Source organism: Engystomops pustulosus, chromosome 8, assembly GCF_040894005.1.
Source record: "Engystomops pustulosus chromosome 8, aEngPut4.maternal, whole genome shotgun sequence".
NCBI lineage: Eukaryota > Metazoa > Chordata > Amphibia > Anura > Leptodactylidae > Engystomops > Engystomops pustulosus.
The window spans coordinates 106,577,601-106,649,689 of NC_092418.1; the positions used below are offsets into that span (position 1 = coordinate 106,577,601).

At 45.2% G+C, this 72,089-nt stretch overlaps 1 protein-coding gene across 1 annotated transcript; it reads left to right on the plus strand.

Moving 5' to 3' along the window:
- Positions 1–4,499: 4,499 nt before the first annotated feature.
- Positions 4,500–32,906, plus strand: RND3 (Rho family GTPase 3). The gene is made up of 5 exons (XM_072122188.1): positions 4,500–4,807; positions 5,079–5,166; positions 27,061–27,170; positions 29,263–29,397; positions 31,066–32,906. Exons 1-5 carry the CDS (start codon positions 4,655–4,657, stop codon positions 31,315–31,317), a joined length of 738 nt encoding a protein of 245 aa, XP_071978289.1. The 5' UTR covers positions 4,500–4,654; the 3' UTR covers positions 31,318–32,906.
- The last annotated feature ends 39,183 nt before the right edge of the window (positions 32,907–72,089 follow it).

The following is a 72,089-nucleotide window of genomic DNA, read 5'->3' on the forward strand; positions in this document are numbered from 1 at the left end:
TGCTATCCTGGAGTATCTCACTGTGCACAACCTTATAACCCAGCGTCAGCATGGGTTTATGAGAGATCGGTCCTGTCAGACTAATCTGATTGGTTTCTACGAGGAGGTAAGTTCAAGACTGGATCTGGGGGACGCTGTGGATGTTGTATATCTGGACTTTTCAAAGGCATTTGACACCGTGCCACATAAAAGGTTGGTATATAAAATGAGACTGCTGGGAATAGGAGAAAATCTGTGTATCTGGGTAAGTAATTGGCTTAGTGATAGAAAACAGAGGGTCATCATTAATGGCAAATTCTCAGATTGGGTTGACGTTACCAGTGGAGGCCACAGGGGTCAGTATTGGGGCCACTTCTTTTTAATATTTTTATTAATGACCTTGTAGTGGGTTTACACAGTCAAGTTTCAATATTTGCAGATGATACTAAGCTGTGTAAAGTAATAAATACTGAGGTCGATAGTTTAGCATTACAGAGGGATTTGTGGAAGCTTGAGCGATGGGCAGAGAAATGGTTGATGAGGTTTAATGTAGATAAATGTAAAGTTATGCACTTGGGCCATGGAAACAAAAAGTATAATTATGTTCTAAACGGTCAATTACTTAGTAAAACTGGAGCTGAAAAGGACTTGGGGGTATTGGTGGATGGTAAACTTAATTTTAGTGACCAGAGCCAGGCGGCTGCTGCTAAAGCAAATAAAATAATGGGATGTATCAAGAGAGGAATAGATTCTCAGGATAAAGACATAGTTCTGCCCTTATACAAATCCCTGGTCAGACCACACATGGAATATTGTGTACAGTTTTGGGCACCAGTATATAAAAAGGATATAGTAGAGCTGGAACGGGTGCAGAGGAGAGCAACCAGGATTATTAGGGGAATGGGGGAACTAGAATACAATGACAGATTCCAAAATTTGGGATTATTCAGTTTAGAAAAAAGACGACTGAGGGGAGACCTCATTACAATGTACAAATACCTGAACGGACAGTACAAGGATCTCTCCAAAGATCTTTTTATACCTAGGCCTGTGACCAGGACAAGGGGGCATCCTCTACACCTAGAGGAGAGGAGGTTCTTCCATCACCATAGACAGGGGGCATCCTCTACACCTAGAGGAGAGGAGGTTCTACCATCACCATAGACAGGGGGCATCCTCTACACCTAGAGGAGAGGAGGTTCTTCCATCACCATAGACAGGGGGCATCCTCTACACCTAGAGGAGAGGAGGTTCTACCATCACCATAGACAGGGGGCATCCTCTACACCTAGAGGAGAGGAGGTTCTACCATCACTATAGACAAAGGTTCTTTACTGTAAGAGCAGTGAGACTATGGAACTCTCTGCCGCAGGAGGTTGTTATGGCCGACTCTATGTACATGTTCAAGAGAGGCCTGGATGACTTTATGGAGAGAAAAAATATCACGGGTTATGGGGATAAAACATTTATTTAATTCTTGAAGGTTGGACTTGATGGACTTGCGTCTCCTTCCAGCCTTATATACTATGATACTATGATATATGGGCACAGCACAGTACTACTACTCCTATCCTGTATATATCTGGACACAGAACAGTACTGTTACTCCTATCCTGTATATATGGGCACAGCACAGTACTACTACTCCTATCCTGTATATATGGACACAGCATAGTACTACTACTCCTATCCTTTATATATATGGGCACAGCACAGTACTACTTCTCCTATCCTTTATATATATGGGCACAGCACAGTACTACTGCTCCTATCCTGTATATATGGGCACAACACAGTACTACTACTCCTATCCTTTATATATATGGGCACAGCACAGTACTACTACTCCTATACTTTACATAAATGGGCACAGCACAGTACTACTACTCCTATCCTGTATATATGGGTACAGCACAGTACTACTACTCCAATCCTGTATATATGGGCACAGCACAGTACTACGACTCCTGTCCTTTATATATATGGGCACAGCACAGTACTACTGCTCCTATCCTGTATATATGGGCACAGCACAGTACTACTACTCCTATCCTTTATATATGGGCACAGCACAGTACTACTACTCCTATCTTTAATATATGAGCACAGCACAGTACTACTACTCCTATCCTGTATATATCTGGACACAGAACAGTACTGTTACTCCTATCCTGTATATATGGGCACAGCACAGTTCTACTACTCCTATCCTGTATATATGGGCACATCAATGTACTACTACCCCTATCTTGTATAAATAGGTGCAGCACAGTACTACTACTCCTATCCTGTATATATGGGCACAGCACAGTACTACTACTCCTATCCTTTATATATATGGGCACAGCACAGTACTACTACTCCTATCCTGTATATATCTGGACACAGCACAGTACTACTACTCCTATCCTGTATATATGGGCTCAGTACAGTACAACTACTCCTATCCTGTAAATATATATGGGCACATCACAGAACTACTACTCCTATCCTGTATATATGGGCACAGCACAGTACTACTACTCCTATCCTGTATATATGGGCACAGCACAGTACTACTACTCCTATCCTGTATATGTGGGCACAGCACAGTTCTACTACTCCTATCCTGTATATATGGGCACAGCACAGTACAACTACTCCTATCCTGTATATATGGGCACAGCACAGTACTACTTCTCCTATCCTGTATATATGGGCACAGCACAGTACTACTACTCCTATCCTGTATATATGGGCACAGCACAGTACTACTACTCCTATCCTGTATATGTGGGCACAGCACAGTACTACTACTCCTATCCTGTATATATGGGCACAGCACAGTACAACTACTCCTATCCTGTATATATGGGCACAGCACAGTACTACTACTCCTATCCTGTATATATGGGCACAGCACAGTACAACTACTCCTATCCTGTATATATGGGCACAGCACAGTACTACTTCTCCTATCCTGTATATATGGGCACAGCACAATACTACTACTCCTATCCTTTATATATATGGGCACAGCACAGTACTACTACTCCTATCCTGTATATGTGGGCACAGCACAGTACTACTACTCCTATCCTTTATATATATGGGCACAGCACAGTACTACTACTCCTATCCTGTATATATGGGTACAGCACAGTACTACTACTCCTATCCTGTATATATGTTATCCCTCCATTGTGATAATAGGGATCTGTAGTTTGGGAATGTGTAAGTCAGCAGATAATGTTCTCTTGATTGCCTGTAGGTCCCATAGTAATTCAGATGGTTTACAGCCTATAGACACATCTCCCAACATTCAAGACTCTGTGAGAGGGACTTTCCAGTCCCAAGATAATAATATGTCCCCCACCTAGTATAATACCCACCCCCCTCTCCATACCCCTCCTTCTAATGCCCCCTTTGTATCCCTCCTTATAATGCCCCCTCTCTGTATCTTTTCTTATAATGAGGTTCTGCAGTAGCTGAGATTTGTACTATGAAGTTCTGCAGCAGCTGAGGTGTGTATTATGAAATTCTGCAGCAGTTGATTATGAGGTTCTCCAGCAGCTGAGGTTTGCATTATGAAGTTTTGCAGCAGCTGAGGTGCGTATTTTGAGGTTCCTTAGCCGCTGAGGTATGTATTATGAGGTTCTGCAGCAGCCGAGGGGTGTATTATGAGGTTCTGCAGCAGCTGAGGGGTTAATTATGACATTCTGCAGCAGCTGAGGTGTGGATTATGAGTTCTGTAGAAGCTGATGTGTGTATTATGAGGTTCTGCAGCTGCTGAGGTGTGTATTCTGTGTTTCTTTAGCCGCTAAGGTGTGTATTATGAGGTTCTGCAGCAGCTGAGGGGTTTATTATGATGTTCTGCAGCAGCTGAGGTGTGGATTATGAGTTCTGTAGAAGCTGATCTATGTTTTATGAGGTTCTGCTGCTGCATTTGCAGACAAAACTTTGCAATGGAAATAAGTTCTGTGTTTTAAATTTTTTTTAATATACAGAAAATCCATGGATTATCCTGATGAATGTACAGAGGCGCGGGAGGCGTCACTATCTCATCCATTGTGTGAACAAAGCCTTAGGACTGTGTGCATTGCCTCTTGTCCACAAGGTTGGGCTCTGGGCCAATATTGGTGGGGGAGGGGCAGGAATTTGGATGGATTGTCGCCTCTGCCCATATATCCCTTCTCCAGCCTTTCTCCTCCGCGTCGGATTATTCCGTATTCTCTCCAGTGAATGGAGTGTTACTATAACAACTATAGACTTTACTCGCTCTCATTGATTTCTCTTCATCTTGTTTTACTCACTCGTCCATCGCAGTAAAGTTTAATGTAATTCATCTATAGCTCCAGGAACATAAAGCACCCAGCAGCAGCAGCAGCAGCAGCAGCAGCAGGAGGAAGGATGAGTATCTGCAGTCTCCCTGCTGGCCACTAGATGGCGCTGCGGACACAGGCAGCAGGGGGAGGCTGCAGCATGGGGCTCCCTACAATGGCAGAGGGAGGATCTGTGCCACAAGGAGGGAGCAGGGGGCTGGACACATAAAGCAGCCAGGACTAGTGAAACAAAGCTCAGTCACCTCGCTAGTGGATGTGTTATTACAGCTCAGCTCTGGGAGGACGCAGCAGCTGCAGGGGGATTGCTGGGAACAACTTCTATTGTATCTGCAGAGGGGAACAAGTTCACATCAATGAAGGAGAGAAGAAGCAGCAGCCAAAAACTGTCAAGCAAATCTATGATGGATCCCAACCAAAATGTGAAATGCAAAATCGTGGTGGTGGGAGACAGTCAGTGCGGGAAGACGGCTCTGCTGCACGTCTTCGCCAAGGATTCCTTCCCGGAGGTAAGTCCTTTGCCAAAGCTTATCCGGCTACTCGGGGGTTAAGTGGCCCCTCTGAGAACTAATCTCCCCCCCCCCCACCATCTGTTCTCAGGGGTATAGTATTACGCGGCGATATTAGCCACCTGATTGCAAGCTCTGCGGGTTAGACGCCGCAGGAGACTTTCTAGATTCTATATAATTTCTATCAATAATCCGTAAAAGTTACAATGTTGCGTTTAGGTGGCGTTTGACGTAACTGGATTTTATTTTATTTTTTTCTCTTTCATCTCAGAATTACGTCCCCACCGTATTTGAGAATTACACGGCCAGTTTTGAGATTGACACCCAGAGGATAGAGCTGAGCCTATGGGACACCTCCGGTAAGACACTATGTATCCGCTGCGCGCGCCGCTTTATGCGGTGATTATTGGGTTTCATGGTGGTTGCTATAGAATTTGGGGAGGGAGGTGCCGGGGTAACTTGGTTGTTATGTAGCTGTGCAGTTTTGGGGGAATCCTGAACACCCACGCTGTTGTATAGCGGCATATGTTGCAGGAGGTGATGGGGGGCGGAACATTAACCCTCTGTATATAGTGCGGTTCGCAGACCCTTAGTAAATGAGCCCCATTGAGGTCCCATCCTAAAGCAGAGCCTAATGGGGTGATTGCTGTCCTTGCTCTGCGGTGTTCCGCTGATGACACAATAGCCTCCTTCTAATTACAGTCACAACTCCGCTGGGGACAATTGCCTTTAAGAGTGAGTCCGCTCTGTCAGATTCGCTGTTGCCAGGCGGGCATTTATCCAAGTATTCTGATGCAGTGTCTATGCCATAGCCTGGATAAAATCTGTGTGACCCATAGACGTATCTGTGTCCTATGGTGATCAGGATCCGCTAGTATATTATGTTCTCTAATATGACACATATGTATAACATGATGTCATGTGCTGGACTCTGACATAGCACTTGTGTACATGTTCTATGCTCTGACATCTGCCCGCAAATATTTCTCGTAACACATTCGTATGATTAAAGCCCCCCCCCCCATCTTAAAGGTGACATTGACTAATAACAGGGGCCTGTGATTTGATTATAGAGGTGTCTGAGCAGCTTCTTCAGTCCTTCTTAAAATGCCATCCAGGCGGCAGAGCTCTGCCTCCGACGGACACATCAGACTAATGACCATTGTCATAGCCATTCATCATGTCGGCTGCGGTATCATAAAGTTATCAGCGCGCTCCTAGTTTACGTTCCGCTGAGCAGCGCTGCGGGATATAGGTGGCTCTATATACTGGAGAACATGACATGATTAAGGAGGGGGGCAGATATTTTTGAACTCTATAGATTTTTTGGGGGAGATTTTGCCTTCCTCCGTTGTTCTGTATTTGATACTCGGACAAGTGATTTATTACTCTCCTCTAAGAGGCAGAAATATATTCTTCAGCGCTTTCTTCTAAAGGAAGATAAATTGAGCTTATCCTTTGTACAGGAAGATCCTGCACAATGGAGACCGGAATTTATAGGGAAGCACTTGCTCACCGCAGTCCTTCAAATATAGTATCCAGAAGTATGTAACGTATGGAGCACTTGCCATATGTGTGTGTACGTGTGCGGTTTCACAGTTTCTTGGAGGGTGCCCACACAAGCTGCTACGTTCATGGTTGTACCAGCTGTTTATGAGTCAGTGCTGTGTATTTTGGTTGAAGAAGGTGTTCAGTTCCAATCAACATCTGCTCAATGTTGGTCCGAGGCAGATGGTCGCGTCATTGGGACAGCAGATGTGTGGGACAATGTCTGCAAATATTGTTCAACTCAGCCACGCATGGATAGATGACTGATGATCTATGAGGCATCCAATCCAACCATTCATAACATGTCGGAGAATGAGAGGTGTCCACCATATTTGTGAGGATTTGTGAGGATAGCCTCACAAAGAGCCTTCATGTGGAGATTCTCCATTGGCCAATTACTGGTGGTCAATAAGGCATCTAATCCATCCATAGCTCGGTGGAACATAAGCAGTGTCCATCATATCTATGAGGATGTCCTCTTCCACAAGAAAAGAGTGGGGCCTAGATCTTCATGTGGAGACGCAGCTTGGCCAACACTGCTAGTCAATGAGGCATCCAACCCAACAACCATCCATAATATGGTGGAGCATGAGCAGGGCACATCATATAGGATGGCCTCCTCTACCGGATAAGAGTAGGGCCTAGTTCTTCATGTGGAGATGCAGCTTTGGCCAACACTGGTAGTCATTGAGGCATCCAACCCAACAACCATCCATAATGTGGTGGAGCATGAGCAGGGCACATCATATAGGGTGGCCTCCTCTACGAGACAAGAGTAGGGCCCAGTTCTTCATGTGGAGACAACACTGGTAGTTGAGGAATCCAACCCAACTATCCATTAATTGTGGAAGATACAAGGATTTACTCTTCAGGTTCTTTTCATGGTGATGTTCCACCATAGATTTACAGGTGTGAAATATCTATGGGTACCTTGGATATTGCCCACCATACATACAAGCCTGATCCTTTCCATGACAAGGACCTAGTTCTTCTCATGGAGCGGTTTCATGGATGGGCAGCTAACTCATGTGAATTGTCCATATGGCATTGTGAAGGATCAGCAATGTCTTCCATATATAGAAGCCTGGTCCTTCACATGATAAAAGGAGAAGGGGCCTAACTCTTTTCAAGGAAATGTTCTAAAATGGAAGGGTAGACGTCTAATACTATAGACATTAGATGTCTTCTATAATCCTAGTGGAATACTTGAGTCCACCATAAATGCCTGACCCCTCCCCTCCCCTTCGATCGGTTCTTGTAGATATTCCATGATGGTTGGGTTATAGGAAACATTCATTATCTCCTTCAACCTAAACTCATGGAAGATGTTGATGAGAATTAGGTTCTACAATGAAGGTTCTCCAGAAGTATGAGAAGACCTCCAGAACATACAATGTAAAGTCCTACCTGAGTGTATTCTGTGATATTGGACATCTGATAGCCGATCTACTGGATATTTATAGTAACCAGGTCTCCAAACATCCTCCTTGCTGACCCCTACCCCAATGCCTTGCACTTATATAGTCACTTTCCTCGTATTCGCTGCTGTAGGTAGGAGGAATGTAGAGGCTCCTATGGAAATAGTTGAAATTCCTTGGATTTCAGGCTTGGGGTCTGCTGACTACGAGGTTGGAGATATGCTGGTAGTGTGACCTGACGTCTGCCATTCAATTTAATGGTTGTGTTGATATTTCTGCAGCCGGATGTATGTTCTGTACTTAACTCTTTACTAACCTGACCTGTACATGTGCCCAAGCTTTTAAACAGCAGAACAATTGAGGAAGGGATTGACCCTGTGGATTGGGGTTTTAGATCGGCGTCAATCATCATTGATTTACATTGTGGCAAAGGATTTTTTCTCTACATTTGAGGTGGACCATCCCTTTAAGAATCTGGAATTTAGTCTTATATTTAACCATATGAATAGCCGATCATCTATATCCAGTTTCCCGTGTTTGAACATTCGTGTAAGGAGCCACTTCCTAGAAGAAGTAACATAGATGGGCCATGAGAAGAAAGATGATGACAAATGGGGGATGACCTTTGATGACCTGCCAGGCACATTGTAGGGTGGAGGGAGGGGGTCTGTGTCCTGGAGCATCAAGGACATCCTGGATTCATGTGCCGGCCTTGTAAGCTGATCTCAGGGGACCCAGGGTGGGGGAGATCCTGAGCCTGAAAGCTAATCCCAGGCAAAAGTTGGGGGGGGGGGGGAGTAAGCGGTACTGGGAGAATCCCTCATGTTCTGGCTTGTGGCTTCTCTCACCTCAATGTCCTGGTACTGTCTGCATTATTGTTAGTTATTAATATCCAGTTATTTTATCTATTGATACAGTAAAATATCTGCAACATTAGATTATATTATTATTAGAGTAATATGGATTCGAAAACGGATTCAAAATTGCAGCAAAAACTTACATTTTGTAAAAAAACAAAACCTAAATCTTTACAAAAATGTTTGCAAAATTGTGTTAATTTGGTTATAGAGATTCTGGATTGTATGTAGTTCTGTGCTGGATTATCAGATTATTTGCAGATGATAGGAATTTCACTCTTTGAGACTCTTACACTTGATGGGTGTTTGGCGCCATCTTTCCTGCACACAAGATTGGTGCATATCTCCATAATCTGCCACCATCTGCTTGGTTTTGATGGGGTCCCAAACTAAATTGTGTCTGGGGGCCCCTAATTCTTAGCTACACTGTGAATGACAGAGAAAAAGTAAGCTGCCTCCTACCCTGTCATTGCCTAAAACTGTATTGGCATCCTTCAGACTGTATTGGCATCCTTCAAGTTTCTTATAGTAAAGATTTGTACCGTGTTAGCCATGGAGAGCAGAAGAAGAGTGAATAAAGGTATCACCTGAATTATTCACTACTGTATTGGCATCCTTCAGACTGTATTGGCATCCTGCAGACTGTATTGGCATCATGTGGACTGTATTGGCATCCTATGGACTGTATTGGCATCATGTGGACTGTATTGGCATCCTACAGACTGCATTGGCAACCTCCAGGCTGTATTGGCATCTTGTAGACTGTATTGGCATCCTACAGACTGTATTGGCACCCTGCAGACTGTATTGGCATACTGCAGACTGTATTGGCATCCTAAGGACTGTATTGGCATCATGAGGACTGTATTGGCATCCTGCAGACTTTATTTGCATCCTGGGGACTGTATTGGCATCCTGCAGACTGTATTTGCATCCTGGGGACTGTATCGGCATCCTAAGGACTGTATTGGCATCCTGCAGACTGTATTTGCATCCTGGGGACTGTATCGGTATCCTGGGGACTGTATCGGCATCCTAAGGACTGTATTGGCACCCTGAGGACTTCATTATGGGATCTCTGGAGCCCCAACTTGGGGTATAATGTAGCCCTTCGCTGCTGCCTGTATTATCTTCTGTGCTTTGTGTCCGGTATCTTCCGATCCCTCCTAGTGTGTGTCCTATGTGACATAGGGCAAGTTTTCTCTTGTGGTTCCCGTGTTTTCATCTCTCCGCAAGGGAGTGTGTTAACAATTATACAAGTCTGGCATAGATTAGGCCACATACTTGGAAGCTAAAATCTTCCGGATGAGTTTTTTTTTCTTATAATTTGGAGCGCCTCGTCTAAAATTTACTGAACCACATTTAAAACTTCTCTCTTGGCTCCGATTCCTTGATAAAAGCAGTTTCCATCCTAAAATGTGGATGTTGTTGGTTGGAAATGTTACAATAGCTTTTTGTTTGTTTCCCTCTTCTCTTTGTGCTGATGAGGAGGGGCGGGGCCTGTTTTATGTGGGCGGGGCTGTGACAATCTCTCGTGGATTATGTTTTTACATTGTATCGACCTGTTGGAAAATGAAATTGAAGAAGGCAACTCTGTATTGTTATTGGATATAAACTGTAATGGGAATCTCAGGATTGTGGCTTCTCTAAGTGCACGGTAGGCGTGTCCTCACACTGCTGTGCTCTTAGCACTGTGTATAAAGCTGCTTTGAGTAAAAGTTGTACCGAGTTTATGGTGGAATATAACAGCAATCACGTAGAGCAGAAGGGGGTGTGAAACAGTTCACTGCAGAGAGCACAGAGCACAGCAGTGTTAGGATTGACCCCCAGTGCACTTGCAGGATCCTGGAATAAAAATCTATTTTTCATAATCTGCTTCTACTAACACATGAAGGAATAATTACAGATATGCCGAGCACTTGTAACTTACATGGCTGCTCAACTTTGTTCTGAGGCCAAGTCTGCATATATGGGATTGTTGCGTGCTGCAGGAGAATGTGTGTATACGCAGTGTGACCATATTGTCCAATACAGTCCAACTTTATTCTGCACAGTAATCCTTCCCTGAGTCCTAATGCACAGTACAACTTCTCTGTTCTGCATAATAGTCCTTATGCACAGTACAACTTCTCTGTTCTGCACAGTAATACTTCCTTTACACTCCATGAACAGTACAACTTCTCCATTATGCACAGTAATCCTTCCTTTAGTCCTGATGAACAGTACAACTTCTCTGTTCTGCACAGTAATACTTCCTTTAGTCCTTATGCACAGTACAACTTCTCTGTGCTGCACAGTAATCCTTCCTTTAGTCCTTATGCACAGTACAACTTCTCCGTTCTGCACAGTAATACTTCCTTTAGTCCTGATGCACAGTACAACTTCTTTGTTCTGCACAGTAATACTTCCTTTAGGCTCCATGCACAGTACAACTTCTCTGTTCTGCACAGTAATACTTCCTTTAGTCCTGATGCACAGTACAACTTCTCTGTTCTGCACAGTAATACTTCCTTTAGGCTCCATGCACAGTACAACTTCTCAATTGTGCACAGTAATCCTTCCTTAGTCCTGAAGCACAGTACACCTTCTCTGTTTTGCACAGTAATCCTTCTCTAAGTCCTTATGCACAGTACAACTTCTCGGCTCTGCACAGTGATCCTTCCCTAAGTCCTTATGCACAGTACAACTTCTCTGTTCTGTACAGTAATCCTTCCTTTAGGCTCCATGCACAGTACAACTTCTCTGTTCTGCTCAGTAATCCTTCCTTTAGGCTCCATGCACAGTACAACTTCTCCATTCTGCACAGTAATCCTTCCCTAAGTCCTTATGCACAGTACAACTTCTCAATTCTGCACAGTAATCCTTCCCTAAGTCCTTATGCACAGTACAACTTCTCGGCTCTGCACAGTGATCCTTCCTTAGTCCTGATGCACAGTACAACTTCTCAATTCTGCACAGTAATCCTTCCCTAAGTCCTTATGCACAGTACAACTTCCCTGTTCTGCACAGTGATCCTTCCCTAAGTCCTTATGCACAGTACAACTTCTCAGTTCTGCACAGTAATCCTTCTTTGCAGTCCTCTATAGTTAAGTATCACTTCCTGTAAGAAAATGCTGAAGTCCAGCGTCATTTTCCAAACCACAGAATTCTGGAAAATTTCCTGACATTTCTGTAGATTGTAACATCTGTACCCGGTGCCAGCGCCAAGTCCTGAGCCAGAAGTTTCTGTGTCTGCAGCAGACGCATCATTATGTGACGTCCAGCAGCTGCTCCGGCACTTACTTGGCAAAGATGTGAAATGTGGAGCCTCGTCCAGTGACAAGTCCTGCTGCTTCCTACTGCTGTACCCAATCCTGCCCGTACATGTGCATGTGCCACAGAGGAGAAGGTGGCGTTACCATCCCAGGGAGCATGTGCCACGGAGGAGAAGGTGGCGTTACCATCCCAGGGAGCATGTGCCACGGAGGAGAAGGTGGTGTTACCATCTCAGGCAGCGTGTGCCATGCAGATTTGATTAGCAAAGCTACAACTCTCAGCATGCAAACTGTCAGGGCCTGCTGGGAGTTGTAGTTTTGCAACAGCCTGGGGGAGGCACATTGGAATTGGCAGCAGTAGGGGGTATCCTGGTGCTCTATGGCACATGGGATGGTGCCCACTACGACATAGTGAAAGAGATTTTGCAGTGTAGGGGTGCAGTGTAAAGGTTATTATACTATGGAGAGGATATTCCTGGTAGAGGGAGGGGAGACTTGAAAACTGATATCTGCAGAGATACCATATGCAAATAATGCACCATCTTGGGAAGTTAGTAGTAGAATGCGCCACTAGTATATACTGACCCGCCCTATTGCCAACTGGGTTGAGATAGAACTTTATGTACAATCTGCTCAGCTCCTCCTGCTCTATAACATGCTGCCTGCAGATAGGACACTATGCACAATCTGCTCAGCTCCTCCTGCTCTATAACATGCTGCCTGCAGATAGGACACTATGCACAATCTGCTCAGCTCCATCTCCTCTATAACATGCTGCCTGCAGATAGGACACTATGTACAATCTGCTCAGCTCCTCCTGCTCTATAACATGCTTCCTGCAGATAGGACACTATGTACAATCTGCTCAGCTCCTCCTGCTCTATAACATGCTGCCTGCAGATAGGACACTATGCACAATCTGCTCAGCTCCTTCTGCTCTATAACACACTGTATATATTGGAATAAGATTTGACAGAATTTTTATTAATAAGAAATTCAAATTTTGAGGGGGACATGAGATCCTAAAGTTATAGTAATTATTGCAATAATTAATATCATTTATAAATACAATGTATCTTCAAGGTCCACAAGGTCTTGTAGAAGGGAATGATCCGCATCTCCCCTGAGGCCTATTACAGTATCACACACCGACCCAAAGAGACCATTAACCACATGTCTGATAGCGATCAAAGCAATTTCCTGCTTCTTATCAAGCATCAGGGCGGCCGGGACACTCTGCGATATTATGCTGCAGATAATCTGTGTGTAATCTCTGCCACATTCTGCTTAATCTCTGTGATATTGGAAACAGATATTGTACATAGAAGTTGGAATGAGTAACAGGACATGCCAGAACTGACCGTGGAAGTAGGGGTGCTTCAACTTAATTGTACAATGTCTGCTTAGCTCCTCCTGCTCTATAACATGCTGCCTGCAGATAGGACACTATGTACAATCTGCTCAGCTCCTCCTGCTCTATAACATGCTGCCTGCAGATAGGACACTATGTACAATCTGCTCAGCTCCTCCTGCTCTATAACATGCTGCCTGCAGATAGGTCACTATGTACAATCTGCATAGGTACACCTGTTCTATAACATGCTCCCTGCAGATAGGACACTATGTACAATCTGCTTAGCTCCTCCTGCTCTATAACATGCTGCCTGCAGATAGGACACTATGTACAATCTGCTCAGCTCCTCTTGCTCTATAATATGCTGCCTGCAGATAGGACACTATGTACAATCTGCTCAGCTCTTCCTGCTCTATAACATGCTGCCTGCAGATAGGACACTATGTACAATCTGCTCAGTTCCTCCTGCTCTATAACATGCTGCCTGCAGATAGGACACTATGTACAATCTGCTCAGCTCCTCTTGCTCTATAATATGCTGCCTGCAGATAGGACACTATGTACAATCTGCTCAGCTCTTCCTGCTCTATAACATGCTGCCTGCAGATAGGACACTATGTACAATCTGCTCAGTTCCTCCTGCTCTATAACATGCTGCCTGCAGATAGGACACTATGCACAATCTGCTCAGCTCTGCCTGCTCTATAACATGCCGCCTGCAGATAGGACACTATGTACAATCTGCTCAGATCCTCCTGCTCTATAACATGCCCACTGCAGATAGGACACTATGCACAATCTGCTCAGCTCCTCCTGCTCTATAACATGCTGCCTGCAGATAGGACACTATGTACAATCTGCTCAGCTCCTCCTGCTCTATAACATGCCGCCTGCAGATAGGACACTATGTACAATCTGCTCAGCTCCTCCTGCTCTATAACATGCTAATTGCATATCAAATACTGTACCAGGTTGTATAAATACAATATGACAAGCCCCCGGAGGCTCGAGCACTTGTGCACATGGTGTGGACCCAATAATTATTCCTGGTATGAGGTGACATCCAGCAGATGATGTTCTTTTCCTGCGATGACTTTTGCCTCTTGGCACCTGGTGGAGGATAATGCTGCTAATTCCTGCCCAAGGGGAAGGGGGGTCAGTGTCATCCTCATCATCCTCATCATCCTCCTCATTATCATGGGGGCTGCTGATTAGCTGAGACTTGTCAGATGAGGTCACTGTTCCCAGATCTTGAGTCCCCTCCGGCATTTGGTGTAATATGACGTATCCCAGATTAATGGAGAGGATCCATTACTAGCTGATAGCTTCAATGGAGGAAGGAAAATGACAACTTTTGTAGGCACCAAATTTCAGTTTTGTAGCATCTTCTCACACTGCTTTGCTCTTAGCTCTCTGCACTGAGCTGCTCCACAACCTCTTAGCTCTAAGTAAAAGCTGTAGACGATTTCTGCTTAAATATTACGATGCAGTAATAAACCACAAATCTCCTACCAGAGATCCTGAGAAGAGGGGCTATGAGGAAAGTGAACAAAGAGCACAGCAGTGTGAGGATGTGCCACCAATGCACTTGGAGTTCCAACAAACCTGGAAATATATGATTTCTTTTTCATAATTCTGCTATACCTATCACATATTTGCAAACCTAAGTTCACTGGGTGCATGTCCTCACACTGCTGTGCTCTGAGCTATCTACATTGACCTCCATATACTACCTCACACTGCTGTGCTCTGAGCTATCTACATTGACCTCCATACACTACCTCACACTGCTGTGCTCTGAGCTATCTACATTGAGCTCCATACACTACCTCACACTGCTGTGCTCTGAGCTATCTATATTGAGCTCCATACACACCTCACACTGCTGTGCTCCGAGCTATCTACATTGACCTCCATATACTACCTCACACTGCTGTGCTCTGAGCTATCTACATTGACCTCCATACACTACCTCACACTGCTGTGCTTTTAGCTATCTACATTGAGCTCCATACACACCTCACACTGCTGTGCTCTGAGCGATCTGCATTGACCTCCACATACTACCTCACACTGCTGTGCTCTGAGCTATCTACATTGACCTCCATACACTACCTCACACTGCTGTGCTTTTAGCTATCTACATTGAGCTCCATACACACCTCACACTGCTGTGCTCTGAGCTATCTATATTGAGCTCCAAACACACCTCACACTGCTGTGCTCTGAGCTATCTACATTGAGCTCCATACACTACCTCACACTGCTGTGCTCTTAGCTATGTACATTGACCTCCACAAACTACCTCACACTGCTGTGCTCTGAGCTATCTATATTGAGCTCCATACACACCTCACACTGCTGTGCTCTGAGCTATCTATATTGAGCTCCATACACACCTCACACTGCTGTGCTCTGAGCTATCTACATTGACCTCCATACACTACCTCACACTGCTGTGCTCTGAGCTATGTACATTGACCTCCACAAACTACCTCACACTGCTGTGCTCTGAGCTATCTATATTGAGCTCCATACACACCTCACACTGCTGTGCTCTGAGCTATCTATATTGAGCTCCATACACTACCTCACACTGCTGTGCTCTGAGCTATCTATATTGAGCTCCATACACACCTCACACTGCTGTGCTCTGAGCTATCTATATTGAGCTCCATACACACCTCACACTGCTGTGCTCTGAGCTATCTATATTGAGCTCCATACACACCTCACACTGCTGTGCTCTGAGCTATCTATATTGAGCTCCATACACACCTCACACTGCTGTGCTTTTAGCTATCTACATTGAGCTCCATACACACCTCACACTGCTGTGCTCTGAGCTATCTATATTGAGCTCCAAACACACCTCACACTGCTGTGCTCTGAGCTATCTACATTGAGCTCCATACACTACCTCACACTGCTGTGCTCTTAGCTATGTACATTGACCTCCACAAACTACCTCACACTGCTGTGCTCTGAGCTATCTATATTGAGCTCCATACACACCTCACACTGCTGTGCTCTGAGCTATCTATATTGAGCTCCATACACACCTCACACTGCTGTGCTCTGAGCTATCTACATTGAGCTCCATACACTACCTCACACTGCTGTGCTCTTAGCTATGTACATTGACCTCCACAAACTACCTCACACTGCTGTGCTCTGAGCTATCTATATTGAGCTCCATACACACCTCACACTGCTGTGCTCTGAGCTATCTATATTGAGCTCCATACACTACCTCACACTGCTGTGCTCTGAGCTATCTATATTGAGCTCCATACACACCTCACACTGCTGTGCTCTGAGCTATCTATATTGAGCTCCATACACACCTCACACTGCTGTGCTCTGAGCTATCTATATTGAGCTCCATACACACCTCACACTGCTGTGCTCTGAGCTATCTATATTGAGCTCCATACACACCTCACACTGCTTTGCTCTTAGCTATCTACATTGAGCTCCATACACAACCTCACACTGCTGTGCTCTGAGCTATCTACATTGACCTCCATACACTACCTCACTCTGCTGTGCTCTAAGCTATCTGCATTGACCTCCACATACTACCTCACACTGCTGTGCTCTGAGCTATCTACATTGAGCTCCATACACACCTCACACTGCTGTGCTCTGAGCTATCTATATTGAGCTCCATACACACCTCACACTGCTGTGCTCTGCGCTATCTATATTGAGCTCCATACACTACCTCACACTGCTGTGCTCTGAGCTATCTATATTGAGCTCCATACACACCTCACACTGCTGTGCTCTGAGCTATCTACATTGAGCTCCATACACACCTCACACTGCTGTGCTCTGAGCTATCTATATTGAGCTCCATACACTACCTCACACTGCTGTGCTCTGAGCTATCTATATTGAGCTCCTTACACAACCTCACACTGCTGTGCTCTGAGCTATCTATATTGAGCTCCATACACTACCTCACACTGCTGTGCTCTGAGCTATCTATATTGAGCTCCATACACACCTCACACTGCTGTACTCTGAGCTGTCTGCATTGAACTCCGCAGCGCCCCCACCTTCTGCTGTGAGTGACTGATGTAGTAGTTAATCAGAAATCTGCTATATGAGTCTGTGGACCAGATCAATGCAGAGAACTAAGAGCACAGCAGTGTGAGGAAATTCAGGAATATAAATCCACTGCTACAAACATCCACAGGGACAATGCCTAACACAACCTACAGTCACCTCTGCTGACCTGATGGGAAGAATTTCTAATTATTTCCCTCTCAGAACCATCCGGGTCCTGATTAGAGTCCGGGACTTTGTGCGAAACATTTTCAATTATCCTCGTCCAGACCCAACCAAACAGAATCCGTGTGAAATTCCGGATCCCAGACTTGTGTCTTCAGAGGGGCTTCGCCTTCAAAGCCTCAGCAAACATTTGATTCTTCGCCTTCCAGTCTCTGTGCGGAGAGTCAGCGACGCTTTGTTCTTCCCGATTCTGGTGTAAAGAATCGTCCGCACTTTATATTATTACGTTTTAATTAAAGTTGTTTGCTATCTCCCGCCCGCGCTCCAGATCCCTTTGTGTTCCGGATAGAAGTTTCGAGCAAAAGCACGAAAATGATTAAACAGATCTCTGCCAAAAACTCTGCGGCTCCTGGACGGTATCCAAGCCCGGATTGTGCAAGCCGCCCCTGCTAGGACATGTAGCGGGCCCCCTGAGGGGGGGGGGGGTGTGCGGGGAGCTATAGGGGATGTATATTCTAGGGGATTGTTTATGTGACATTCCAGACAAATCGCTTCCTGGCTCTTAAATAAGCCCCACAGTATGTGTGGCCCGGACAAGTATCCTACAACCTCTTCCCGGGAAGAACATCTCCCGGATCTGCTCTTTCTTATCTCTACCTTATGACCCAATTCCGACTTGTCGTTTTATTTTTGGCGCAGTCACTCCCAGGGTTGCGCAATTTTTCACCCAGTATCACATGGATATCATTTATAGGAGTTTCTAGGCGGAAAAAAAAAAAAATCAATATGGCCGCCGCAACAGGTCTCGAAGGATGCGTTATTCCGAGCTCCACACTTAATCCTTCAATGAAAGGCGTTGTCTTTATTTTCTATTTTTAATGCTACTATGTAAAAAAAATGTAAAAACATTTTAAAAAATAACTATTAAATTAGAAGTTTTCCCAATGGAAACGTTGTCAGTTCCTCGCGAACCTCGACTTCCTGTCCCCATCTCGACAAACAGGAAGTGCATCTTTACCCAATCACAGGCGGCAGCACTGACCAGTGATTGGCTGTGCAACCGTTTCCTGGTCGGACACATTGCCGAATCAGCCAATGAGCAGCCAATCCGGCAAATTGACTTCCCTAACAACTATCCATAACTATGATTGGTCAGGGGACACCCCTCCCCCTCCCCCAGGTCAATCATAGCCATGACTAGTCGTGCGGGGCGTCAATTTGCTGGTAATACAGTGTTTGGTAGCTTGTATGCAGCAGGTACGGGGATGGGTAGGCCTCAAGGTCCCAGGTAGAAAGGAGCAGACCCAATGGTTGGGTTCGGACACAGAACCAGAACCTAACCATGGGGTCCACTCATCTCTTCCTTGAGGCCTTACCCTGTCCTACGTACGGTCTCCCACCCCTCATATTACAATGAAGTCGCGGTTCTATCGGTGCGATTATACGGCTACGGATGTGTCGTACATACAGTACTTTTATTTGTGCCGGTATTATTATTAGGGAATATTTTTGTCTTATTATTATCATGTTCTGATCTGGTGGTTCCCTGCACGGCGCATCGAGGAAGAGTAACATACGGCGTAAAGAAGCGCAGACTCCGAGGGTCCGCAGGGTCCGCCAGGACTCCTCAATAATGGACTGAATGTGGGAATCCAGGAACCTGCAGCAGAAATATCCGGCAGTTTCCAGGTTCTGATACCTTAGACAGGCGACAGGAATGTTGGGTTAATTAAAATTAATTAAAATCTTGGGACTAACCTTAAAGGAAATCTCCCATCAGAATCCATCCTGATACCCCAGGGACATTACTCATAGCTCCAGGCACCGGGACTGTGGTATCTTCTTATATTTGTTATCAATGGCCTCCTTTTTTCTAAAATCAACTTTTACAATTATGCAAATGAGCCAGAAGGGCTTTGTATGGTGTTACCAGAGCTCCTCCGTGTTGCAGCTTCACAGGTCATTACACTGTCTCTCTCTCTCTCTTACCCTTGCTTCTTCAGCACTTTCCCTTCTTTCTGACTACGTTAATATCACACAGTAGGAGGGAGAAAGTGATCCTGCACAGTGTAACAGGTTGTGAAGCTACAGCAACACCCCAGGAAGCCCTTCTTGCTCATTAACATAATTTTAAAAGTTGATGTTAGAAGGAAGGAGGCCATGGATAAAAAATATAAGAAGATACCACAGTCCCGGTCCCTGGATCTATGACTAATGTCCCTGGTTTATCAGGGTAATTTCCTTTGAAGCTGAATTTTTGATGAGTTGTAAATTTACCTTTAATGGAGCCCGATACAGAACTCCAAATCCTCTACACAGACCTAGATCTGCAACTGTCAGAGTAAGCATTAAACATGGGGGAGTTTCCTCACACTGCTGTGCTCTTATCTCTGTGCAGTGAACTACTTCACAGCCCCTTTCCTCTGCACTGAGTGTCTGCTTTAGTATTGAACCTTCTGCAGCTTTTACTCAGAGCACCAGTTAAGCAGCTCATGCAGAGGGCTAAGAGCACAGCAGTGTGAGGATATACCCCCAGCTCATTTGATGTAGCTATAATCCTGCAATACTAATACATTTTGTGTTGCCGCTACCAATGTGTGATTGCACATGTCTCTGGCTGCAGTTTTTCATGGTCAGTTTTTCCTCTTTTTTTTTTTGGAGGAGGTTTCTGTCTTTGTTTCAGAAAAGCGGAGATTTTTCTGTACTGGGGATAGAAAACTGAGTGAAGGTTTAGTATAAATCTCTTCTCCAGCCGAGTATTAATCGTGACCTGCGACCTGTCCTGTGCTGCGCTTCTCACGTTGGAGCAGAAGTTTGTGCTCCAGAGCTGCTCTTCCTCTTAGTTCTCCTTGTGTCACTGTTTCTCCTTTTGTTACCTTTTTTCGGATCATGTGAGGACATGGAGAGGGATCGGATGTCCTGCTGATATTCTGTAGACGTTGTGGGGGTCTGGTTGTAGGGGTCTTATTAGGAGCCGGGCCCCTGTGCAGTTTACATGAGGAGCAGCTGAGCTCCCGGAGCCCCTGCAGGAGCCCGCTGTCTTCTTATAACATCCGCACGGCAGTGTCTATTGATGCGCCTCATACACGGACATCCATGTCCTGGCCCAGCAGGGTTCTGTGTGGGGGGAGGGAGGGTGATTTGTCTCTTTTCATCAGAGATGTCAAAGGAAAATTCTGATTCATTTTTTCTCTTTTTTTACATTACATGAAATCTCCCATCAGAACCCATTCTGATAAACCAGGGACATTACTCATAAATCATCTTATATTTGTTATTGATGAGCTTGTCCCTTCTAAAATCAACTTTTACAAATATTCTAATGAGCTTATAGGGCTCTTGTGGGTGTTACCAGAGCCCCTCTGTGCTGCAGATTCACAGGCTGTTACACTGTGCAAAGAGCACTCCCCGCCTCCCACTGTGTGAGATTACAGCAGGCAGAGGGATTGTGAATTGCTGAAGGAGCAGTTGGAAGAGGGGACAGCCTGTGAAACTTCAGCATGGTGGGGCTCTGGTAACACCCCAGAGCCCCTCTAGTTCATTAGCATAATGTTAAAAGTTGATTTTAGGAGGAAGGAGGCCATGGATAACAAATATAAGTAGATACCACAGTCCCGGTGCTTGGATTTATGGGTAATGTCCTTGGTTTATCAGGATGGATTTTGGTGGTAGATTTCCTTTGCTTGTGGTTGGGTGGTCTCGGTACCTTTCTTCATCTAACTGTGTTAGATTAACTCATATTTATGACTTCTTAATCCCTTTTTTATGTGTTTACTCCAATATTTGTAAACTGCTGTAAGAACATTTTCTTGTTGTCTCTGGAAATCTGCCAACAGGATGGAATCTGCTCGTACAACGACTTGGAAGTCTCGTTCCTTATTATTCCGCAAATATTGGGCAACACTTATCATATCCTTCCTCAGCCACTTCTGAAAACTTGTTTGTGTTCGGTTGGAAAGGCCTTAAAGGGGACGTCCAGAATTAGATGTTTACTCTCGTCAGAAACAGCGCCGCCCCCGTGGCTGGTCAGGGATATCACTCATAGGCCACATTGATCCAAACCTTAATAAATGTGGGCTATTGTCTGTAAGAAGCCGTCATGCTGGACAACCCCTTTAACATTACTGAGCTATGTGAGGCTTTAAGTGTTGGATAACTCTTGGGTCCTCCTGGGTTTCTGGGGTCTTAGCTATTTGGGCAGCTTGTGATGTTAGATACATTCTTGCTTTTTCATGGAAACTCCTTGGTGGCTGGAAATGGGCGACCAAAGATGTGAAAGTGTCGATTCCATGCTCCGGCTCCATGTTCCAGTGTTGCGGTGGTCTGTCGGTCTTCTGACTTGTCTGGAAGTCGTTGAATCCTGGGACCCCCGGCATACCTCAGCCCAATCCACCGCCAAAGACTGGTAGAGACCACCAATAGTGGATTATAATACAGGCGGTTTGGGCCCAATCCTTCTAGGGGGCCCATGATCACCCAAATCACCCACCAGATTTTATACTGCGAAGGACCTTCACCCATGAAATCTAAGCATATCTATTCCTGCTCTCAATACACATGAGCCATTTTAGGACCTTTGAAGGTCCCCCACAGGTCCTGAAACCACAGAGTGAATTCAGCAGAAGGGACGCATCCTCCATTCCCCAAGAAGCTGATTCTAGTACCAGATGTAGGAAGTTATTACAGATTTATAGGGGGCATAATATTCATACAGCCCAGAGCCCATGGGGGTCTTATCCGCCCCTGCCCAATATAGTGGAATGGGGATGGGTAAATACGCTTTCCGTTTTTGGGTCACACTTTGTCTTCTAGTGACCAGGTGCAATCCGATTTGAGAAGCTGGTGCTCAGTTTCCCTGCAGCGCCCCCACTGGGGAAGTGACGTATAACATGGTCCCCACTTAGACCAATAGCTCTGTATGTAACACTGAGTCCTCCGGAGACCCTCTTTACGGCTGGTTTTTGAGAAGTCCTAAATAAAGAACCCCCCCAGCTTGATAGTCAGTGTATCGCAATGTGGTTGGGGACGGCACTGACTTCACATTGTGACCCAAGGAGAGGTAGTTAGTAAAACGGGGGGGGGGGGGCAAGGTTTGCCTCGCATTGTTGTTCCGTAATTGAGTTTGTTTTTCCGTTGTCAATTTTTGTTTTCAAGTATTTAACTTTTTTTTTTTTTACGGGATACATCTATTTTATGTGAAATCTCATGAGTTCAACGAACCCCTTTGTGTAAATAAATTTCTTTTTGTTGCCGAATTTGTATTGGTTTTTTCGCTGCGCCCTCCTTCTGCTCGCCTGTGGCTTTAACAGCCCCATTTCCTAATAAAATTCAGGCCTCACAAGATAATCGCTCCGGCAGGATGATTGATGGGCTGCAAATCTTTCCTTGCCTGTGGCTCCTCTACCTACAGGGTGCAGCAGGGATCCTTCAGGGTCCTAGCGCCAGTCATATTAGTCCTATGTGCTCGGGAATGTGATAATAACGGGAGGGGGGGGGGTCTCTGGGGGGTTCAGCTGTACCCATAAGAGGAGCTCTAGATTTACACTGCGTAGAAATGTCATCGAATATTGTAACCCGGCGCAGCCGCTTACAGACCGGGAATAAATCATAATCTACAATGTATAGATAGACCACGAGGCGCTGCCGGTTATTACTTATTAATATCGGGTTATGCCAATTCTTCAAAAAAACCTCCTATAAGGTTGTGAATTTTTGCACTTTTACAAAATTTTCAGATTCTAAGTTTCACAGATTTTCCAAAAAAAAAAGGATATTCTGATTAAAATATAATGATCGGATGGATATCAATGTCTTATATAGCTATTCAGTCCAAGTGTCATGTGATCACAATCTGTCCATGAACAATCGCTCACGGTCAGAGATCACATGACCCTGAGGAGGCAAAATACAGGAGGATTCACATTACATATTAAGAAAGCAGAACAGAACTTTATATATATATTGGTGAATAGCCTAATGTTCTGTCCCCCACACTTATATCCTGTCCCCCCCCCCCCCCCACACTGATATCCTGTCTCCCCCCCCCACACTAATATCCTGTCCCCCCCAAACTAATATCCTGTCCCCCACACTAATATACTGTCCCCCACACTAATATCCTGTCCCCCACACTAGTGCAGTAGTTCATCTATCACAGTTCCAAAGGCAGTGATGTCCAATTGGGTCACACAAATGGGTCTCCCTGTGGTGAATCTATATTTGCCAATAATATTTTGCCGATCCTTGGTGGTCCATTCCTAAGGACCGACTATCCATTTATAACATCAAAGACCAGTTCGGTTTACTGCTGATCCACAATATTGGGCAGCCTTGGGGGCCCATAAACTGGTAGAGACCAGTATTAATAACAATGCATAATAGTTGGGGGTTTGGTCCAGATTTTGCGTTGAGTCCCAGCAGATGACATCCCCTACATGTATATTGGGCCCCTCGGGCTTTCATTAAATTGGTTTCATATGTTGCCAGAAATTGAGGGCCCCGGTGCATTATCCAACCTGCTTATGAATGTGTGAATTCTCGGGCCACAAAGGTGTATGAGAACTGCTGGCAAATTTGGGCAGGAATAGGACCCCAAATGAGTGACTTGGGCAGTCGGCGCGCGGCCCATCGATTAACATTTGTCCTCGCGCTATCCATGTAATTAATGGATAACTGCATGTACGTTTGTGTGCATGCCGCCTTATGAAGAAGATGTCCGGACACTCTAACATCAGGAGAGTTGACCCATCTACGTTACAATGTTTTAATAGGAGTCATTATATGACTATAAGTCATAAAAGGAGATCTCCGTAATCTCCATAGACTGTCAGTGCTAGTGAGCGTCTCGTACTCCCACTACTCTCCTCTAATGATGCTCTGGCAGATCCGTCCTATAAAACCCCTGACGAGGTCTATAACCTCTTGAAACCTTCAGCCATTCTCATAAAAGGAATTTAAGAGCTGAGCGAACGCTCGGAGATGGTTTCTGCCACCGTCCTGGGTGCAGTTCATGGACATATATGGAGTATTGGATGACCTCAGAGCGCAGGTATGTGAGCCAGGAGGCTCTGCCGATGGGCGAGGCTTGAGAACATCACACATGGCATTCATTTTCCCATATTTCGAGGATGAGCACGTTGCGCAATGCCTACGAGGTGAGCCTCAGCTCTGCATCGCTCCCTTTGAAGTGTAAGCCGGGATTAAGTTGTTCACCGGTAACTAGAGTTTGGGATTTCACAGCCTTTTCATTGCTAAGCTCTTCACATGGCCGTATCTGGCAGCCATGAATGCGCTTTTTCAGGTTTGATCACGTGACCACCATTACCTAGAAGACGCGATTCATCTTCTCCAAATAAGCTCCGGGAAAATCCATCATCGCTAACAAAAGTTCTCAAAAATTGGCCAACAACCCATAAACATCTCTTGTCAACAACAGTGGTCCAGAAATCTGCCGTAATCGATGATGGCGAAGAGGATTGGATAACCTCTTTAGACGGACCCTTGACAGTATGTAGATCACAAAGTGTCCCTCCTTAAGACCCCTATCAGAACTGCTTTGTATCTTGGGCAGATTTGGTGGTTACTCAGTATTCAGTTTTTCTGCAGTGCCCCCACAGGAAAAACTATGTATTACACAGGATAGGACCTCCAGACATTGTAGACATACTTCTCCCTGCCTAGTTGTGAACAGATTATGTGCCTTTATTAACCCAATAATCCCAAGATCTATGTAAATATGTTTTATAAGCTGGAGCCATAACTAGTAATTGATGAGGATTTGGAAGAAGTCGACCACTTGATCGGTTCTGATTGTCCCTACAGTGGCCACAGCAGGGGAAGTGTGGTACTGCATGGTCCAGTGGATACATTGATCCCTACACACATAGCTAAGGTTTCGGGTTCCTTATTGTTTATATGGGACCAACTTCTTTCTGATTGGACAACCCATTAAAGATTCTTGTAAATTTTGGTTAAAATTTAAAGAACTCATATAACATACAGGGGGAGGGGGGGGGGGGGGGGCATTATAAACTCCAGGTTCTAGTATTAGAGGATAATTTTGTTGTAGAATTGATGAACGCTCATTATGGTTTGTGGTGTCCAAGAGCAGTGCTCCTCAACCGAAAGCCTATCCAGCCCACAGTTTGGAGGCCACTGTCTAAGACTTGGACATGTGTCTACGCTTAAGAAGTCTCCACATTATGAATGATCTCATAGTTGAAGTATCTCATTCAACTTCTTAGTAAAGGTTGTAACTAAATAGATGAGCTGAATTTTCCAAGAACATCACCCTGGTGGCAGAGCGTCCTAATCCTGGTATTTGGAGAGTCGTGAGGTCTACGTGTTTCATAAAGTAAAATCCCATAAAATCGCCAAACACTGTGTAACATTACGCGGGGGGTAAAGCTATCTCAGCGCCTGGAACGTAACGTATGACAGTTTTTAAAATAAATGTTACTGCTCCAAAAATAATCTCCTGCCGTCACTTGTTTAATGTAATCTGAGGCAGAACAGAGCAAACATGTGTGGAATGTTCCGGGGTGAGATCACCACGATCTTCTCTCTACACTTTCTAGAAGGGTTGAATGTTTTCCGTCTGTCTACACAAAGTAGTATTTCAAGGGCCGACGACTTACATATTCTTGTACCTAAGTGCTGCTTCATTACATGCTCCCTCCGAGAACCCAGACCCACCCGTGTTCTTGGCATGGTCCATGTTCTGGCCTGTTTACATTTTTTACTCAAACATTTCCAAAAATATCCACCCTCATCTTGTTTTTCAACTATTGGAATTAAATTATATATACTCGAGTATAAGCCTAGTTTTTCAGCACAAAATTTGCCGAAAAACCCAAACTCGGCTTATACTCGAATTAAAAAATATATCAACACTAACTTTTCTGGCTTCCCCCGCTGCTGGCTATATACTGGGGCATGGGGCTGGCTATATACTGGGGCAGGGAGCTGGCTATATACTTAGTAGGGGGCTGGCTATATACTGGGGCAGGGGGCTGGCTATATACTGGGGCAGGGAGCTGGCTACATACTTAGTAGGGGGCTGGCTATATACTGGGGCAGGGAGCTGGCTATATACTTAGGAAGGGGGCTGGTTATATACTGGGGCATGGGGCTGGCTATATACTGGGGCAGGGGCTGCTGGCTATATACGGGGGCAGGGGGCTGGCTATATACTGGGGGATATGGGCTGGCAGGCTATATACTGGGAGTCAGATGCTGGCTATATACTATGGGGCAGGGTCCAACTGGCTATGTACTGGGGATGCTGTGACCAATGCATTTCCCACCTTTGGCTTATACTTGAGTCAATAGGTTTTCCCAGGTTTTTGTGGTAAAAGTAAGGGCCTTGGCTTATACTCGAGTATATACAGTATTATTTTTTGTCACAAACTTCCAGGCACCTATATTTTTAACTAAATTTTTTTTTAACTATTTAATTGTTTTTTTCCCCAAAAATTTTTAGAAAACTTTTGGTCCGCTTGACATTTGAAGTGAATAATTAAGATTTTTCTTACTTAGCTTCCAATCATATTGATCTGATTTATTTTTTTTCCCCTTCTCTCAGGTTCTCCTTATTATGACAATGTCCGTCCGCTCTCGTATCCAGATTCCGACGCCGTCTTAATATGTTTCGACATCAGCCGTCCGGAGACGCTCGATAGCGTTCTTAAGAAGGTGAGCGTTCGCAGACGTTTCTGATGAGCTGTCGGAAGAGTCAAAGACCCCATTTGGAATTCTTCATTCTTTGATATGGTTTTTTTTCTATCCGTTTTTACGTAAACCCTTAAAAAAAAAAGATTTTGACCACATTTGGAAACTTCATTCTTATTCACTTAATAAGTTTGGTTCATCAAAATCTCTCCTTGTATTATACCCCAAACTACCGTCGGGGGCTTAGATTTCAAGCATCAAGGTCATCAGTGATACTGCGACTCTCTGGGGCACATTTACTTACCCGGTCCTGTTGCGATCCAGCGGCGCGTTCTCCAACGAGGATTCGGGTCTTCCGGCGATTCACTAAGGTCATGTCCGATGTCCACCAGGTGTCGCTGCTGCGCCGAGGTCCACCGGAGTTCACCATCCTATTCCTGGTGCATGTGAGTGTGTGTCAATGTGTGTTCCATTAAAAAAATAGCGCAATTTTTCCGAATCTGTCGGGTTTTTCCGACGGCCACGCCCCCGTTTTTCGTTGCATGCAAGCCGGCGCCGATGCGACACAATCCGATCGCGTGCGGCAAAAACCTGGGACAATTTGGCGCAAAACGTTAAAATTCGGAAAATCGCCATCCGGACCCTTAGTAAATGTGCCCCTCTGTCTCCACAAGGTCCTGTACGGGACTGTAGTCCAGCAGGTAAGAGGGATTCTTGGCACCATGAATGACCATTTCTTGGAATTTGGTTTCCACATGGATCAAGTTTGGCAGCTTCAACTTGGTTGTGTGCATGACCTGTTTTGGTTACAGGGACCCGACTTTCCACATGTTTTCCTTTTTTTGTATCTTTTATCCACTCCCACTTTTCAAACATGATTCCATAATTGTTTTGCATTAAAGGGGTTGGCCACTTTACCTAATGTTTTTTGTTACGTGTGGGGGTCCGAATATTAGGTAATTTACCGATACATATCTAATAACAGTTCTGCTCCGTGTCTTTTACATCGGCCAGACATTCCTGTCCATAAAATGGCCATAGATGGAGGGTCATGTGATATCTATTCGTCCATCGACCTGCCAGGACCTTAATCTTATATTCATGAATACTATCATGGCAGGGCGATTGTTCCTGGACAGTTAGAGATCACATGTCCCTCCACCTGCAGCCATGTTATGGTCAGGAATGTCCGGCTGATGGTGCAAGACAGGAGGCCTCACTTCAAGACATCTTCACACATCAAGAAATTTTAATAGATAGGTAAATTACCTGATATCCTGCCCCCCCCCCTCCTCCCACTTACACATTACAAAACATGAGATATAGTGGCCAATCCCTTTAACCTGGAAACCCAAACAAAAACTCTTATCAATGCCTCGGGGAATCCGGCGTGAGAATTTAGGATTGCCTAATACTTCATGCTTCAGGGGACAGAGTGAGAAGAAAGTGAGAACAAAAAGTTCTGTCGTTACAAAATAACTGATTACTGACCGATGTTTTATCGGTTTATTAGATGAAAGTTATTTTCTTTAAACAAGCTTCATGTAATTAGAATAACAAGGCTCCTTCCTTCGTCAAGCAGTAGAGTCGTGTTGTAGTATCAGTTACGACCTGCGGCCAAATGGAGCCGCCGTGTATTTTCGGTCCGGTATAAACTTTTCCGAGGAGTTTTTTTAGTAAATTTCCGGAATTTCCATCTAGGCCCCAAGTCTTTTATAAGCTTAAACTTTGAGCACTAGGAAACCACAAGTTCCGAGCTGGACTCTTCCACCCACGGACATCTCGTTGTCCTTAGTCAGCAATGTTCTCGATGTCATCTGTTCAGTTCTTGACGTCTCACCTGCTCGTTGTCCCGGCTTCATCCAGATGATTGTCATTCCTAAGTGTTGATGTTGTAGTTTATGTAACTGCACTTTCCCCAGAAGTTTCCAGTTACCCAAATTTTTTTTTTTTTAACACTTAAACTTCCTATTCAATAAAATGTCAAAAAAAAAACCCTAATATTTTTACTAAATATTTGAGCAGAATTTTATGATTTTTTTTTTTTTTACTTGTGTTTTAGTTAAGACTTTATATTAACATTTAAATTGTCTTTTTTATTTTTTTTTTTGTTCAGTGGAAAGGAGAAATCCAGGAATTTTGTCCCAACACCAAAATGCTGCTGGTTGGATGTAAATCTGATCTGCGCACAGACCTCACGACGCTGGTGGAGCTGTCCAATCACAGGCAGACGCCGGTATCTTACGATCAGGTAGGTTTCATGCAAGGTTTTTGTATGGTATTTTTTTTACTTTGTTTTTACTTAACTTTTATCTTCATTTTTGGTGCTTTTAGATTCGTTTTTAGCTTTCCCCCGTTCCCACGAGATATCTAATTATAGAAGATACAATCTTAAGTGATTACATGCTTTGTTTGCCTTCTGTATATAGTCGTTAAGATTTATCCCGATATGTTATCTAAAGCCATTAGGCCTTCACATAAGTCAGTCCTGACGAAGGTCTTCTACCGTGCAATTATCATCCGCCTGGATTCACGGGTTTAGCTTTGTGCAAATTCAGGAATGTGACTAAGAAAACAAGGCCGGCGCTCATGTGGATGTTACATAACCAGCCAATTACATAAGTGTCATCCATGACTAAGGGTGACTGTGCCTGATCCTTCCTTGTGGGTTACGAAAATAATTCCTAGTGTTGCTTATGGACGTTAGTCAATTGTAATAAGTAGCCATATGGTCTATAAGACATAGAATTTACAATGATTATTGAAATATTTCCTCAATTTTAGCACACGATGATGTCATATTCTAATGTCCTCCTAATAAAACGGGGCTATCCGCCATTGGTTCTGACATGGATCGGTAATGGAGTGTCTTAAACTGGCCGTAGGGCACATTAGCTCCTAATTCAACCCATGTAAAAATACTATTGGGGGGCTCCTAAACATAAATAGAAAAAAAAACAGGTTCTAGTGTTGGAAGAAGTTTGGTTGACTGGTCGACTAGTGGACCTAAAGAGGACCTGTCACCCAATTTATCGGCACTAGGAGATGTTACTAAAGTAAGCAGCTCCTAGTGCCCGATCAAACGCCGCAGTGTTACAGTGATAGCGTTACCGGAAACCTCCGGTAACGCTATCAAACACTGCGGCGGGGTACAGTGTAATCATCGGACAGCTTGCAAAACTGTCCGATGTATTCATGAGGGGGCGGGGTTGGGGCATGGCTAGGGGCGATGACTGCCACTTAGCGCACAGCAGTCACTGCAGGCCTATGGAGCAAGCGGGGCGGTCCGGGGAAGAGGCAGCGCCTCGGACCGCCCCCTCATGAATACAAGCTGTCCGATGATTACACTGTACCCCGCCGCAGTGTTTGATAGCGTTACCGGAGGTTTCCGGTAACGCTATCACTGTAACACTGCGGCGTTTGATCGAGCACTAGGAGCTGCGCACTTTAGTAAGCAGCTCCTAGTGCCGATAAATTGGGTGACAGGTCCTCTTTAAAGGGCCTATCTTTAGATTAATGGCCAATTCGTCATAATGTTTGATTGGTGGAGAGCAGACCCTGTGGCTTTAGAATTTATCAGGACTAACGCCTGGTATTAAGACCTAGCACTGATATCACTGAGCCATAAGCAGTTGGCACCGTGATCTCTGTAGTGGCTTGAAGCTGTAACTACAGTTATGGTTCCTATTCACCTCTACGTAGGGAGCTGCCGTTATGGTTTTTGGCCATTACGAAGAGACAACTGCTTTAGCCCAACCAAACATCTGATCAGTCCTGGTGCAGGGGGTCTGCCATCCGATATGGTGGATCGGACATCACTGGGATCTCATGAACAAACCTAACTTCTCTACTCACTTATCGTCTTTCGCAAATATTTGGCAGTCCGGTTGAATCACCTGCTCTTTTTGTTTCATCATAGGGTGCGAATATGGCCAAGCAAATCGGAGCAGCCACCTACATAGAATGTTCGGCCCTACAGTCTGAGAACAGCGTAAGGGACATTTTCCACGTTGCCACCCTGGCGTGTGTAAATAAATCTAACAAAAATCTCAAACGGAATAAAACGCAAAGAACCACAAAAAGAATCTCACACATGCCCAGCAGACCGGAACTGACCACGGTTTCCACGGACTTGAGAAAGGACAAAGCCAAGAGTTGCAGCGTAATGTGAGGGGGCGGAACGATGGAGTTAAATGAAGATTTGGTTGAGTACTTATGGAAGGTCCCTGCCAAAGTGCTAGAGACTGTTGGTAAACCAGAGCTGTTAAGGATTTTCTTCAAATTTCGGGTTTGGTACTTAAGGATGCAGCATGTTGACCGCACAGAGGAAGAAAGTTGGATACTTTGGAAAGAAGTTACACCAAAAAAATTGAAGAGATTGAAACGCGTTGATGGCGAAGAGTAATTTGTCTTCATCTCTAGAAATAAACAGACTGATCTCAAATTCAAGTTCCCTCAAGTTCCTCTTAAAGTTTTTAGCCAAAAAGTTCAAACTTCTCTTAACGTTGACTTTCGTGCCGATGTTTGCACTCTCTCGAAGAACAATCCTTCGACCAACCAGTTCTAAGAGTTCTTCCTGCAGAGGAACGTCGCGAGGATCCATTGTGATGCTCTACAGAATAAGAGAGTCTTTCGGAAAGTTCTCGCCCCCCCCCCCCCCCCCAACTTTCCAAAATTCTATAATCTTCTTGCACAGCTATGTAGACCTAGGTAGTTCATGGTACTTTTTTTATGACCTAGCTTTTTTCAAGTCATAGTGTTTTCTCTTAAGAAAGATATGAATAGCTGTTATTTGAACTGGGGATGAGCCAGGCGACGAGACGCATCAATCCCACGATGTAAAAAAAAAATTAAAAAATTGTGAAGGTTCTTAGATGTTCTAGAGTCGGTGACTTGAAGTATCACCGGCTCCAAAAGGTTGAGCTTGGATGGTTGGAAGTTGAGCTATTAGCAGTTGACTTCTAACATCGTCAACTGTGGTTTGTTCTTACGATATGTTTTTTTCCCCAAAATTTTTTATTTGTTGTTTACATAGGAAAATATATATCGACTATTGTGAATATCTCGGGAGCTTTCGTTAGATTCTGGCCGGCCATGATGTTTGAGCATTCTGCTTAGGAGAGGCTTAGTCCTCAAGTTCCTCCGGGGATGTAGATGAAAATATAGAGGCGGCCATGTTGGAATTTAGTCTTCGAAAGCTTTTTTATCGAGGGAGGTCTGGTCACATAAACAATAGAATTTCAGCTAGTACATATCTTGCCGACTGTTGCTTGTTGGATGCAAGCATTTTCTCCATTAATGGCTTCATTATTTGAAGCGTGAGTCTGTGTTATGACCATTAAACACTCTTGTTTCATGTGTAGACAAGCACTGTGTCACATCTGTACAACAGCACGAGGAAAGCCGACATTCCCGACATAATTCCCAGAGGTGAGGCCTCTACTGGAATGTCCAACGATGGATCTTACGCCAATCCTTGTCCGCGAGGTTCCCATATATAACACTGCAATATACTTTCAATGACGCAGCGACCTGCTTTGGGCAGTATTACAACAAAACAGCTAGCGAGTGCTTACTCTGTATAAAACATATCTTAACAAGCGAGATAAGTTCTAACGGTCTTAAAAACTGGACAGCGTTACATTATTTTTTTTTTTTTCGTTCAATGTCTGTCACTTTGTATGTTTGATTTGTAAATGTTTCTGCGGTATTTATTACATTTTATTTCCCTTTATGTAATAAAGGCTTCATTAAGGTTCATCCGTTTTCCAGTTATCCGTTTTTATTAGTGTAAAACAAAAAACATCAAGATATCAGTGATCACCAGCGATCAGTGGTCTCATCTAGCAGCAGGTGTCAGATTCTCCTGCACTGCCACCGCAGGTGAAATGAGGTATTACATGACAAAATCAGTCGGCTGGTCATTTAGGGCCACATTTATCACTTTTGTGCGCCTAAGTGTAGTAGTTGCGCCTAAATTCTGGAGCACTGTTTTGCCAGAATTATCACAAGCTACAACCATCTGTGATAAGTATATTTTCTGCCTCTTATTAATCACTTTACTTTAAAACAGTTTAGGCGCAATTTTGGCGCAGTTTAGGCGCAATGTTAGATTCAGGCTCTTACATGTGATCCTGCTACAAGCTCCTCTCTGCTTCTCCCACATCCCAGCATGAAGATAACACTCACAGCAGCACCCAGGTGTGTGACACCCAGCACCCAGTAACCTCCTCAGCAGCACCCAGGTGTGTGACACCCAGTGACCTCCTCAGCAGGGGCTTCTCCTGGAGGGGATCCCCCAGTGCTGGTCTCCTGCTGCACCCCTGTAATTCTGCACAGTATCCCCCTCAGACACACTGGTGATACTGTGCAGAATTACATGGGGGACACTTGTTTGTAGTATCTGCAACATTCTGCAAACTTCTGCAAAGTTCTCTCCTGTCTTGCTTTGAGCTCAGCGTTTTGCAGAATATTTTGTAAATAGAAGGTGATGAACTGTAAATAGAGTCTGCAGCTCCTGTCTGTAGTGTATCTAATTGTATCTATTATATGTTCTAGTGTCTGCAGTGTATCTAATGTATCTATTATCTGTTCCAGTGTCTGCAGTGTATCTAATTGTATCTATTATATGCTCCAGTGTCTGGCTGAGCTCTGCTGCTAGAAATGAGCTGTTCTGCAAAGGGGCTCAGTGCTTTCTTCTCAGATAACGCCACCTTTGGGCTGGAGTGTTTTTGCGCCCGTTTTTGTGCCTAAATGAAAACGTTGCAAGTGATGAATATCATTAGGCGGAGCAAAATATCTGGATTAGTAAGATAGATGAGGGAAAACTGGTTATTTTTGCTGCGCGACTAGTTTGGCGTTTAATCGCAAAAATGGCGCAAAAACGGTACGCCTGAATGAAAAGGCGCAAAAACAACAGAAAAAAATGAGTGATACATGTGGCCCTTTATGTATAGATCTGCTGGGTCCTCCAGAAAGTGAGAGACTCTCTGGGGAAAATTTGACAATGTGTTTCAGGTTACGCCAGCCTCTAGATGAAAAACACTGGTCTGTTGCTGCGCCAGATTTATCAACCTTGATGATGGATTCTGGTGCAGAGTGTTGGTTCCTACATTAAACCTACTTTTAGTTGGTCTGAACTGGGCACCAGAATTTTGGACACGAGGACGATTTCCCACAAGTAACGTCCCTTTCTCGTGAGACCACTCCCATTTTCCCAAAGGACACGCCCCTTGGTCAGACTAGACGGATAAGTGCCAAAAAAGGGTCTAAAAGCCTTGAGAAATGCGGTGAAAGGCATTTTATATAGTTTTTTGGTGCAAAACCACCAAAATTGTTGTGCAAGTGCGTTTATAAATACCCCTCTATGTAGAAGTTCCCTGCACCAGCTAATTAAGGGAGGTCCCATATGAAAGCCTGCCCTTCTATTAAATCTACATCCACCAAAAAGGACCGTTTATGGGTTTTGAGCTCCTTAGAGATCTTAATGGGAGGTCTAAGGAGCTTAAAATTCATAGGGGGTAGTTTTTTCCTGGATGTAAATTTCTACAAGTCCAATTGTATCTAATATTTAATACCATTTTGTCTCTCAAGGTCACAATATAGAACATTTAAATGTACTTGAATGGGTCTTCCAGGCGCAAAATATTGATTATATGTCCAGAGAATGGATATCTAAGTATTGCATTGGTGGAGCACTACATCCAGCATCACCTCACATCAGCTGTTCTGAGAAACATTGGAATAGTAGACGGAGCAGGCAGCGCCATATTCAGTGTAGTGGTCATACCAGGTTACTGCAGATCAGCTCCTATTTATTAAAATGGGAACTAAGCTGCAGTGACCCAGTTAAGGGGGTCAAGGGGGGTCATTTACTAAGGGCCCGATTCGCGTTTTCCTGACATGTTACCCGAATATTTCCGATTTGCAGCGATTTCCCCTGAATTGCCCCGGGATTTTGGGGCGCATCGGCGCTGGCATGCACGCGACGGAAATTGGGGGCCGTGGCCGAACGAAAACCCAACGAATTCGGAAAAACCGCCGCATTTAAAACAAAAAATCTGTCGCGGAGCTTACACTTACCTTCACTCACCCCGGCTCGGTGAACTCCAGTGCGTTCCGACGCTTTTCAGCGCAGCAGTGCCACCTGGTGGACGTCGGAGGAACTACCTTAATAAATCCCGGCCAGACCCGAATCCAGCGCAGAGAACGTTCCGCTGGATCGCAAATGGGTCGGGTAAGTAAATCTGTCCCAAGATCTTCATACTTAAGGTTGCATGACATCTTCGGCTGAGTGTGCATGTGTTTAGATTGGGAGTGAGGAGCAAGTTGCTGACAGCCAAAAACACAAGGATCAGCATCATGTATCAGGGTCTGATCGATCTACTAACATGATTAAGGACCCTAAGGTCTTGGATCTGACGAAAGGAACCTAAAGCTCCAGCTGAAGACAACCCTATACAGAGGTGACTCTGACGCCATTCAGTCTCTTTCTTACAAAGTAGTTAACCTATTACATTTAATGGTTAATAAGAGTGAAGATCATCATAGAAGCATAAGTAGACATGTTCTGTGTAGATGTGTGGTGGATAAGGATGAGTGGACCCCTGCCCACAACATTGAGTCCATACTGAATGTTGCCAGTGGAATTTGAAGGGTAGCACCCATGATCGGCTCCATCACCGATTGATGGTTTTACCAGAAAGGTTGAACGTTCCAAGCAGAAACTTTAGGTTTTGGTCTTACCAAACTTGGCCAATACTCATCCATAGTGGTGGACCTCAAAGTCATTAGTCCTCACTGCCATAAGGGACCCCCCAACTTCAACTTAGAGGACTCAGAGGAGGTCCAGACCTTGGGAAGACTCCTAAAGCGTAAATGTCCAAGACCATCTATCGATCTACCTACCTACGTCTGACCGCTCACATCTCATTGTGATACAGCGTCACGTGAAGATCGGTGGCCTAATTATACAACATCGTCATTAAGAAACCCTGGCGGGAACAAATCGATCTTTATTTCTAGCCCGGAATCTCTCCTAATCCAGTCCCTGAGAGTAAGATACCGGATGACAGTAACAAATGGCACCGAACAACAAGCCGGCTGCATAATACGGCAATAACAGGCGCTCATGGGGCGGTGATATATCACAGCCGGGCGCCGCTCATTAGATGGACCCTAATTGAGTTATGGAAATCGCACAAGTGAACATTGCCCATGAAGCGGATTGGCACAGTCACCAAGATTAACAATGCCTGGGGTCAGCGCGGAGGAGCCAGCTGAATATTCATGCCTCACGTCTTCTGCTGAACAAATAGTCAGAGCAGAGTCATTTTTGTGGGGAGGGTGTAACATTTCGTATGGTTATCGCTGCTGTGTGGGAGACGTGATATTATTCAGCATCACGTACTGGCGCTGCTTTATACAGAGGAGGAATATTGGTTATGGAGAGCGGGGATGATGTAAGAACACTGTGCAATAGCAACAAGGAAGTTTTTTTCAGTTTCTCAAAATTTACATCATGTATATAACTTCAATATAGTCTAATAGAGGATATTCTGTGTGGCCTATGAACAGGGGAAATAGCTGCTGCCATGGGATACTGTAGTCATACAGCTCAAACACTAAATGTAACAGTTACACAGCTTAACCATCACACAACGCTGCAGTTATACAGCTTAACTATTACACAATGCTGCAGTTACACAGCTTAACCATCACACAGCGCTGCAGTTACACAGCATAACATAGCACAATGCTGCAGTTATACAGCTTAACCATAACACAACGCTGCAGTTATACAGCTTAACTAGTACACAATGCTACAGTTTCACAGCTTAACCATCAAACAACACTGCAGTTACACAGCTTAACCATCAAACAACACTGCAGTTACACAGCTTAACCATCACACAACGCTGCAGTTACACAGCTTAACCATAACACAACGCTGCAGTTATACAGCTTAACCATCACACAACACTGCAGTTACACAGCTTAACCATCACACAATGCTGCAGTTACACAGCTTAACCATAACACAACGCTGCAGTTATACAGCTTAACTATTACACAATGCTGCAGTTTCACAGCTTAACCATCAAACAACACTGCAGTTATACAGCTTAACCATCACACAACGCTGCAGTTACACAGCTTAACCATAACACAACACTGCAGTTACACAGCTTAACCATCACACAACGCTGCAGTTACACAGCTTAACCATAACACAACGCTGCAGTTTTACAGCTTAAGGCTGCATTCACACTAACGCAAGGGGGAAGTATATACGGCCAACGTATATACGGCCGATATACACTCACCGGCCACTTTATTAGGTACACCATGCTAGTAACGGGTTGGACCCCCTTTTGCCTACAGAACTGCATCAATTCTTCGTGGCATAGATTCAACAAGGTGCTCAATAATCATTCCTCAGAGATTTTGGTCCATATTGACATGATGGCATCACACAGTTGCCGCAGATTTGTCGGCTGCACATCCATGATGCGAATCTCCCGTTCCACCACATCCCAAAGATGCTCTATTGGATTGAGATCTGGTGACTGTGGAGGCCATTTGAGTCCAGTGACCTCATTGTCATGTTCAAGAAACCAGTCTGAGATGATTCCAGCTTTATGACATGGCGCATTATCCTGCTGAAAGTAGCCATCAGATGTTACAGGGTACATTGTGCTCATAAAGGGATGGACATGGTCAGCAACAATACTCAGGTAGGCTGTGGCGTTGTACCAAGGGGCCCAAAGACACCATGACACCACCACCACCAGCCTGAACCGTTGATACAAGGCAGGATGGATCCATGCTTTCATGTTGTTGACGCCAAATTCTGACCCTACCATCCGAATGTCGCAGCAGAAATCGAGACTCATCAGACCAGGCAACGTTTTTCCAATCTTCTACTGTCCAATTTCGATGAGCTTGTGCAAATTGTAGCATCAGTTTCCTGTTCTTAGCTGAAAGGAGTGGCACCCGGTGTGGTCTTCTGCTGCTGTAGCCCATCTGCCTCAAAGTTGGATGTACTGTGCGTTCAGAGATGCTCTTCTGCCTACCTTGGTTGTAACGGGTGGCGATTTGAGTCACTGTTGCCTTTCTATCAGCTCGAACCAGTCTGCCCATTCTCCTCTGACCTCTGGCATCAACAAGGCATTTCCGCCCACAGAACTGCCGCTCACTGGATGTTTTCGGGCCATTCTCTGTAAACCCTAGAAATGTTTGTGCGTGAAAATCCCAGTAGATCAGCAGTTTCTGAAATACTCAGACCAGCCCTTCTGGCACCAACAACCACGTTCAAAGGCCTCAAATCACCTTTCTTCCCCATACTGATGCTCGGTTTGAACTGCAGGAGATTGTCTTGACCGTGTCTACATGCCTAAATGCACTGAGTTGCCGCCATGTGATTGGCTGATTATAAATTAAGTGTTAACGAGCAGTTGGACAGGTGTACCTAATAAAGTGGCCGGTGAGTGTACGTCCCCCATAGACGGCAATGGGCACGCAGCGCCCTACATGAGCGGTACGGTGCAGCACACGACATGTCCTATTTTTTCACGGCATATGACGCCATGCGCCATGTATCCCTATGGAGAGGGGCGGGGGTGAGCAGCGCTCTCCCCCTCCACCTCTCCCCGCACGCTGCCGTGTGCCCGCCGTGCTACGGTACAGCGGGCAACGTTAGTGTGAATGCAGCCTAACAATCACACAACGCTGCAGTTACACAGGTTAACATCACACAACGTGGCAGTTACACAGCTGAACCATAACACAACGCTGCAGCTACACAGCTTAACCATAACACAACGCTGCAGTTACACAGCTTAACATCACACAACACTGCAGTTACACAGCTTAACATCACACAACGCTGCAGTTAAACAGGTTAACATCACACAACGTTGCAGTTACACAGCTTAACCATAATGCAACACTGCAGTTACACAGCTTAAGCATAACATAATGTTGCAGTTACACATCTTAAGCATAACATAATGCTGCAGTTACACAGCTTAACCATCACACAGCGCTGCAGTTACACAGCATAACCATAACACAATGCTGCAGTTACACAGCTTAACATCACACAAGTCTGCAGTTACACATCATAACCATAACACAACACTGTAGTTACATAGCGTAACCATAGCACAACACTGCAGTTACATAGCTTAACCATAACACAACACTGCAGTTACACAGCTAAACCATAACACAATGCTGCAGTTACACAGCTTAACATCACACAACTCTGCAGTTACACATCATAACCATAACACAACACTGTAATTACATAGTGTAACCATAGCACAACACTGCAGTTACACAGCTTAACCATAACACAACACTGCAGTTACACAGCTAAACCATAACACAATGCTGCAGTTACACAGCATAACCATAACATAATGCTGCAGTTGCACAGCATAACCATAACACAATGCTGCAGTTACACACCTAAACCATAACACAATGCTGCAGTTACACACCTAAACCATAACACAATGCTGCAGTTACACACCAGTACACAGAGAGCAGAGCTGTTACTTAGATTAATCATTATACATTTCTTTAGTTAAAAAGCTTAAACAGCACACAGAGAGCAGGGCTGTTACACAGCTTAACCATCAGACAGAGCTGCAGTTGCACAGCTTCACTATTACACATTGCTGCAGTTACACAGCTTCACTATTACACATTGCTGCAGTTACACAGCTTCACTATTACACATTGCTGCAGTTACACAGCTTCACTATTACACATTGCTGCAGTTACACAGCTTCACTATTACACATTGCTGCAGTTACACAGCTTCACTATTACACATTGCTGCAGTTACACAGCTTCACTATTAAACATTGCTGCAGTTACACAGCTTCACTATTACACAGAGAGCAGAGCTGATATACAGCTTGGCCTTTACATAGAGCTGAAGATACAGATATTGGTTACCTTCACACAAATGTGCTCTACCCATGAAACCACTCCCATGTGCAGGTCAGATTTCACGGACTGAACACATTGCACAGGACCGGCAGAACATATTTGTGTGAAGGCAGCCTGACCGTTACAAAGAGCTGCCATTACACAATTTAACCATCACACAGAGTTGCAGTTACAACCTTAAAGGAAATTACCATCAAAACCCATCATGATAAACCAGGGATATTACTTGTAGATCCGGGCACCGGGACTGTGGTATCTTATCATATGTGTTATCCATGGCCTCCTTCCCTCTAAAATCAACTTTTAAAATTATGCTTATGAGAAGACTCTGGATTCAGTGACTGTTATTCTATGCAGGAGCACTTCACTTGTGCCACACTGTGCTGCTGATGTGAGATTACAGAAGGGTGAGGGAGGGGGGAATTGCTGCTGTTGTGAGATTACAGAAGGGTGAGGGAGGGTGGAATTGCTGATGATATGAAATTACAGCAGAACGAGGGAGCAGGGAAGTGCTGATGATGTGAGATTACAGCAGGGTGAGAGGGGAAGTGCTGATGATGTGAGATTACAGCAGGGTGAGGGAGGGGGGGGGGATTGCTAATGATGTGATATTACCGCCGGATGAGGAAGGGGGGAAGTGCTGATGATGTGATATTACCGCCGGATGAGGAAGGGGGGAAGTGCTGATTATGTGATATTACAGCCGGATAAGGGAGGGGGAAGTGCTGATTATGTGATATTACAGCCGCATGAGGGAGGGGGGAAGTGCTGATTATGTGATATTACAGCCGGATGAGGGAGGGGGGAAGTGCTGATTATGTGATATTACCGCCGGATGAGGGAGGGGGGAAGTGCTGATTATGTGATATTACAGCCGCATGAGGGAGGGGGGAAGTGCTGATTATGTGATATTACAGCCGCATGAGGGAGGGGGGAAGTGCTGATTATGTGATATTACCGCCGGATGAGGGAGGGGGAAGTGCTGATTATGTGATATTACAGCTGCATGAGGGAGGGGGGAAGTGCTGATTATGTGATATTACCGCCGGATGAGGGAGGGGGGAAGTGCTGATTATGTGCCTCTGTTCTTCTTTTCAGCAATGGTAACCACTTGTTCCCTGATATCAGTCCTGAAGATATGGATTGGAGCAATGACTAATTAAAAAATTAAAATGTGAATTTTTAGTTTTTATAGTTTATTACATAACTATCTGCCTGTACTTGGGTCTCATTGTCACTGGTGCCATTCATGTCCGTGGTGTCCTCTGCTGCTCTCCGGATCCTCTCCAGTGTCCATGGGATGAGGCACTTCCATTATTAATCACATGACATCATTATGGGAAATGTGACTGGAACAAGTCGGATGATGGGTCCAAAGCCCCGGGGAGAAGGGCACAACGAATTACCAAAAATATACCATCAAATACTTGTATATTTGTGAAGAATCCACCGTAGATCTGTATGACAACCCCTTTAACCTTAAAGGGAATCTGCTAGCAAAACCACAGACAATGTATTGTCCGTAGAGAGATTAGAATTTTGTGTATGTTAGTAGCAGCGTTACTGTGATATATGGATTTATATTCCAGGATTACGGCAGCACATTGGAGGAGTGTCCTCACACTGCTGTGCTCTGTGCTCTCTGCAAGGAGATTTAGGTATTGTCCCTGGAGAGACGTGTAACCATACATTTGTGTGTTCTTAATATCGGCAGAACTGTCATATATAATTATGTATATTCCAGGATTACAGCTTCTCTAAGGGCAGCGCGCTGGAGTAGTGTCCTCACACTGCTGTGCCCTGTGCTCTCGGCAAGGAGTGTCAGGTATTGTCCCTGAAGACATTGGGGCACATTTACTTACCCGGTCCAGTCGCGATCCAGCGGCTGGTTCTCCGACGCTGATTCGGGTTCTGCTGGGATTCACTAAGGTCCGTGCGCCGATATTCACCAGGTTTCGCTGCTGCGCCGAGGTCCGCCGGAGTTCACCTGCTTTTTTCTGGTGTATGTGAGTGCTTGATCTTGCGACACAAATGGCTTTTTAAATTCCGTGTTTTTTCCGAATCCTTCGGGTTGTCCGGTGGCCACGCCCCCCGATTTCTGTCGCGTGAAAGTCGTCGCGATTGCGCCAAAAATCGATCTCGATCGCCACAATCCCGTGAACTACAGCGCAAAGAGGAAATATTCGGGAAAAACCCAATGGATTCGCGGCTGCGGACCCTTAGTAAATGTGCCCCATAATGTTGTCAGTAGCAGAAGAAAAATGAACAATTGATTTATATTCCATAATTGTCGCTGGACCTGGAATACTGATACTGCTGTGCTCTTAGCTGTCTGTACAGAGTTTGCTCACACCTCTGATCGTCTGCACTGAGGAACTGTTGTACTATGCAGCCAAATGTCTGATGCATTTTTCATACAGAGCTGAAGGCAATCGCTGCCCGGCAGCTGAATACCCAGAGCACAACAGTGTGATGGCATGTCCAGCTACAATCCCGGATTATAAATGCATTTTCACAGTCTTGCTGCTAAAATCAACACACAGAAAGGTATACAGATCCCCAATGATACATAGTACAGGAGACAAGGAAGTCCATTGGAAAACTGGATGAACTAGAGATCTGATCAGTTTGGATGTGTAAGTCATTTTGTGATGTAGACCTTCCAGAAGAAATTTGTTTTAACCCCTTCAAGCAAACCTGTCAACAGGAATGTCATTTTTAGCTGGTGGCAGGTTCCAATAGCTTATGCTTTTCTGCTTTTAAAAATGGCTTTATCAGCAGTGTGAATCATTTCAGTACTTTATAAAACTTTATTTCACATTACCTGGCTCTCTGCCAGCAGTGTGTAGGGAGAAGGGGGAGTTAGCAGCAACCTGTTTGAGCCTCACCTCCACACTCATCCACCCCCCCCCTTCCCCTTCCTGTTGTGTGCATTGAGCAGGAAGGGGAGGGCGATGCTGTGGGGTAGAGGAAGAATGAGGTCTCACAAGGTAATTTGAAATAAAGTTTTAAAAGGTACTGAATTTATTCAAATTGTTGATAATGGCATTTTTTTTTTAATCAGCAAAACATAGGCTTTTGGAACCTATCACCAGCTAAAAATGATATCCGTGGTGACAGGTTCACGTTAACAACCTCTGTGTTGACTTTTTACGACACCCATTGAGGGGACATCTGTAATCCAGGATCAAAACAATCTTTGATCTTGGGTGTTTAACCCCTTAGATGCCAACTATTAACTGTGGCATCTAAGTGGTTTCAGAGAGAAGGGACACAGAAAAAACCCCCCACAGAAATAACAGTGACTGTAAGGAGCGAGGCCTGATAGTCCGGAGCAGTTAATTCCAGGGAATAGGTGCAGCGCGGGAGAAGATCAGCAGAATAATATAAAGGAAGGGAAGCAGCAGATCTCTGACTGATGAAGGAACTTGTTATGTTGGGTGAAGATAAGAGCTGAGATCTATGGCAGGGAGTGAGGAGGAGGAGGAGGACAAGGAGGACGAGGAGGGGGAGGGGAGGAGGGCGTCTGCTTCATTTTAACATGTTAGAAAGTTCACTTATCTGGAAATCCACTTGTTCCTTTTTAGTTACAATATGAAAGATGTGACAGATAAGCGGCTGCCATCCCGCAGGTGTGAGGAGCGGAACTCCCTGCGCTCCTGACGGTAAAGAACCACGGGTGACGGTTATTATGTTTCTACTTCTAAATTTACATCTTAACTAGAGATGAGCGAACACTAAAATGCTCGGGTACTCGTTATTCGAGACGAACTTTTCCCGATGCTCGAGTGCTCGTCTCGAATAACGAACCCCATTGAAGTCAATGGGAGACTCGAGCATTTTTCAAGGGGACCAAGGCTCTGCACAGGGAAGCTTGGCCAAACACCTGGGAACCTCAGAAAAGGATGGAAACACCACGGAAATGGACAGGAAACAGCAGGGGCAGCATGCATGGATGCCTCTGAGGCTGCATAATCGCACCATTATGCCAAAATTATGGGCAACAGCATGGCCATGACAGAGTGACAGAATGAAGCTAGATAGCATCTAAAACATCCAATAATTGACCCTGACACTATAGGGGACGGCATGCAGAGGCAGCGGCAGCAGCGGCAGGCATGGCAACATACCCTAAATGGACTCAGGCTTCAAACCAATGGGTAGCAGAGAGGAACCAAAGGAGGTGAGCAAGAAGCGCTCAAATAATATCGGTACATGATAAAAGTTTGCCAGTATATTTTGTGGATTACACAGCAGGGTGGCGACAAAGTTAACATGGAAGCCATGAAAACAACCCAAAATTCTGCCTGACACAGCTCGTTTGATAAGGGGACCATGTATGGAGGCAGTGAACTAGTAGTAGATTAAAGGTGCTGCAGTTAAAACTATGTTAGTTGGATCTTGGCATGGAGCTGGCGCTCCGCTGCCAGGCGAGCTTTCGCCAATCCAAGCCCCTGTCTCTAGGCTACTCCCCAAACAGCACTTCTAAGAACCTTTTGTATAAGATCAAGTGTAGTAGCGTTCTTATAAGTTTAGGATATGCCGGGTGAGGGGAATGTAAACAGATGCGCAAGAAGCGCTGAAATAATATCCCTAAATGGTAAAAGTTTGCAAGTATATTTTGGGGATTACACAGCAGGGTGGCGACAAAGTTAACAACTTTGATGTGGAATGCCCTGTAATAGCTCTTGGGCGGTGTGCCTTTTATCGCCTAGGCTCAGCAGTTTCAGCACCGCCTGCTGTCGCTTAGCGACGGCACTGCTGCTGTGCCTAGAGCTACCGACTGATGGCGCCATGCCCACGGATGGTAATTCGGAGGAGGAGGAGGTGGAGGAGGGGTGGGAGGAGGTATAGTAGGCCTTTGAGACCTGGACCGAGGTAGGCCCCGCAATTCTCTGCGTCGGCAGTATATGACCAGCCCCAGGGTCAGACTCGGTCCCAGCCTGCACCAAGTTAAGTGTAGTAGCGTTCTTATAAGTTTGGGATATGGCGGGTGAGGGGAATGTAAACAGATGCGCAAGAAGCGCATGATGCGCATGGAGCTGGCGCTCCGCTGCCAGGCGAGCTTTCGCCAATGCAAGCCCCTGTCTCTAGGCTACTCCCCAAACAGCACTTCTAAGAACCTTTTGTATAAGATCAAGTGTAGTAGCGTTCTTATAAGTTTAGGATATGCCGGGTGAGGGGAATGTAAACAGATGCGCAAGAAGCGCATGATGCGCATGGAGCTGGCGCTCCGCTGCCAGGCGAGCTTTCGCCAATTCAAGCCCCTGTCTCTAGGCTACTCCCCAAACAGCACTTCTAAGAACCTTTTGTATAAGATCAAGTGTAGTAGCGTTCTTATAAGTTTAGGATATGCCGGGTGAGGGGAATGTAAACAGATGCGCAAGAAGCGCATGATGCGCATGGAGCTGGCGCTCCGCTGCCAGGCGAGCTTTCGCCAATTCAAGCCCCTGTCTCTAGGCTACTCCCCAAACAGCACTTCTAAGAACCTTTTGTATAAGATCAAGTGTAGTAGCGTTCTTATAAGTTTAGGATATGCCGGGTGAGGGGAATGTAAACAGATGCGCAAGAAGCGCATGATGCGCATGGAGCTGGCGCTCCGCTGCCAGGCGAGCTTTCGCCAATTCAAGCCCCTGTCTCTAGGCTACTCCCCAAACAGCACTTCTAAGAACCTTTTGTATAAGATCAAGTGTAGTAGCGTTCTTATAAGTTTAGGATATGCCGGGTGAGGGGAATGTAAACAGATGCGCAAGAAGCGCTGAAATAATATCCCTAAATGGTAAAAGTTTGCAAGTATATTTTGGGGATTACACAGCAGGGTGGCGACAAAGTTAACAACTTTGATGTGGAATGCCCTGTAATAGCTCTTGGGCGGTGTGCCTTTTATCGCCTAGGCTCAGCAGTTTCAGCACCGCCTGCTGTCGCTTAGCAACGGCACTGCTGCTGTGCCTAGAGCTACCGACTGATGGCGCCATGCCCACGGATGGTAATTCGGAGGAGGAGGAGGTGGAGGAGGGGTGGGAGGAGGTATAGTAGGCCTTTGAGACCTGGACCGAGGTAGGCCCCGCAATTCTCTGCGTCGGCAGTATATGACCAGCCCCAGGGTCAGACTCGGTCCCAGCCTGCACCAAGTTAAGTGTAGTAGCGTTCTCATAAGTTTGGGATATGGCGGGTGAGGGGAATGTAAACAGATGCGCAAGAAGCGCATGATGCGCATGGAGCTGGCGTTCCGCTGCCAGGCGAGCTTTCGCCAATCCAAGCCCCTGTCTCTAGGCTACTCCCCAAACAGCACTTCTAAGAACCTTTTGTATAAGATCAAGTGTAGTAGCGTTCTTATAAGTTTAGGATATGCCGGGTGAGGGGAATGTAAACAGATGCGCAAGAAGCGCTGAAATAATATCCCTAAATGGTAAAAGTTTGCCAGTATATTTTGGGGATTACACAGCAGGGTGGCGACAAAGTTAACAACTTTGATGTGGAATCCATGAAAACAACCCAAATTTCTGCCTGACACACCTCGTTTGATAAAGGGACGATGTATGGAGGCAGCTATATGGACGACTTTTGGAGGTAGCAATGGAGACAACGTGTGGAGGCTGCTATGGAGACAATTTAATTTGGATAGTGCCTGTATGTGGCAGTCCCAAACATTTTTCAAACCAGAGGAGCAGGTAGGTGGCCCTGCAGTAAAATGGAATAGATTGAGTGCCTGTATGTGGCAGTCCCAAAAATTGTTCAAACCAGAGGAGCAGGTAGGTGGCCCTGCAGTAAAATGGAATAGATTGAGTGCCTGTATGTGGCAGTCCCAAAAATTGTTCAAACCAGAGGAGCAGGTAGGTGGCCCTGCAGTAAAATGGAATAGATTGAGTGCCTGTATGTGGCAGTCCCAAAAATGTTTCAAACCAGAGGAGCAGGTAGGTGGCCCTCCAGTAAAATGGAATAGATTGAGTGCCTGTATGTGGCAGTCCCAAAAATGTTTCAAACCAGAGGAGCAGGTAGGTGGCCCTGCAGTAAAATGGAATAGATTGAGTGCCTGTATGTGGCAGTCCCAAAAATGTTTCAAACCAGAGGAGCAGGTAGGTGGCCCTCCAGTAAAATGGAATAGATTGAGTGCCTGTATGTGGCAGTCCCAAAAATTTTTTAAAACAGAGGACCGGGTAGGTGGCCCTCCAGAAAAATGGAATAGATTGAGTGCCTGTATGTGGCACTCACAAAAATTGTTTCAAACAGAGGACCGGGTAGGTGGCCCTCCAGAAAAATTAAATGCATGAAGTACTATAGCAAGAGCCAGTGGGCCCTGTCAAAAAATAGCCATTTTCCTCTGCTTTACTGTACAAAGAGGAGGAGAAGGAGGAAAATGAGGAGGAGGAGGAGGAGTGGATCAATTATTCAGGTTGAGCTTCCTTCACCTGGTGGAGATTGGAAATTCTGAGAAATCCAGCCTTTATTCATTTTAATAAGCGTCAGCCTGTCAGCGCTGTCAGTCGACAGGCGTGTACGCTTATCGGTGATGATGCCACCAGCTGCACTGAAAACCCGCTCGGACAAGACGCTAGCGGCAGGGCAGGCAAGAACCTCCAAGGCGTACAGCGCCAGTTCGTGCCACATGTCCAGCTTTGAAACCCAGTAGTTGTAGGGAGCTGTGTGATCATTTAGGACGATGGTATGGTCAGCTACGTACTCCCTCACCATCTTTCTGTAAAGATCAGCCCTACTCTGCCGAGACTGGGGACAGGTGACAGTGTCTTGCTGGGGTGACATAAAGCTGGCAAAAGCCTTGTAAAGCGTACCCTTGCCAGTGCTGGACAAGCTGCCTGCTCGCCTACTCTCCCTCGCTACTTGTCCCGCAGAACTACGCACTCTGCCGCTAGCGCTGTCAGAAGGGAAATACTGTTTCAGCTTGTGCACCAGGGCCTGCTGGTATTCATGCATTCTCACACTCCTTTCCTCTCCAGGGATGAGAGTGGGAAGATTTTGCTTGTACCGTGGGTCCAGGAGAGTGAACACCCAGTAATCGGTGCTGGAATAAATTCTTTGAACGCGAGGGTCACGGGATAGGCAGCCTAGCATGAAATCTGCCATATGCGCCAGAGTACCAACGCGTAAGAATTCACTCCCCTCACTGGCCTGACTGTCCATTTCCTCCTCCTCCAACTCCTCCAACTCCTCTTCTTCTGCCCATACACGCTGAACAGTGAAGGACTCAACAATGGTCCCCTCTTGTGTCTCGCCAACATTCTCCTCCTCTTCCTCCTCATCCTCCTCCACCTCCACCTCCTCCGATATGCGCTGAGAAACAGACCTCAGGGTGCTTTGGCTATCAACAAGGGAATATTCTTCCCCCGTCTCTTGTGACGAGCGCAAAGCTTCCGACTTCATGCTGACCAGAGAGTTTTTCAACAGGCCAAGCAGCGGGATGGTGAGGCTGATGATGGCGGCATCGCCACTGACCATCTGTGTTGACTCCTCAAAGTTACTCAGCACCTGACAGATATCAGACATCCACGTCCACTCCTCATTGTAGACTTGAGGAAGCTGACTGACCTGACTACCAGTTCTGGTGGAAGTTGACATCTGGCAGTCTACAATCGCTCTGCGCTGCTGGTAAACTCTGGATAACATGGTCAGTGTTGAATTCCACCTCGTGGGCACGTCGCACAACAGTCGGTGAGCGGGCAGTTGGAGGCGGCGCTGCGCTGCCCTGAGAGTGGCAGCATCTGGGCTGGACTTCCTGAAATGCGCACAGATGCGGCGCACCTTCGTGAGCAAATCAGACAGATTGGGGTATGTCTTGAGGAAACGCTGCACTATCAGATTTAACACATGGGCCAGGCATGGCACATGTGTCAGTCTGCCGAGTTGCAGAGCCGCCACCAGGTTACGGCCGTTGTCACACACAACCATTCCCGGCTTGAGGTTCAGCGGTGCCAGCCACAGATCAGTCTGCGCCGTGATGCCCTGTAATAGCTCTTGGGCGGTGTGCCTTTTGTCGCCTAGGCTCAGCAGTTTGAGCACCGCCTGCTGTCGCTTAGCGACGGCACTGCTGCTGTGCCTAGAGCTACCGACTGATGGCGCCGTGCCCACGGATGGTAGTTCGGAGGAGGAGGTGGAGGAGGGGTGGGAGGAGGAGGAGGCATAGTAGGCCTGAAACACCTGGACCGAGGTAGGCCCCGCAATCCTCGGCGTCGGCAGTATATGAGCAGCCCCAGGGTCAGACTCGGTCCCAGCCTCCACCAAGTTAACCCAATGTGCCGTCAGCGATATATAGTGGCCCTGCCCGGCAGCACTCGTCCACGTGTCCGTGGTCAGGTGGACCTTGTCAGAAACGGCGTTGGTCAGGGCACGGATGATGTTGTCTGACACGTGCTGGTGCAGGGCTGGGACGGCACATCGGGAAAAGTAGTGGCGGCTGGGGACCGAATACCGAGGGGCGGCCGCCGCCATGAGGTTGCGAAAGGCCTCGGTCTCTACTAGCCTATAGGGCAGCATCTCCAGGCTAAGCAATCTGGAGATGTGCACATTAAGGGCTTGGGCGTGCGGGTGGGTTGCACTATATTTGCGTTTCCGCTCCAGCGTCTGGGGTATGGAGAGCTGAACGCTGGTGGATGCTGTGGAGGATCGTGGAGGCGACGATGGGGTTTTTGTGGCAGGGTCCTGGGCAGGGGGCTGACTAGCAGCTGACACAGGGGAAGGAGCAGTGGTGTGCACGGCCGGAGGTGAACGGGCTTGTTGCCACTGAGTGGGGTGCTTAGCATTCATATGCCTGCGCATACTGGTGGTAGTTAAGCTAGTAGTGGTGGAACCCCTGCTGAGCCTGGTTTGGCAAATGTTGCACACCACAGTCCGTCGGTCATCCGGTGTTTCCTTAAAGAACCTCCACACTTCTGAAGATCTAGCCCTCGCCGCAAGAGCCCTCACCACGGGAGCTTCACTAGTTGACAGTGGCGCTGATGCACCAGCTCTGGCCCTGCCTCTCCGTCTGGCCCCACCACTGCCTCTTCCAACCTGTTCAGGTCGAGGACTCTCCTCCGTCTCAGAAGCACTGTGTTCACCCGGCCTCTCAACCCAGCTTGGGTCTGTCACCTCATCATCCTCCGATCCCTCAGTCTGCTCCCCCCTCGGACTTCCTGCCCTGACAACAACTTCCCCACTGTCTGACAACCGTGTCTCCTCATCGTCGGACACCTCTTTACACACTTCCACTACGTCAAGAAGGTCATCATCACCCACAGACTGTGACTGGTGGAAAACCTGGGCATCGGAAAATTGCTCAGCAGCAACCGGACAAGTGGTTTGTGACTGTGGGAAGGGTCCAGAAAACAGTTCCTCAGAGTATGCCGGTTCAAATGCCAAATTTTCCTGGGAGGGGGCAGACTGGGGGGGAGGAGGCTGAGGTGCAGGAGCTGGAGGAGTGGCGATTTCGGTGACATGGGTGGACTGCGTGGAAGACTGACTGGTGGTGGACAAATTGCTCGAAGCATTGTCAGCAATCCACGACATCACCTGTTCGCACTGTTCTGGCCTCAACAGTGCTCTACCACGAGTCCCAGTAACTTCAGACATGAACCTAGGGAGTGTAGCTCTGCGGCGTTCCCCTGCTCCCTCATCAGCAGGTGGTGTCTCACCCCGCCCAGGACCACGGCCTCTGACCCCTGCAGTAGTTGGACGCCCACGTCCCCGCCCTCGTCCTCTACCCCTAGCCCTCGGGTTAAACATTTTTAAAATGAGAGTTATAACTTTATTTTTTTTTTTACTTTTTTTTGTTTTTTTTTGTGTTTTTTTTTTTTTTTTTGTGTTTTTTGTTTTTTTTTGAGTTTTTAAAACCAAACAATGCTATCCTATTGCTATGGCTATTTTCTAGCCAAGTATCAAAGGAAGCACAGTACTATGCCAGATGAGATGACACTGAGTTATTGCCTAATAGAAATCCAACCCCTACTGAATTTTGCCACTTCAGCCTTTGCTATGGATATGTGCGCCACTAAGCGCAGAACACAGCGGTCGCAAGTCCCACTACAAATTGCTCAGAATTGGCAAGTACATGCACTGCAGAAACTACAGTCACCAGCAGATCAACCAGAAATCAAATATATAGAACGCTACTGTAGGCTTCAAGAAGCTGTTTGTATTCTCCTATGGCTATTTTCTAGCCAAGTATCAAAGGAAGCACAGTACTATGCCAGATGAGATGACACTGAGTTATTGCCTAATAGAAATCCAACCCCTACTGAATTTTGCCACTTCAGCCTTTGCTATGGATATGTGCGCCACTAAGCGCAGAACACAGCGGTCGCAAGTCCCACTACAAATTGCTCAGAATTGGCAAGTACATGCACTGCAGAAACTACAGTCACCAGCAGATCAACCAGAAATCAAATATATAGAACGCTACTGTAGGCTTCAAGAAGCTGTTTGTATTCTCCTATGGCTATTTTCTAGCCAAGTATCAAAGGAAGCACAGTACTATGCCAGATGAGATGACACTGAGTTATTGCCTAATAGAAATCCAACCCCTACTGAATTTTCCCACTTCGGTCTTTGCTATGGATATGTGCGCCACTAAGAGCTAAACACAACGGTAGCAAGTCCCCCTGCTAATTCCTCACAAAATGGTAAAAGATGCAAATTAAAATAAAAAAAGTAGAACGTTATTGTAGCCCTAAGAAGGGCTGTTGGGTTCTTGGAGAATCACTCCTGCCTAACAGTAAGCTAATAGAACACCCTAACGCTTTCCCTGACCAGCAGCAGCTCTCTCCCTAGCGGCATCCAGAGACAGAATGATCCGAGCAGCGCGGCCAGCGGCTAGTCTATCCCAGGGTCACCTGATCTGGCCAGCCAACCACTGCTATCGACGTGTAAGGGTACCACGTCATGCTGGGTGGAGTGCAGAGTCTCCTGGCTTGTGATTGGCTCTGTTTCTGGCCGCCAAAAAGCAAAACGGCGGGAGCTGCCATTTTCTCGAGCGGGCGAAGTATTCGTCCGAGTAACGAGCAGTTTCGAGTACCCTAATGCTCGACCGAGCATCAAGCTCGGACGAGCATGTTCGCTCATCTCTAATCTTAACCTATCAGCACAGAGTAAAGATTTCTTCACATGAATTACTGGGAGCCCCAGATACACAAGGAATATTTGCAGCTCAGTCTTGCTTAAAGGAAATCTACCATTTGCTTTTATGCATTATGAAACAAAAATACCTCGAGAATGCTGCAGCTACACTGATGCAGAAACATATCTTGTTTAATCCATGAACTGATATTATAAAATTAGGATAATGAGGCTCTGTCACTCCTGTGGCTGCTCTGGCGTTTCTCCTCTTACCCTAATTATGCACTGTTCCAGCCTCATCACTGTGTTTTCCCTGACAGGCAGAAGTAATCAATATAGCTCAGGTTGATTAGTCCAGCCTGGAGAGTTCAGGCAGCTCCGTGTAATGCGTTTATTGATTTGTAAAGCGCTATGAAATTTGATAGCGCTGTATAAATAAAGATTATTGTTATTATGTAGGCAGCCTGCATGCAACCTTTCCCAAGCTTTCCCAAGGTCCTGCATTTTATAATTGTTTTTTGAGCAAAACCACTCGGATCAGGGATTAAACAAGATATGTTTCTGCATCAGCCTTCTCAAGGTATGTTTGGTTCACACTGCATGACAGTATGGTAGGTTTCGTATAATGAATGTTCCTTTTGTGTATTGTTCTGGAAAAGAATGAGTAATGTCGGTGTGAGTACAAAGGGTGAGATAGTGTTAAATATTGTACGATACTTAAAGGGAATCTACCACCAGGATGAAGGATTGTAAACCAAGCACTAACATGCTGGTGTGTGCCCCCTCTGGCAGGATCCACTTTTCTTTTAGCTCCTTCTGCCCTTGTTTTTAACAAAAAAAAGTAAAATGTATGCAAATGAACTTAAGGGGCTCCTGTTCCATAGCTGTTCATAGATCCCAGAGCCCCTCATTTGCATAATTATAAAGCCTTTTCTTTTGGAAAAACAAGGGCATAACAAGCTAAAAGAAGAGCAAATCCCACCATAGGGGGCACATAACAGCATGTAAGGGTGCTTGGTTTACAATCCTTCATCTTGGTGGTAGATTTCCTTTAAGGATTCTGCAATATTTAACACCATCGCACCTTTGCACAGACACTATGTAGATGTAGCAGAGCTAAGGATGTTATTTGACACAAATCATTTTGCTATCACCGTGTGTCTTATGTGACTCCAAAGTCATATGCACATGACCAGAGAAGAGTCACGTTTTTCCTGAGATGAGTCAAGTTTAGAGGCTGCACCTATATCTTCTGTTCTATAGCACCTAGATACATGGTGCTTGTGCCCAATTCACTTGACCAGTCATGAAGATCTGTCCTCGATACCTGTACAAATAAATCTTCTCCAAAATCATATGCAAATGAGCATCATCGCACCCTTTGTACACCACATAGATGTAGCAGAGCTGAGGATGCTATCACCACACATGATCTTCCATAGTTATCGTATTGAAGAAAGCAGAAGCCAAATGACATAATTCACTTCTGCTCAATCGGAAGCCAAATATAGACGTAAGAAAACCATTCATCACCCGGAGAGGAGGGCGCGATGTGCTGCAGATGTCTGCAGAGCGTTACTGCCCATACTAGGTTATTAGTGAAATCATCCAAACAATTGCACAATGTAAACGGTGGCCATAGACAAATACCCCCCCCCCCCCCCCTATTGTTTTCCGAGGCTTCGGATCGGGATCTATAATTACCGCTGGATGAGTCACATACACATGAGCTAAACCCTCTCCGAATTACCGAAAAGTCAGAAGAGGAAACCCCGGATGTATGGATGGAGCCGCCATGTATGGGGATTCTCTCTCCTCAGGCTTCAGACTGGATGGAAATTTCCTCCTTAAAGAGAAAGATATGAAGTCCCTGGGATTACGGGTCCTGAGGATAACAATAAGATGGGACGTATGGACGCAGCGTACAGTATATAATGCGCAGGAGTGGCGTCATTGGATTCAGTGGCTATCCCCGTCTCCTGAGGATAAATATCCGATCAATATCCGGAGAAGGGGTCTACGCTAGAGGGTCATTTGTGGATGAGACTTGTGCTTGATCGACCGTTCTCCCATATACAAATGAGCAGAGAAGAGTCATGTTTTGCCCGAGATGAGTCAAATTTGGAGGCTGTAGAAGGCATGTAATTTCTGACAGCTTTATCTTCAGTTCCATAGCACCTAGAAACATGGTGCTTGTGCCCATTGACTTGACTGTTGACTTAAACATGTCCTCACTTAAAGTCATATGCAAATGAGTAGCAAAGAGTCATATTTTGCCTGAGTTGAGTCAAGTTTAGAGGCTGCAGGAGGAGTATCACTTCTGATACCCCTATCTTCAGCTCTGTAGCATGTAGAAACATGCTGTGTGTGCTCATTCACTTGGCCATTAAGGGAGATCTCTCCTCGCTTATATATAAAAATCTCCACAAAAATGAATATGCAAATGAGACGAAAAGAGTCATGTTTTGCCTGAGATAAGTCAAGTGTAGCAGCTGCAGGGGGAGTGTCACTTCTGATACCCCTATCTTCAGGTCTATAACACCTAGATACATGTTGCTTGTGCTCATTCACTTGACTGTTAATGACCTATCCTTTCTTGTCTATAAAACAATCTCCTCCAAAGCCATATGCAAATGAGCAGAACAGAGTCATGTTTTGTGGTGGTGAGTCAAGTATTCAGGCTGTAGTGGGAGTGTCACTATATCTTCAATTCTGTAGCACCTAGAAACATGCTGCTTGTGTCATATTAAAGATATCTTCAATTCTATAGCACCTAGAAACATCCTGCTATTGTCATATTAAAGATATCTTCAATTCTATAGCACCTAGAAACATGCTGCTTGTGTCATATTAAAGATATCTTCAATTCTATAGCACCTAGAAACATGCTGCTTGTGTCATATTAAAGATATCTTCAATTCTATAGCACCTAGAGACACGCTGCTTGTGTCATATTAAAGATATCTTCAATTCTATAGCACCTAGAGACACGCTGCTTGTGTCATATTAAAGATATCTTCAATTCTATAGCACCTAGAGACACGCTGCTTGTGTCATATTAAAGATATCTTCAATTCTATAGCACCTAGAAACATGCTGCTTGTGTCATATTAAAGATATCTTCAATTCTATAGCACCTAGAGACGCGCTGCTTGTGTCATATTAAAGATATCTTCAATTCCATAGCACCTAGAAACATGCTGCTTGTGTCATATTAAAGATATCTTCAATTCTATAGCACCTAGAGACGCGCTGTTTGTGTCATATTAAAGATAAGACTCTCATCTTTCAGATTATGGTTCTGGGATCTACAGAACCAGAGATGCAGGAACTGGATATTTTTCTGTTATATTATCTTCTTTCCATAGCTCACACAAGTCTGATGCGATGTGAAAGATGAGAATAGTCTGGGATGTGACGTATGAGAGATCGGACCCCTCCAGGGATGTGCAGACACTACTTACAGTATGATATATTGCGTATGACTTTCCCCATGCTTTTTTAGTACAGGTGCCATATGTTTCTTTATCCTTTAGTATGACTTCAATCTGCTGTTCTGTACAATGTTCTATACAACATATGTAAGACATATGGGTCTGACTATTAGGAAGCCAAGGAAAAAACTGACCCACAACAAGGAGTCTTCATCACTCCACACGCAAAGCGGAAATGTTTCACTATTGGTCAGGCTCACACCAATGTGCTGGTGAATACAATCAGAAACAGCGCCCCTCTTGTCTATGGCAGCATGTGGTATTGCAGTCCTGATCACGATTCCTGAGAAGATACTATGGGGGTCATTTACTTACCCGGTCCAGTCGCGATCCAGCGGCGGGTTCTGCCGGGATTCACTAAGGTCCGTGCGTCGATATCCACCAGGTGTCGCTTGCCGGAGTTCACCATCCTCTTCCTGGTGCAGGTAAGCGCGTGTCAAGCGACACTTTTTTTTAAAATTCCACGGTGGAATTCGGCGCCAATCGGAAATTGTAGGGATACCCGACAGAATCGCGCGATTTGGGCCCTTAGTAAATGATTCCCTGGGGCAGATTTACTTACCCAGTCCATTCGCGATCCAGTGGTGGGTTCTCCGATGCTGATTCGGGTTCTGCCGGGATTTACTAAGGACCGTGCGATGATATCCACCAGGTGTCGCTGCTGTGCCGAGGTCCGCTGGAGTTCACCGGAGTTCACCATCCTCTTCCTGGTGCAGGTAAGCGCGTGTCAAGCGACACAGTTTTTTTTTTCAATTCTGCGGTTTTTCCGAATCCGTCGGGTTTTCCGGCGGCCACGCCCCTCCGATTTCTGTCGCATGTAACCCGACACGATTGTGCCGAAATCCGATCGTGTGTGCCAAAATCCCGGTGGAATTCGGCGCAAATCGGAAATCGTCGGGATACTCGACAGAATTGCGCAATTTGGACCCTTAGTAAATGACCCCCTATGTGACAGCTCAGCCGCTTCTGTGTGACCTTCCTGCTCCTCCAGCCTCATCTCCGGCATCTCAATGTCTCCGGGGCCAGGAAGAAAACATTTTAAGGAAATCTATATTTTTCTCGATGACTCCAGATTACTGCGGAGGTCGGGTATAGATTCACTAGATCTTCTCCTAGAGGGGAGGCCGTGCACGACCTGTGAAGCTTCTACTGCCGCTAATATGGTCATAGGCTATAAATACATTGTAGCGCATGTAGCAGAGGTGAGTGTGTTATCCGGGTGACGTGTATCACGCTGTGTTACACATGGTGTTATATACGTATAATATAATTTACTATAATCTAGTGCACAGCCTGTATAATATCAATGGTTAATCCACATATAGTCCAAAATATAATTGGGAGCTGATGATTGGAGCCTATCACAGGCATCAGATCTTCCTTTATGATGGACTCTACCCCCCAAACAGGGGCTATAAATGCTGATCACAGCCGGGTTCTTATCACACAGTTATAATAAGGAGCTCACAGCTCAGCCTCCCTGACTGTATACTTATGGTATGGAGAATATAGATAGAGGGAGTAATTACAGTGTATGATAGACTGTACCAAACAAACTCTCAAGGGTGGGGGGGTATAAACTCCTATTACAGTTACTAATATAATAATTCTTTATGTATATAGCGCACACAGATAACGCAGCGCTGCACAAAGCTTTCCAAATTGGTCCCTGTCCCCATAGGGCTCACAATCTAAACAACCTACCAGTATGTTTTGGAGTGTGGGAGGAAACCGGAGGACCCGGAGAAAACCCACGCAAACATGGAGAGAACATACAAACTCTTTGCAGATGTTGACCTGGGTGGGAATTGAACCCAGGACCCCAGCGCTGCAAGGCAGAAGTGCTACTCACTCAGCCACCGTGCCGCCCTATAATAATAATCAGAAAGGTCCCTGTCACTCAGCCTCCCTGGCTGTACACTGGAGAATATAGATAGAGGGGATAATCACAGTGTTTGAGGGACTCTAGCACACAACTCTCTACAGTGGAAACAATAGCTCCAATCACAGTTACTAATAATAATCATACAGGTTCCTGTCACACAGTTATAAATGTGGAGCTCACTGCTCAGCCTCCCTGACTGTATACTTATTGTATGGAGAATATAGATAGAGAGAGGGGAATCACAGTTGGTTCCTGTGCTAGTTGTAAATAAGTAGCTCACCCCCAGCACATAGAGATGACTCTGTCTCTTGTTAGTCACATGATATTACAGTATGCTGAGGCAGAATGGGATTGATAGGGAACCAGAGGGAAAAAAAAACAGGGGGATAAAAAAAAAAATCAAGCTGGAGTTATTTTTAAGGAATACAAATGGTGTAGCATGTGCAAAGGTAGTGAAGGTGTGATATACAGTTAGGTCGGAGGGATGGAAGGAGGGACAGTTAAGCCCCACCCATGAGGAACACAATGTATCATCATAGAGTTCTTTTTCTATGATGATATTTTGGTATTCTAAATAACAATAATAATGATAATAATAATAATAATGATAATGATAATAATAATAATAATAATGATAATGATAATAATAATAATAATAATAATATTGATGATAATATATATTAATATATAATTAATATAATATTTGATCTTTTTTTTTTTTTGCATATAGTTTTTCACAATATTTATGACAAGACACTTCTGTAACGGGACATGTCCTCCTGTGTCCCTGAGCTGTAATATAAGTGCAGGCAGAGGAGGGCGGTGATATATTAACCCCGTCTTGTACCTTCCGCATTCTACATGAAACAGGAAATGTGTGATTGCTTGGATGAAAGTTTTCCTGGAACGGGGTCTGTACACAGTGTTCTGGAGGAAAGGCTTAGGTATCCCGGGTGATATAACATCAGAAATACAAAACATATAGATTTTATTATTAGACATTGCCAGGAACCGCTGCACAAACAACCAGAGCCCCATCTTACTGGATGTGTAACAGAAGCTTTATGAAAAGTAACAGAGAAGTTATGGGTCTCCACCAATCAGGTTGTTGCTGTATTCATATACTAATAATTCTTATAACGAATAAGGAAAGTGTTTCCCAAAATGCGTAGGTTTTTCACATTTCCTCACTTCCGCTTGTGACCTCCTGTTCCGTGGATGTTCCTTTGTAACAAGTTTACAATAAAATTCTGAAGTTTTTTTTTATTTCTGGGGCCTCCTTTGGTAGCTGGATTTTGTTTCCCGTTGGATTATCTGCACTCGGAGTCGAGGTTTTCCGTGCTCAAGGTTCCACGTGAAGGCTGTTTGACCCGGCGCCCAGGTCAGCTGACAAAAAACTTTGTTTTTGTGTTTATATGAACCGTATTCTGGCCAATTAAACTTTTTGTTGTTCATTGATTCATCTTATAATCATATGGACCAAAACACTGGAGTCACCAAGGGCGTAACTACAGTGGTAGCACCATAGTGGCTGCTATGGGGCCCACAGTGTAAGGGGGCCCCGGTATCCAACTTAACTCACCAAAGAACTCTTGAATGTGTACTGTTTTATACATATTATTCTGCACATTGCACATCACAATAGTCAGGACCTCGGATAAAATATGTCAGGTGAGGGTGACGGCAGGTCAAGGGATCTCTCATCTCTAGGTTCCTGCCATCTACTTCCCCCATGGGGTCTGCAGTTACTGGGACAGAGATGTGGCCTAAACCGCCTGGGATAAGAAGACTGCTTGGCGAAGGGGCAAGGGGGGCCCCATTCAGAAGTCTGCTATGGGGCCTAACCTCTTCCAGTTACGCCTCTGGGAGTCACTAATACGTTTTGGGAAGATGTTGCCCTTAGTTGTTACCAAACATGTATGTACACGAAGCCAATATCCTGTAATGTCCATGTGGGGATGAAGGGGTTCTAAGCTTTGTAATCCCTACTTGTTTGGCCTAAGTGGGTCGCAATAGGTCTTCCTTCTTGGACCTACAGTGGTTACACTGTGGTCAATAGGGAAGACTGTCACTAAGCGTTCAATTCCCCTGCAGCGCCTCCACAGGGTAAATTGAGTATTACATAGGCAACCTTTTCCGTAGCTAAATTAGTTTAGGTTGTATAATTACTCGATAATTAACACAATAACCCGTTTCCGATCAATCAATTGACAATGAAGACCGTCATAAATAAAATATTGACCTTGACAGCCTTATGGCATTGCCGGTGATTTAGAAGGATGGAACATCTGCACATATCCGAAATAATGCTTCAAACAAATACATCGGAAATTGCCATAGCAACCTGGAATGCAGCCTCCAGTGTATACCCGAGCCGATATCACCATGGAGCCCCTCAGCATCATCTCTACCGGGAGATCTCACACACATCTACCTAAAAATATAACACTTCATTCCCGGTCACCAACACTACGTAACAGATCTCCGACTAGAGAAGATTCAGGACCTGCGTTAGGGACTTCTGGGAATTTTTCTGTGGTGCTTTTGTACTGAAATAAAATGGTATTGATGCAACATCAGTCCACACGTCAGAAGATACGATACCGGTCCATGACATGTCAAACAGTTGCGATTCACAGAGATGTCAAAAGGGAACAGATGAGGAGAGAAGCATCAACGCAGGTAGGAGGATGATCAAGAGGCATCAAGAGTCATAGTGCCGGAACACGTAGGAGCAAAGTCAACTCTTCTCGAGGCCTCCAGAGTCTCTTGAGGGCTCCGACCATCTTATGTCAAATATAAAACGTATTTCACAGAACAATTCTTAAACCATCAGTATGGATTATGTATTATTGAGAGGTGTTGGTTCACTCCACAAAGTGCCCAATCCCAACACTCTGACCGATCATTCCCAACGTGCATCAAGTAGGCTGGTATTTATAAAAAAAAAAATGTGTCGCTTGACACGCACTTACATGCACCAGGAAGAGGATGGTGAACTCCGGCGGACCTCGGCGCATCAGCGACACCTGCTGGACATCGGGCGTACGACCTTAGTGAATCCCAGAAGCTCTGAATCAACGCCGGACAACGCGCCGCGGGATCTCGAATGGACCGGGTAAGTAAATGAGCCCCTATATCTTTCACGTTTTTAATGGTTTTGCTGAATTTCCAAAAAGACCAAAGTGACCCCCGCCCCAGAGTCCCATCTGTAAAGACAGCTATATTGGATATTAGCCACTGCTTTGCAGTGACTGGATAGTGTTGACTACATGGATGACTCCGATGACTCTATGTAGCCAGAGTTTTAGGGTGGTGTGCACTTCTTTTTGTTTTTACATAATGGGGCACATTTACTTACCCGGTCCAGTTGCGATCCAGCGGCGTGTTCTCGGACGCTGATTCAGGTCTGCCAGGATTCACTAAGATCGTGCGCCCGATATCCAGCAGGTGTCGCTGCTGCACCGAGGTCCGCGGGAGTTCACCTTCTTCGTCCCGGTGCTGATCTTGCAAAACAAATTCTTTTTTAAATTCTGCGGTTTTTCCGAATCTGTCAGGTTGTCCGACAGCCACGGCCCCAGATTTCTGTTGCGTGAAAGCCGGTGCCGATGCTCCAAAATCCGATCTCAAGCACCAAAATCCTGGGGCAATTCGGCACAAATCGGAAATCATTGGGAAACCCGACGAAATTGCGGCATTCAGACTCTAAGTAAATGAGCCCCAATATTGTTACAATTACCCTTTTCCGAACGAGCAAAACAACTAACTGTGAAGGGATTAGGCGTTTCGGTGAACTGCTAAGAACATCTCACACTTCTCCGATTTACCGAGGGTCTTTCTAATAACATGAAAACGTGAACCCGCTTCCATCTAGATCCCATTGTTCTGAGGCAGAACCGGCCTCCACGAGCGCTCCCACTACTAGGAGTTTGGGTTATTAGTTCCAATAGCGAGCGCAGCATCTGCTCTCTCCTAGCTTGAAATCATGTTTAATAACATGAAAATGTTCAGCAGCCAAATCCCTGTTGGGAAAGGATGAATCTGAACAAAGGCGCCCGACGACCAGTCATTTCCATAACAGATGTAGTACGTGAAGCATGACAACTCAGCCTCGCCTTATCCATCAACCTCAACCACCAGAAGCTCGTCTGATCACAATAATTGCCAGGGTAAGGTAGATACTCCTGGACACAAACATAGCGCTCTCCTGCTCTTTGACTGACGTGAGATTATTGAGAATTTTTTACATAGTCCTAGGTATGAATAATTTTCGGTCTTACTTATGAGGAGCTTTCCTCCTCCAGATCTTTATCACATGTCTAGATGCACATGGACAATCACTGGACACAATTCCAGCTTCATTCTTATTCCATTCTGTGCAAACCAAACCCTCCAAAAATTATTTTATTTAGGGGTAAATACATTTCACAAGGGGGAGTTTAGGGGGAGCCTTTCGAAAATGTCCTTGTAAAAAAAAAAACCCCTCCATGTCCAGACTTCATTTCCATTCATTTCCATTTTTTAACCTTAGGAAGTTTTTTTGCACTGTGTCATCCTTCTGTCATGGTAAGATCAGAAGGGGTTGTGACTAGGCGAGGGTCACTTTTCCAAAAATTTGGAATATTACTGTAAAAATGTAAATTTGCTTGGTCCAGAAACCTTGATTTCATTAGATCTAGATAAGCTTTAATCCTAACTGCTTGAAAACGCATGGACACAAGGCCAGTCATACATGGATGGCTGGAGAACTCATGTCATGCTAGCCTGCCAGGCCTATGCTGTCTATGATTGCGCTCAGCAGGTAAGTACCGAGTTCCTGTGACCTAAGTGCAGTCTGTGTTTATAGAGCATATCAGCCCTGGAGTAACAGATATCTTATGTCTACACGTCCTACTATGTGCAGGCAATTAGAGCATGTAAACATCAGGTTCCTGGGTAAAAAAAAAAAACTAGTGAAGCTCATAAGTGACAAGACAAAGCTGTCTGGGTGCAATGTACACTCTGCCGATCCGAAATTGGTCTTTTTGCATGAACTTCATGGAGGAAGCTACGGAGGAAACCATCACAATGTCTAATAACTTTTCTGTTATTTGAAGAAGTTTGATGAATTGTTATCATGGCTCACCTGTGCCCCTCCGTATGCCGCCACTCCACAATGACTTACCTATCCTTGCTCCTGCTTCTGGGTCCTCGGGCGTACGCGCGCGTCCCTGTGTCCTAGGCTTCGCACGATTTAAAGGTCACTGGCTGTTAATTGGCGCTGGCCTTACCAAGAATTCTATTTAATCCAGACTCTCCCCGCACACCCTGCCGGATCTTTGTGCCTCACAGCTTGTTTCTCATGACCTTTCCGATTAGTGTGATTTCCCGTTGAGACCCCGGATGTGTTCCCGTTTACGCTCCTCCGCCACCAGCCCTGCCTCTGACCCTGAACCTTTGCCACCTGTATTGACCTCCTGCTTGTCCCCGACCATGAACCTGCCTTCCGTTTCTGTACCTCGTCTTGGCAGCCACTGCGGACAAAGTCGCACCTGTGCAACGTCCTGGTGGTACCACGTCGCAGCAAGTACAACCTGCTTTGCGGCCGTCTCTGGTGAAAACTGGGTGCCACTTAGACTCCGGTCCCGGGTGTTGGCTTGTGTCAAAGTCCGTGGGGTTCCAATGGGTCCACTACCCCTGGAGCCTGACAATGGTCAAGAACATTTACCAGATCCAAGCTTCTGTTACAGCTGGGCAATGGGGAAGTAGATCAAATGTTTTTGTGCCTTTGATGTTGAGGAAGACATTTGGTGATACTACAGTACATTGACGTAAAAAACTATTTGAATTTTTAACTATATTAAAGTAGACCTTCTTTTTGCAAGGACCGGACTGGAGCTATTTAGTACGGTGAATTGAAGACCCATCTCTGTAGGACAGAGAAGAGTAACTAAAAACAGGAGGATACTTCCATGTATCTATTACAGCTTTCAGAGCAGACTAAAAACTAAATTTTTAAAAGGCCTAAAGAACTCTACAAAATATAAATTGGAATTTTCCAAAAACATACCCAAAACTCATTGGATCAGCAGGAAATGAGAGGATTGAGGCTGAACCTCAATGTTGTAATAAAGAGGTTCCTACATCACATAGACCAGTGATTTTCAACCTTTTTTGAGCCGCGGCACACTTTTTATACTTAGAAAATCCTGGGGCACACCACCAACCAAAATAGCACAAAATGACACTAAAACAGTCATAAAAGGCCCCCTTTACTCATAAAAACCCCCTAGCGCCCTCCCTTTACTAATAAAAACCTCTAGCGGCCTCCCTTAACTAATCAAAAACCCCTAGTGGACTTCCTTCACTAATTAAAAGACCCTAGCGGCCTCCCTTTACTAATTAAGAGCCCCTAGCGGCCTCCCTTTACTAATAAAAACATCTAGCGGCCTCCCTTTACTAATTAAGAGCCCCTAGCGGCCCCCCTTTACTAATAAAAACCTCTAGCGGCTTCCCTTTACTAATCAAAAGCCCCTAGCGGCCTCCCTTTACTAATTAAAAGCCCCTAGCGGCCTCCCTTTACTAATTAAGAGCCCCTAGCGGCCTCCCTTTACTAATTAAAAGCCCCTAGCGGCCTCCCTTTACTAATTAAGAGCCCCTAGCGGCCTCCCTTTACTAATTAAGAGCCCCTAGCGGCCTCCCTTTACTAATTAAGAGCCCCTAGCGGCCTCCCTTTACTAATTAAAAGGCCCTAAAGGCCTCCCTTTACTAATTAAAAGGCCCTAGGGGCCCCCTTTACTAATTAAGAGCCCCTAGCGGCCTCCCTTTACTAATTAAGAGCCCCTAGCGGCCTCCCTTTACTAATTAAGAGCCCCTAGCGGCCTCCCTTTACTAATTAAAAGGCCCTAAAGGCCTCCCTTTACTAATTAAAAGGCCCTAGAGGCCTCCCTTTACTAATTAAGAGCCTCTAGCGGCCTCCCTTTACTAATTAAGAGCCCCTAGCGGCCTCCCTTTACTAATTAAGAGCCCCTAGCGGCCTCCCTTTACTAATTAAGAGCCCCTAGCGGCCTCCCTTTACTAATTAAGAGCCCCTAGCGGCCTCCCTTTACTAATTTAAAAGGCCCTAGAGGCCCCCCTTTACTAATTAAAAGGCCCTAGAGGCCCCCCTTAACTAATAAAAAGCCCTAGAGGCCTCCCTTTACTAATAAAAAAAAGACCCTAGCTTCCTTCCTTATACAAATAATAACCCTATATACTTACCCTTGATGTCTTCTTCCGCGTAACTTCTCTCCTAATGGCGATCCGCCCATCTTCTGTAGCTCCTGCACCGCGCGGCCCATGTCACGTGACTTACGCGACCTGACGTGACATGGGCCGCGCGGTGCAGGAGCTACGGAAGATGGGCGGATCGCCGACGCGGGCCTTGTTGGTAAGTATGGGGGCCAAGGCGCGGCGGCAGCGCTACACAGGGGCTCCCCGCGGCACACTCAACCATGTGTCGGGGCACACTAGTGTGCCGCGGCACACAGGTTGAAAATCACTGACATAGACTAATCTCTGATTCTAGGGGGAGCAAATGTTAGGGTGGAGCTTTAATGGTCTTGTGTAAAGATGAGCGAATCATCCAAAATGTATTTTCGTAGAAGCTTTGTTGAATTCTATTTCACCCAGACTGATATGGTTCCAATTCTTCTGGAAATTGTTATATATGCACCTCTAGTTCTCTAAAACAGTGATTTTCAACTAGTGTGCCACGACACATGGTCGGGTGTGCCGCGGGGAAAGTTCCCCAAACTATGGTGCCCCCTGTGTTTTGTTTCCCAGCGATGCGCAGTCACGGCTTCTTGCAATGTAGGAGACGTGTACAATAACACATGCACAAGCTTTGAACCTCGCACAACAAAATGACGTCTCCAAGGCCGGCGCATCATCCTGAGAGCGGAGAGACTCTCGCATTTGCCCACCGCCAAGGTAATGCCCACCAATAATGCTGACTATATGAACTGTTGGCAGAATACTCAGCATATGAGCTGGTACTTTTAGTACTCCAGCAGTATACTGCATATAACAATGAGAAATGTAAAATGAGAAATACTATAGTCATGAGTCTGGAGTACTACAAGTACCAGCTCATATGCTGAGTATATGAGCTGGCACTTGTACTCTGACCTCATGGCCATAGTACTTCTCATTGTATCCCTTTATATTGCAGTATATGAGCCACATAATAATCAGCACCATATACTAAAAACAGGGAGAAACAGAACTGTTGAGGAAGAGCTTCGTGTGCGTCTTTCCACCATTCCTGCCAGGATATCCCTTTTGTGTTTATCGAAACAGGCCCAGGTTTCACACTGAGTGAGTAAAATAAATTTAGAATCTATATTATTATCTATATGTATAATATGACTGTTTTAGTGTCATTTTGTGCTATTTTGGTTGGTGGTGTGCCCCAGGATTTTCTAAGTATAAAAAGTGTGCCACGGCTCAAAAAAGGTTGAAAATCACTGGTCTAAAACACAGAATTTTCAATAAAAAAGCTCCTATATTGATATTTTAAGAATGTTTTATTTTCCCCCCCATTTATCGTCCTTCGGACACACTTTCGTGGGGTTTCCCGACGATTTCCATTTGCGCTGAATTGCCTTGGGATTTTGGCACACGGGATCGGAATGTGGCGCATCGGCGCCAACTTTCACACGACAGAAGTCGGGGGGCGTGGCCGTCGGACAACCCAATGGATTCGTAAAAAACGCGGAATTTAAAAACGTTTTGTGTCGCAAGATCAAGCGCTTACATGCACCGGGAAGAAGAAGGTGAACTCCGGCGGACCTCGGCACAGCAGCGACACCTGGTGGATATCGGGCACACGATCTTAGTGAATCCCAGCAGACCCGAATCCTTGTCGGACAACGCGCCGCGGGATCGTGACAGGACCGGGTATATAAATGATCCCCAATGTCATCACTTCAGATAAGATCTATAATGCAATACTTTATGCTTAGCTGGCAACTTTTTACAAACATTCCTGTAAGACATATTGCACCCTCTGACAACATTGACAAAAATGTAACGTCACATGGTCTCAGCACGAGACCTCCACAGACAACCCAGAAAAGTTCTTACAAATCCCACAAAATGACAATTTCCCTTTCTTTACACAATAACATTCTATTTCCAAACTCATTTTAAATGAATTGCTCCTAATTGCTTCCCAGTTTTCCGTAGGCCCCCGGCTAATGCACCACATTATTCAACTTGCATCGGTTTGTCAGATGAATTCATTTTTTTAACGCTTGATTCATTAATAACGAAGCGTTTTCATTTCAGCTTTCAAAAAGAAACGTCCTGACGACACCCGGTGCTTAGTAATAAGATTCATTTATCAATAATAGATCGGCCGCGGCTTCCACTAATGAACTAACAAAAACTTTTATTACAACATCAGAGTTATTACTACATGTAACTTATTAATAGTCAGAAGAAACTTAAAAATATAAAAAAGGTTCTCTTTGATTCTTTAGGGAATGTTATAGCCAAAAAAACGTATGTTAATACAGAGTTTACCGCTCCGACAAGTTGTGGGTGGGTGATGCCCCCCATTTATGCCAAATTCAACTTGACAAACAATAATCTCCGGGCAGAAAAGATCTAAACCACACGGATCCATCGAGATGGACATTCACCCGTGCAAAGATTCAGACACATGGAGACAGGGCGGATATATAGATACAGTAGATAGATAGATAGATAGATAGATAGATAGATAGATAGATAGATAGATAGATAGATAGATAGATAGATAGATAGATATGAGATAGATGATAGATAGATAGATAGATATGAGATAGATAGATAGATAGATAGATAGATAGATAGATAGATAGATAGATAGATATGAGATAGATAGATAGATAGATAGATAGATAGATATGAGATAGATAGATAGATATGAGATAGATAGATAGATAGATAGATAGATAGATAGATAGATAGATAGATAGATAGATGGATAGACAGATAGATAGATAGATATGAGATAGATAGATGATAGATAGATAGATAGATAGATAGATAGATAGATAGATGGATGGATAGACAGATAGATAGATAGATAGATAGATAGATAGATAGATAGATAGATAGATAGATAGATATGAGATAGATATGAGATAGATAGATAGATAGATAGATAGATAGATAGATAGGAGATAGATAGATAGATATGAGATAGATAGATAGATAGATAGATAGATAGATATGAGATAGATAGATATGAGATAGATAGATAGATAGATAGATAGATAGATAGATATGAGATAGATATGAGATAGATAGATAGATAGGAGATAGATAGATAGATATGAGATAGATAGATAGATAGATAGATAGATAGATAGATAGATATGAGATAGATAGATAGGAGATAGATAGATAGATAGATAGATATGAGATAGATAGATAGATAATAGATAGAGAGCTGAGCTGAGATTTGCAATCCATCTAGTTTTAGAAAGAGAGATTTCAGGAATGTAACTTAGAATGAAGGGGTGAGGAGGAAAGGAGCCTGATAAGTGGAGAAAGAAGCTTTTTTTCTCTAATAAGATATCATGTCAGGTTTCTTATAATCACTTCCACTTTTAATTTAGCAAAGTTATTTGAAAAGGCAGTGACCACTTTAAGGTTTGGACAAGGCATATGGGAAGTAAATAGTCCCACTAACAATATGGCCACAATATATCATATGGAAATGTCTCCAGAGCCAAAGATTCTGCTCTTTGCTCTGGATAATAAATGATGATGCAGATCAAAGACTTTATAACAGTTCACAAATTTATTTTTCTTAAAACAATCTAAAACCAGTTATTATAGGATATTGAGTAATGGGACATAAGGATAGTGGAGACTGGATGAGTAATTCAGGTTGTATTCACACGCGCAGAGTCTCTGGCAGTCGCTGCTGATTGGGATTTCTGCTGTGGATATGGATTTGTAAGGAAAATATCTCTTTTATTCCTGACTTTGGAAGGACAAACGAGACAAAGAATTTGGAATCTGCTCCGGTTGTTTGGAGTTGTCTCCATCGAGGTCTAGCGTTACTGTTATGATTGCATTTGTTCCATTGAACGTTGATACTGGAGTCATGACTTCAATCTACATTATTTCCATGGTTTGGCTGACCTACTGACGGCACACCCAGGAGATATCCTTACACGGCCGCTCAAAGCATATCCATACCACAGCAAATGCTTCACAACAGGACAAGACTGGTGGCTGGAAGTAGAAAAGTATAAGATGTTATAGCAGAATTGGCACCAGGGGAACAATGGATCAAGCCGAAAAATAGAAGCCCCCAACCAACGTGGTTAAGAAAATTCACTTATCAACCTCATCCATGTGCCAGATTTCTGGGCAACCAGTGATGATGTCCTCATACCACCTGCACAGCAGAAAAGCCCCAAATATACCCCCTTTATTCAACTGTACCCATGTCTTAAAAGGATATTTTCATGTTCAAAATTGGCCACATCTATTTTAAGCATGAGGATCTGTTGACATCCATCTCAGGGCCCCTTCACTCTTCATTCAACTCTGTGTTTGAGCTGCAAATAGCTGAGGCTGTTTCCTTGGCCTTGAATGAGCTGAAGCTTAGGATTTGCATACACAACCACCTACCTCTCCATACAGCGGGTCCATGGACAGGGGTCAAGGAAACCCCAATTCACCAAGAATTCTCCTTTAAGGGAATGAATGCAATTGAATTCAAGACATTATGGGGCAGATTTACTTACCCGGTCCTGACGTGATCCTGCGGTGCATTGTCCGACGAGGATTCCGGTCCGGCTCCATTCACTACTATTGTGCGCCCGAGTTCCTGCATCCGTCGATTCTGCGCCGACGTCCGCCGGAGTTCACCTGCTTCTTCGAGGTGCATGTAAGTGCGTGTCTGGCGACACAATTTTAAATGTTAAATCACACGCGTTGTCCAAATCTGTCGAGTTGTCCGACGGCCCGCCCCCGATTTCTGTCACGTGCAAGCTGGTGCTGATGCGACACAATCCATTCGAGTGTGCCAAAATCCCGGGGCAATTCAGCACAAAACGGAAATCGTCGGGAAACCCGAAGAAAATGCTTCCGACGGACCCTTAGTAAATGAGCCCCATTAACTCCTTCAAAGCACAAGGGACCTTGTTGTGCCCTCGGTGGTTTCCGTTTTCCTGGGTTACATATAGCTAAGATCGGAGCTCAACAGTAGTTATTAATTTTTTGCGAAAGTCCTCACTCCCATGAGGATAAAATACAAGGTGTAAAACTAGACCGGACCGAATATATTTTTATGTTTTCTCTGTAGGAAGTTGCAATGAGTGGGGGCTGCCCCCAAGTAGGACATCATGCACCATGAGTGGTTCCATATTATGAGGTTGTAAACTGGTGATGTACTTGGGTAAAAAAAAGAATGAGCCTTGGTCTTGGCGAGCCCTTGGTTTGTCACCATGTCACACCGGGCTTGGAGTGTTTCTCCCTCTACAAATCCATTACCTTTGTCTCAGTTCCACATCTAGTTTTTTGCTTTAATGCACCGGGCTGGGCTCTGTCTTTACGCCTCATTATTTTGAGATGGTTCGAATACAATGGACGATCCTTGGAACTTCTCAAAACTTTAAACAAGTTACATTTCTATTAGAGATGAGCGAACACTAAAATGCTCGGGTACTCGTTATTCGAGACGAACTTTTCCCGATGCTCGAGTGCTCGTCTCGAATAACGAACCCCATTGAAGTCAATGGGAGACTCGAGCATTTTTCAAGGGGACCAAGGCTCTGCACAGGGAAGCTTGGCCAAACACCTGGGAACCTCAGAAAAGGATGGAAACACCACGGAAATGGACAGGAAACAGCAGGGGCAGCATGCATGGATGCCTCTGAGGCTGCCTAATCGCACCATTATGCCAAAATTATGGGCAACAGCATGGCCATGACAGAGTGACAGAATGAAGCTAGATAGCATCTAAAACATCCAATAATTGACCCTGACACTATAGGGGACGGCATGCAGAGGCAGCGGCAGCAGGCTAGAGAGTGTCATGGCGACATACCCTAAATGGACTCAGGCTTCAAACCAATGGGTGGCAGAGAGGAACCAAAGGAGGTGAGCAAGAAGCGCTCAAATAATATCGCTACATGATAAAAGTTTGCCAGTATATTTTGTGGATTACACAGCAGGGTGGCGACAAAGTTAACATGGAAGCCATGAAAACAACCCAAAATTCTGCCTGACACAGCTCGTTTGATAAGGGGACCATGTATGGAGGCAGTGAACTAGTAGTAGATTAAAGGTGCTGCAGTTAAAACTATGTTAGTTGGATCTTGGCATGGAGCTGGCGCTCCGCTGCCAGGCGAGCTTTCGCCAATCCAAGCCCCTGTCTCTAGGCTACTCCCCAAACAGCACTTCTAAGAACCTTTTGTATAAGATCAAGTGTAGTAGCGTTCTTATAAGTTTAGGATATGGCGGGTGAGGGGAATGTAAACAGATGCGCAAGAAGCGCTGAAATAATATCCCTAAATGGTAAAAGTTTGCAAGTATATTTTGTGGATTACACAGCAGGGTGGCGACAAAGTTAACAACTTTGATGTGGAATGCCCTGTAATAGCTCTTGGGCGGTGTGCCTTTTATCGCCTAGGCTCAGCAGTTTCAGCACCGCCTGCTGTCGCTTAGCGACGGCACTGCTGCTGTGCCTAGAGCTACCGACTGATGGCGCCATGCCCACGGATGGTAATTCGGAGGAGGAGGAGGTGGAGGAGGGGTGGGAGGAGGTATAGTAGGCCTTTGAGACCTGGACCGAGGTAGGCCCCGCAATTCTCTGCGTCGGCAGTATATGACCAGCCCCAGGGTCAGACTCGGTCCCAGCCTGCACCAAGTTAAGTGTAGTAGCGTTCTTATAAGTTTGGGATATGGCGGGTGAGGGGAATGTAAACAGATGCGCAAGAAGCGCATGATGCGCATGGAGCTGGCGTTCCGCTGCCAGGCGAGCTTTCGCCAATCCAAGCCCCTGTCTCTAGGCTACTCCCCAAACAGCACTTCTAAGAACCTTTTGTATAAGATCAAGTGTAGTAGCGTTCTTATAAGTTTAGGATATGCCGGGTGAGGGGAATGTAAACAGATGCGCAAGAAGCGCTGAAATAATATCCCTAAATGGTAAAAGTTTGCCAGTATATTTTGTGGATAACACAGCAGGGTGGCGACAAAGTTAACAACTTTGATGTGGAATCCATGAAAACAACCCAAATTTCTGCCTGACACACCTCGTTTGATAAGGGGACGATGTATGGAGGCAGCTATATGGACGACTTTTGGAGGTAGCAATGGAGACAACGTGTGGAGGCTGCTATGGAGACAATTTAATTTGGATAGTGCCTGTATGTGGCAGTCCCAAACATTTTTCAAACCAGAGGAGCAGGTAGGTGGCCCTCCAGTAAAATGGGATAGATTGAGTGCCTGTATGTGGCAGTCCCAAAAATGTTTCAAACCAGAGGAGCAGGTAGGTGGCCCTCCAGTAAAATGGAATAGATTGAGTGC

Coding starts and splice junctions, on each gene's coding strand:
- RND3 (XM_072122188.1), top strand. CDS start 4,655: ATGAAGGAGAGAAGAAGCAGCAGCCAAAAACTGTCAAGCAAATCTATG. Junction 27,171..29,262: donor TCGATAGCGTTCTTAAGAAG/GTGAGCGTTCGC, acceptor TTTTTTGTTCAG/TGGAAAGGAGAAATCCAGGA. Junction 29,398..31,065: donor CGCCGGTATCTTACGATCAG/GTAGGTTTCATG, acceptor GTTTCATCATAG/GGTGCGAATATGGCCAAGCA.